A 72,089-nucleotide genomic window follows, 5' to 3' on the forward strand; every position below is an offset into this window, starting at 1 on the left:
CAATGTATACATACAAGTATTGTGTTTCTGTAAATAACTTCCATATTCCCTCAATTCCATACTTACTGTGATGTTCAGAACTCGGTATCAATAATTTAATGGCCGTCCATCGTTTATTCCATAAGTTGCAGTTTTGGAAAATTTTGTTTTTATAATGCAATCATTCAAACTCTCTCAAAATAGGTAGTTATTCTTTAAAACAAAATAAAAATTTTTTTGAAGGATCAACTGAAAAATACTCAGGATAGTATCTTATAAAAGATAAACAACTGTTCCAAGAAAGAGACTCCACATTGCCAACTGTACACTTACAAAATGCTTCAGTTTTATCATTTTCTACTTATACATACTCCAGGGATCTATTAAAATAAAACAAAGAAAAAAAAACTCTGGGGATCAGAGTTCCAGAAGTTCTAATTACTGGCAATAAAGAACACCACTGTAATCTACTTTAGATAAAAGCTGAAATGAAATTATCCCAGAGGAGCATCCAAGTGATTTAGAAAAATCAATGAAATATGTAACAGAATCACAAGCAGTTCCTTCCAATTAGTAACAGGACTAATTTTAGACTTTATTGTAAACTGTTTTACACTCTGGCATCTACTGGTGTATATATTTGATTTACATACAACAATTAAGCATAATTTATTTTTGGATTAATAAAGTGAGGTTTGAGGTGGATATCTGATAAACTTTTTTACTCCCTCAGTAAACTGAATTTTATCTATTAAAATTTTTATGTTAATACCCAAACCTGGAGACAATCCAATATCTATCAGCTGGTGAGTTGATAGATGAATCTTAGAAATCTTATCCTAAGAGAAAAAAGCCAGATACAACATCCACAAACTCTGATTCCAGTTCTATAATTCTTGAAAACAATAAATGAAAAACCTAGGGCCAGACCTAGTAGCTAGGGCCAGAGGATGAAGAGAAATGACTAACTACAGAAGTGTCATGAAGGAACTTTTTAAGGTTTATAAAACATTTTCAATCTTGACTGTAGTGGTCGCAAACTTGTTGCAACGATGTTGCTAACCTTTTGTGATATCAGAGGGATTATTCATTATGAATTTATACCAACTGGACAAATGGTTAACCAAGTTTACTATTTGGAAGTGATAAAAAGGCTGCGTGAAAAAGTTAGATGACCTGAACTTTTTGCCAACAATTCATGGCTCTTGCATCACAACAATGTACTAGCTCACACGGCACTGTCTGTGAGGGAGGTTTCTGGCCAGTAAACAAATAACTGTATTGGAACACCCTCCCTACTCACCTGATCTGGTCCCCAATGACTTCTTTCTTTACCCAAAGATAAAGGAAATATTGAAAGGAAGACATTTGGATGACATTCAGGACTTCAAGGGTAATATGATGACAGCTCTGATGGCCATTCCAGAAAAAGAGTTCCAAGATTGCTTTGAAGCGTGGAGGAGGCACTGGCATCAGTGCATAGCTTCCCAAGGGGAGTACTTCAAAGGTGACCATAGTGATATTCAGCAATGAGGTATGTAGCGCTTTTTCTGGATAATTAAGTTCACCTTGTCGCATCTAGCGCAACACGGGCAGTGAGAGAACAAGAAGGGGCGGCGAAGGGTTAAGAAAGAGACAGAAGTCAGGAGATTTATGCACTAGGGGCCAGGATCTCACAGCTTCAAAGAACTGAGAGCCCCGAATCGGGCCATCTTCTGGCTTTTATTGATGTACATATAAGGAAGTAACATTGATTTCTCCACAGTCTGTGAATTTCATACATTATACTAGGAAATTGATTCAAACCAATCACCCTTGCCTGCAAGCAGCCGGAACCGAAAGTCCCAGGATGTCTTAGTAATTGTTGTATGTACCTCCCCAAGGGACAAAACCTTTATGCTGAAACTTACTGATATGAATAGATGGAGAACTAATGTTATCACATCATTGAATCTCTTCCCAAGCAGGTTGTGGGAAGGAATATAGCCACAGAGGCAGAAGCTCTCCTTAGCCGGGGACGGTGGGGGTTTATGCCCATCTTTATCAACCCCATCTGGGGCAATCCAGATGGCCCCTATGCAACTGTGCCTGTCTTAGTTTGTTCCTCCCTTGAGGAATCTTACCCGTCATTGACTAACCAGCCATTCTTTGTGGACAAACAGGGAGACATAAGGTGTAAGCACAAAGGTGAAGCAAAGTCCCTGAAAGGATCAGTCTCACAGACTCTCCTTTCTTTAGGGGTAGGTACGAGGGGACAGACAGGTAGGCTGCTGCATGACAACAAGACCTCATATGTCAAAGTTCATCAAACTATGTAACTTCAAAAGGTGAACTTTTTGTAGTTAAATTCTATCTCAATCATCTATCAAATGTATTTGGATATCTTATCTCTTTTTATTAGGCTATTGAGAAGATTACATAGATCTATGCAGTCCAATATGATAGCCATTGGCCACATCTCAATATATGCATTTAAATTTGAAACAGTGAATATTGAATTAAATATTCAGTTTTTCAGTCACACTAGTCACATTTCAAGTACTTAATATAATAGCTACAGGTGGCTAATGGCTACCATATTAGATAGTACAAAAAAAATTTGTCTTTTGTAATGCACATTTAATTATATAAATTTTCTGTAAACATGTCTTTACTAGATGTCTCATAATTTTGATATGCTATATTTTATTATCATATAGTTCAAAAATTTATCTAATTCTTTCTTATTATTTTTTTAACCAATTGGCTATTTAGAAATGTATTGCTCAATTTTCAAATATTTGGAGACTTTCTGGTTACTTCTTTGTTATTGATTCTTTTTTAATGTAATGTTTATTTTTATTTATTTATTTTAAGTTAAAGTTTATTGGAGTGACAATGGTCAGTAAAGTAACATAGGTTTCAGGTGTACAGTTCTGTAACACATCATCTATATATCGAGTTGTGTGTTCACCACCCAGAGTCAGTTCTCCTTCCCTTACCATATATTTGATCCCATTTACCTTCATCCGTCACTCCCTTCCCCCTTGCTCTCTGGTAACCACTCAACTATTGTCTCTTAATTCCATTATAATTACAAATATACTTCCAAGCATACTTACTTGGAAGTATACTTCTAAGAATTTAATCCTGTCAAATTTGAAACTTTCTTTATGCTAAACTCATAGTCAGTTTTAGAAATATGTTTTGTACTTTTGAGAACATTAGATATTTTGAACTTGGATACAGTATTCCCTATTTATCAGAGGGTTAAAAGAACAAAGCTTAAGTTCTTTTGTATTTTTTTATCAAAAAATAATACATTTGATAACAGTTTAGTTATTGTAATTTTCATCTACATAATTTCTTTTCGGTTTATTTTAGGTTTTTAAACTCATTTTGTATGTTTCTGTTTTGTTCATACATTGTTTTCTTGACTTCTCCACATTTTCCTTTACTTATTTTAGCATCTTTAATTGTTCTATGTCTTTGTTTAGTAGAACTGTTTTTAAGTCTTTTTCAGTGACAATTTCTGTTGACTTATTTTGAATGTGCCATAATTTCCTGTTTCTTTTTATGACTTGTAATTTTTTTGTTGAACACTGGACATTTGAGTTCAATAATGTGGTAACTCTGGAATTCAGACACTTCTCCTTCCTCAGGGCTGCTGCTTTGTTATTGTTTCTGTTTCTCATTAATTGATTTACTGTTGTGGCAGGTATCAACCTGAGGTCTTCTCAGTTATTTTCTGAGCCTGTGACCCTCCTTAGGCATTCACAGTCACTTTCTTATTTTCCCTATATATGCATTTACTTTGACTGCTTTAGCCTTTAATGTCTTGCTCCTAAAAGGGAAAAAAGACAAAAATGAAGGTGTGTCAGAGCACCAGTCTTTTAAACTCCCTGAAAGTCACTTCAGCCACAGGGCGATGGGTTTACAACAACACTGGGAGGTTTAATACCTTTGTGGTCAAAAGCACCAACTGGGGATCAGAGTATAGATCCCTAATATTTGAAGGAGAGGATCCTTTTTGTGCACCTTGGCTCCTGCAAGCTGCTCTAGGAACACGTGCACAGCTCTTTGCCATGGGGCTAGGAAATGCAGGATGAGGACCTGCTACTGTGTTAAGAGCTGAAATTACCAAAATTAACAGCAATTTATCACCCCAGCCTTCCGCTGGAGTTGCAAGCTTTCAATAGACACTGGAGTTCCAATATGATTATATCAGACAATTCTGCCAGTACAATTGTTGTCTAGTGGGGAAGACAGATTCTTGGTACCGGTACTTCCCACTCTACTACCTTCCCCAGATCCTCCTAAAGATATACTCATTTTCATGTCAGAATTGTAAACTCAAACTAAATAACATATTCGACTCAGATTCATATTCAGTCAATATACTCCCTTTGTTCTACTTTTGTCAGTTAGTGTATCAGGTGTCAAATTTTAAATAACTGTTCTATAATAATTTTGAACATGTTTATTGTAATTCAAATATTCTTTTTTTGTAATTCAAATATTCTAAAATTTGAAGATAATCTATAACATTGATGTTTTTTTCTTTTTGGGAGAAAAAAGAACCTATGTTTTTAGTTTGCTGATATTTTTTTTTCCCTCTTATTCCTGAAAAGTAATTTCCTCTAATCTTGTAACAACAATTTTCCTGCCTGTTTAGTCATACATTTGTCAGATTTCACATACTCTTTTTAGTATTTTCAAAATTAGAACTAATAAATAAATACAACCAAATAACTATTATTTCTTAAAAAATACGAAACAATGTAACAGTCATTAATAGCCTCCTTGGAAATCATCTTTACAATCCCAGCTTCAGACTACTTATCTGTACTCTTAATAATAATTAAGTGAATTGATCACTCCAGCATTTATTTCTTAGTTTGCTAGAAGAAGATAATAAGAGCATTGTTCTATTGTGGAATCATTTTTAGCTTTGATGAGATAATATTTGTACTGTGCTTAGCACTAGGTAGTACCCAATACATCTTATAATTTGTTTGTCAATTTAAGTATAATACTATTTAAGGAATATAAAGATAAAGAAATTAACTTGGAGAATTAAATTTGAAAATTTGATGCTATGAATCAAGATATATAACTTGTAAAAAATTTCATTTCCACAGGAAATGACCATAACAATTTTCAACTTTATACATTTCCATGATCCTGATCACCAAATTAATCAACTCCCTCTTAGCATACTAATTAGTATCAGTAAGCAGAATAATGAAAATAATAAATCTGCTAGTGAGGAGGTAGTGATGATATAATATATATACTTTAAATTGTGTAAATGACAGCGGCAGGACAATAATGGTTTCCAAAGACAACAGGACCTAATCACTGGGACCTGTAAGTATTACCTGATTCCCCAAAAAAGGTCTTTTCAGATTAAGTTAAAGATCTTAAAATGGGGAGATCATCCTGAATTATCCAGGTAGGCCTTACATGCAATCACCAGTGTTCTTACAAAAGGGAGGCAGAGGGATATTTGACACAGATGTAAGAGGAGAAGGCAATGAGAATACAGAAGCAGAGATTGGATAATGTGATCACATGCCAAGAAGAGCAGCAGCCCCCAGGAGTAGGAAGACAAAATAAATGGTGTTTCCCCTAGTACCTCTGGAGGGCGCTCAACCCTGCAACAACTTGATTTTGGCCCAGTGAAACTAATTTCTGAATCCTGGCCTCCAAAATTGTGGGAGAATAAATTTTCATTGAGGTAAAAACATCTATTGCCGTAATTTGTTACAGTATCCACGGAAAATTAATGCACTACCCAGTGAAAGAAATGGCAATATATACATAGTTATGGTATCATATTAATAAAAATCAAGCCTTAGGAACCTAAAAAAGAAGAGTCTTTCACTTCCTAAAATACAGCAGTCAGACATCTTTAAAAATCTTCCTGATACAAAAAGCCTAATAGCTCAGAAAGAAAATATAAAGATGAATGGCTGAGCTGGTAGAAAAATAAGTGAAATCTGCAATTTCTAGAATGGTAGAGTGAACGGGTCCCGAAACAGATCATCGCAGGTAAGAGAAAAGAAACAAGTGTTGGATCAGTTATTGGACTTTACCAGACTTAGTAAATGGGGTAATGAAGTAAAATTTGGATTCCATATACAGTGCTTAGTTTTGTTGCATGGAAATATATTGAGCCAGAACCAACCAGGAAAAACTATCTTCCTCAAGATCTAAACAAGAAATATAAAATCATCACCAAAGAGAGAGAAATGTGGACACTGTGCTCCCTTGACCTTGAATACATGTGGGGGAAAAAAGCTTCCCTTAGAATTTCTATTCTCATCCCTATACTTAGATATATTTGGAAGTAGACTGCACACTCCTCCTAAATTTGAAGACCACCAACTCAAAGTTTGTGTAACAGTGATTAGGTCCCAGTGATTAGCATACAACACTCAGCAGCTGCAAATGCCGATCCTCTTAGTAGAACTCATATCACACAGAGGTACCATTCTAAAGAACGTGACTTCACATCATAATAAAGTATCTCATAATGTATGCATGTCAGGTCACCACAAGTGGTAACCAGCAGAAACAATAAGCTACTGAATAGACTCATAAAAAATCATAGATGTTTGAAGAATCACAGAAAGTCTATTAAATAATGTATGAGACCTTAAAGAAATAAAACAGAGTGAGACAATTTAGTAGGGATAAGAGACAGTTGAAGAAAAAAGATTTGGAGAAAATAGGGCTTATTGAAATGAAAATAAAAATCATTGAAATGCAGTTTTACATATAAGTTAAACAGCTAATTGATGTATTTGAGACATTAATGCATCAATAGAAAAATAAAACTCTCAATGAACGATTTAGAATACAGTGTAGAAAGGCAACATAATGAAAATATGAAAGAGCACACAAGACACTCTATGTATAATCAGATGTCCTGACATATATTCGATTGGATATCCAGGTGAACAAACCTAGAACAGGGAAAACAAATTTAAGAGATAATTGCTGCTAATTTTCCATAATTGATGAATGACACCAATTTGCAGTTTTAAGAAACCAAATAAATATTAAGCAAGTTAAGTGACAAGACATCCATCAGTAGCGAAATCATGAATAGGAATCCATGAGTAGGAAACTGCTGAAACTGCAAAGACAAAGGGACCATCTTAAGGGCAGTCAGAAAGTAAAGATAGACTAGATACATATGGCGAATAACAATTCAACAGCAACTTTGTGATGCAAAGATAATTAAATGATATCTTTAAAATATAGAGAAAATATTAACTAAAATGAGACGTGTATATGTGGCAAAATCATTGTTAAAGATCAAGAGCTTAAAGGTATTTTAGGCAGAGATTTAGCGATGAAAGTTTTTCAAAACACATCAGAAACTGATGATAAGTCACAAATCAAGAGGAAATATTTGCAGCCGGAAATGATTAGTATGTACAATACATAAAAACACCCCCATGGAACCATATGGAATAAACAACCTACCATGTTTCCCTGAAAATCAGACCTAGCTGGACTATCAGCTCTAATGAGTCTTTTGGAGCAAAAATTAATATAAGACCTGGCCTTATTTGACTATAATGTAAGACTGGGTCTTTAATATAATATAATATAATATAATATAATATAATATAATATAATACCAAGTCTTACATTAATTTTTGCTACAAAAAGACGCATTAGAGCTGAAGGTCCGGCTAGGTCTTATTTTCGGGAAACATAGTACATAAAACTGGCTGAATTGTACAAGGCATGAGACATCTGAAAATGAGTTTCAATTTCTTTTCTAATTAGGAAAATGTTTAACATCACTTATGAGGAAAGTAATTACAGAGAACTTTGAATATGTATCAACCCTCACAAGGAAAACAGCTGGAAGGAATGGGATATATGAAAAACATGAGCTTGACGTTAATTGAAGAGATAAGATAGGGAAGAATTATCAGTGCAGTATACATGGAATAGAGATGCAGAAAAGAAGATTGGCCTTCATTTTCCCTAAGGGAAATGCTGATTCAGAAGTGATAATTATCATGCTAAGTGAAATAAATCAGACAGAAAAAGTCAAGAACCATATGATTTCACTCATATGTAGGATGTAAAACTGAAAATAACAAACAAACAAACTCATAAACACAGACAACAGTTTAGTGGTTACCAGAGGGTAAGGGGGGAGGGAAGTGGTAGAAGAGGGTAAAGGGGGTCAAATACATGGTGATGGAAGGAGAACTGACTGGGTGTTGAACACACAGTGCAATATACAGATGATGTATAATAGAAATGTACACTTGAAACTTTACTAAATGTATTGGGGTAACCAATGTCAGGCCAATACATTTAATAAAGATTAAAAAAAAAGAAGTGATGACGAAGAAACAGGAAAGCTCAGTGTTTTCTGACTGATTCCTTGGTTAAGGGAGACAGGGAGGGCGCATCAGAGGAAACTTGGTGAATACCTCTAATTTTGAGTTGAGAAACTCTAGTAGGCAGACCTTCACTGGTTTAACATCAAATCATCTCAGTACATGCATTTGGATTGAGATTATCCTGAATTAAAAGGGCCTTGAGTACCTGACAAAATCAAAATTTATAAGTCTCTGGAGGAGGTGTCATCCTCTAAAGCCACATTTGTTTTTCAATTGCACATCATATGAAGACAGTGGAATAAACTCAGTGGTGCTGGAGTGACGTATTGATGTGAACTTATTATCATATGTAGAGAGAAATAATAGAAACTAATATAGGTATAAACATCTATATAGGTGTATGCGTGTGTGTACATATGTGTATATCTACCTATATATACAAATGAGTGGAGATATATATATATACCCCTCTGTATATATTTTATATATATATACACATATATGTAAATGTGCATACATGTATGTATAAGTGTGTGTGTGTGTGTGTGTGTGTGTGTGTGTGTGTTTAAATCTGTCCACTGTGAGGGCCTGGAAATGTGGTTACTAGTAACAGTGAGTGCATGTAGCACCCATAGCACCTAGATATTGGTTTCACAATAACTTTTCGCTATAAAAACCAGGACTCTTTAAAGAAATGGCTGATAACAAAGTTTGTCCAGAAGAGGTACAAGATGAGAATGGAGCTCTTTGTGGTGCCAGGAAATAAAGAAGCCCTCAAAAATCAGTGGGGCATATGGAGCAGCCAGTTAGCTCAGTTGGTTAGAGCGTGATGCTCTAACACCGGGGTTGCCAGTTCAATCCCTGTATGGGCCAGTGTGAGCTGCGCTCTCCACAACTAAATTGAAACAACTACTTGACTTGGAGCTGATGGGTCCTGGAAAAACACACTTAAAATAAATAAAAGTGTTTTAAAAAGATCAGTGGGGCTTAAAAGGAAAAGGGAATAATTTTGAAGGGACTTAACACCGGCCAAATGTGGGGCAATTTAGCATCAAAATAAATAATAATAATAATGAATAAAGATGGAAAGCCTGAGTCTGTAATGATATAAAGTAATCTATAAACTGGAAGTTTTCTAAAGATTGAGAGATTTACATAGTATTCAAAGTATCTACAAGTATACAAAGTACTTATTAAAAAAGAAAAAGTAGCTTTATGGTGGACGATCCTGCAAATACCCACATTAATTAAGAAATGCAACATCATCAATAATGGGAAAAAAATGAAATAGTATGATCCTTGACAGGAACCATGAGAGGACATCATCCTTTCTGTGATATTCCCGCCAAAGTTTAATAAATTGAATATAATGATGGAGAAATTCAGACCAACATTGAGGGACATAATATAAAATTTCTGGACTATAATTTTCAACAACATTCTTGAAGATTAAGGAACGACTAGGGAGCTAGTCCAAATTAAAGTACACTAAAATATAAAGATTAAATGAAACATGTAATTTTAAACTATATTCTTTTTTCTATAAAGAAAAATTTTTTGACAATTGGTGAAACTTGAATAGGATTGGAAAATTACATGTTAATAATGTGTCAACGTTAATGTTCTGATAACTATGGTTGTATTGGCTTATCTAGTAAAATATTCTTTTTTTTGGTCATCTATATGCACTACTGTATTGAGTAGCAGATGAAACATCAATTGCTTCAAGAATAAAAGATTCTCATTGTGTACTTCTTATTGTTTAGCCTTATCTTTTTATATTATTTTAAAATAATGGGGAAACAGGGAAACATTTAAATTCTGCCTCCCTCATCCCAATTTTGGGAATGGGTCACAATCAAGTTAATGAAATCCTAACATATTGACTAATGGAAATGAGAGAGGTTCCTTTTTTTAGGGTAAACTCTCTTACCAGTAAAATTGGTCAGAATGTCCCAGTGGAATATGAAATTCTTGTTGGAATTAAGTATAGAGTTTAAATTATTTCTGGTTCTCTTTTGGGAGAATGTTCTTCGGTTTTATACTTAAAGCAATTCACAGTGATTTTTATTTCCCCCTTTCTTTCTTTTTTTGTGCATAATTGGTATGTCCTCTCACCAGTCTCCAGAGGGCATTTCTTTTTCTTTCCCCTTTTTATTTCAATTAATTCCCTTGTGTATCTTATGAGATAAATGATAAAACTGTGGCTTTTGTTGGTGTTCAATTGGAAGCAATAATTCTTTATTATAAAATTTGGGTTATTTTCATCTGAGATATTTCCCCAAACACCTTTTTATTTAGAGCGTCACATTTTAATATAAAATTTATGGAGATAATTTTTATTTAAATATGAAAGAAAACACAGAAAATGTATCTTATCGTCCATAAAGGAGAATTCTAATTGAATTATCTCTAATATCTAGATCCTACGATTTTAATGAGTGAGAATGAAAGTGGAAGATACCAGCAGATGTATATAATTTCCAGATTGCATATCTGTTTTGAATCCTTGTCCAGAAAAGCACTGAAATTAAAGTTCATCTTGAATATTTTGAATATTTTATAATATTATAGAGGGAGATATTCATCATTTATTTTTAACTCTTGCTTCTACCATATTCCCATAGGGAGAAAATTGTATCAATATATCCTACCATGGTAAGTCACTTATAATTTGGAATAAATATCTAGATCATAAATGAAAGAAATTTTGCAAGGACAAGTCAGGTAATATCCACTGAATTTGAATTGTTATTTATATTTTTATGTAGGTTGAATAGTCAATACTTCCTGATAAAAAGCAACTGATTATGAGAAGACTAATGTATTTAAAACTGAAGAAAAGTAATACTTAGGTGAAATGAGATAAAGGAATAATGGAGAAGTACTACATTGGGACAAAATAACTAATGGTATATATTAGAGTATTTCAATCAGAGAGAAAATACATAACTTATTATTCCTATATGTTCCATATATTTAAAAAGCATTACGATGAGCTAAGGATTTTTAAATAAATATTGCAAATTGACACTGGTATAATTATATAGATGTTATACTTTTTCAATAATTTATGAAATGTACATAGAAAGTACACTTTGAGTAATATTCCTGTTTCTCCATGTAAAACATAGAAGCAGAATTCAGCTAATCTGGAAATAATCAGCTCAAATTTAAATTATATTTCAAGTTCAAATGGGGAAAAAGAACTTAGTAGTGTAAAGATAACTGTGGCTTCAATGGAACAATTAGAGACAGCTTAGGTTGATCTATGATATCATTTTATTAATAGGTATCATCTGTCTTGTCAAATTGGATCAATCTTTTAAACTTGTTTACATTTCTGAATATGTTTTTTCAATGTCTGTAGATTTTTAAAGTTCCTGTTATTTTCCCTTTTGGAGTTGTTTTCCTATGTCTATTTAATAGGACTCAAATCTGAAATGAAAAACCAGTCAAGAGAGATAGAGTTCATTCTCCTGGGACTGACTGATGACCCAGAACTGCAAATTGTGATTTTTATATTTCTCTTTCTAAACTATACGTTTAGCGTGATGGGGAACTTATCCATTATCCTCCTTACCTTGCTGGATCCCCGCCTCAAGACTCCTATGTATTTTTTCCTCCGAAATTTCTCCTTCTTGGAAGTGTCATTGACAACAATCTGTATTCCCAGATTCCTGACAACCATCGTGACTAAAAACAAAATTATTTCCTACAATGGGTGTGTATCTCAGTTATTCTTTTTCCTCTTATTGGGAGTTACAGAATTTTACCTTCTGGCTGCCATGTCTTTTGACCGCTATGTAGCCATCTGCAAACCCCTACATTACCCAATCGTTATGAGCAACAAAGTGTGCTACCAACTTGTGCTCAGCTCATTGACAGCTGGCTTTCTGATTACCTTTCCACCACTGGTCTTGGGACTGAAACTGGAATTCTGTGCTTCCAAAGTCATTGATCACTTCATATGTGACACTTCCCCTCTGCTGCAGATTTCTTGCACAGACACTCACTTCCTAGAATCGGTTTCATTTGTCTCGGCTGTTGTAACACTCGTGGTCACATTGCTGTTAGTGATTCTTTCCTATGCTTATATTATCAAGACCATTCTAAAGATCCCCTCGGCTCAGAAAAGGACAAAGGCTTTTTCCACTTGTTCTTCTCATATGATTGTCATCTCCCTTACTTATGGTAGTTGTATCTTTATTTACATGAAGCCATCAGCAAAGGAAAGGGTGACTTTATCCAAAGGTATAGCTGTTATCTATACCTCGATTGCCCCTTTATTAAACCCTTTCATTTACACTCTAAGGAACCAGCAAGTGAAACAAGCCTTCAAGGATACACTCCGAAAGATTTTCTTTTTCTTCAAAAAATGAGGAAACATTTTTATATTAAAGTCTTGGAGAAAAAAGTGAATAAAAAATTTTATGCATTTTTTAAGTTTACTTAATCTGTTCTTCAATTAGTTAGCCTTCTCATAAAACTTTGACCCAAACTTTTTTTCCTTCCTACTTCTCCTTATGAGTAGCATTCCCTCTGTGCTATAGTAAGTGTCCTTTCTTCAAGTTATCAACACAAATATTAAATTTCTTTTACTCTGTAAGACAAAGTACTGACCTCCTCAAAAAAACTATTTTAATTATATATTAATCACAAGACAATTTTATAGGCATAACAACAGGAACTACCCCTAGGCTCTAGGAATTGCTTCAGATATTACTAGTTTATATCACAAGGCTGATAAATCTGAGTGTAGACTTTTGAGCCAGTCAGCCATGGTTTACATCCAGACATACATGTGAGCCTGAGCAAGTTTCCCAAATTCTTTGTTGGTAGGTTTCTCCAGTTGTAAAATAGATTAGAATAATAATAAATCTTATTTATAAGTTGTTTTTGAGAATGAAATAAGACAATATATAATATATATATACATATACATATATACATATATATGTATATATACATATATACGTATGTATATATACGTATATATATAGTGATTCTAGATCTGCATCTGGCCCAGACAGACCTCTGAATAAATGTTAGCTGCCCTTGCGGTAAAAGATTTCCTCTGTTGAGACAATATTCAACAAGACAAGGCGAAAAAAAAGGTAGGCTTCAAATCATAAAAAGCTTGTATATCCTAACATGTACTAAGGCTTTATCTGGTAAATCTATAGACCTGAAAATTTGGAGTGAATAAGAATCACCTACCTGATTAGCTTATTTAAGTCAAAGTATATATTGTCATCCTTAAAATATATATTCCATTTACTTGGAGTATAGTATAGAAACATGGACTGTAGGTGATTCTGAGGTAGGTCGTTCATATGAGAGTTTTCTTTTAAATCTGAGATTCCATGTGATCAGATATTTATTTTAGAAAGTGTTCTGTTAACTGTATTGAGAATGCATTTTTAGATGTGTGAGTCAGGAAGACAAGTTAGAGGGCTAATGTTTTAAACTAAATGAGTTAATTGAGAGTTAAATTGTGACAGTGGCAATGAATTTGAAGCTCTGGAAGATGGATCCAGAACAAACTGAGGGGAACTGTTAACCGTTTGGATATCTGAGATAAATGAAAGGAGCTTTTTTAAAAAACAAATATCAGTTGATTTTTCTTGGGACTTCCTCTCTGCTCACTCCTGCAGATACTCACTCAAATATTTAATGCCTTTTAAGAAAGAGGTAGTATTGATATCCTGTCAGATTTAAGAAACGACTACGAAGAATTCACTAAAATATATAGAGTTCCATATTGGATATAATATGCTATCAGAGAAATATGAGTAAAAAGTCATTAAGGTATTTGATGGCATAATGATTATCCATGTAGCCCTGAATAGAAATAATTTGTTCAGATTTGTGTTCTGAATCAATTTATAACTCTTAAGCCTACATTGTTTTTCATTTGCTTTTCTATGGCAAATAAAAGAGAGTGTGTCTATGTCATTATTTTCAAAACCCTGAAAGCCTCCATCCACCCAGTTTGCTTTCCAATAAGCTCTTAAAAAATTACCAGACCCTTATTAAATATGTGATTTGTAAATATTACTGTGCATTCTTTGGGTTGTATTTTCACAATTAAGTCAAATTTATCTATTTTGTCTTTTGTTGCTTGTGCTTTTCGTGTCATATTTAAGAAACTATAGCCTAATCCAAAATTACAAATATTTATCCGTAGGGTTTCTTCTAAGAATTTGGAGTTTCTGCGCTCATATTAAGGTCTTTGATTTCTTTTGAGTTGATTTTTGTATATGGTGTCAGGTAGAAATAAAAGTTTTTATAGAACATTAGAATATCCATGAGATGATTTTGAATTTCTGTTAACAGTATTACATTATTAGTCATTTTAATGTAATTATTATAGTTCTTGATAAATAATAAGATCCAACCTCTTCCAATATTTTATTCCTTGCTTTTTATTTTACATGAAATTGCACAGTAGATGTAGAGTTTGAGGAACATGGATTGAAAGATATCCCTAGAAAGTATGAACCTAAGTATAGACTCTTTGGAGAATAAAATAGGTTACATTTTAGAAAACAAGCCAAATAATATTTCCAAGAGAAAAAAAGTGTGCAAAATTGTGAATCTAAAACTGTTTTTTCCAACATTGACATAAAGAGTGATTCAATTTTGAAAAAAACAAAACGGTTTTTTTTATATAGATATCTAGTTATCCCAACATGATTTGTTTGAAAAAACTATTATTTCCCCATTGAATAATCTTGGCACCCTTGTTAAAAATCAATTGACCATAAATGTGTGGTTATATTATAGGTCTCTCAGTTATATTCTATTATCTGAATTCAAACAAAAACACTGCCAAAGAGAAATATGTTTTACCTCCATGTTTTCAGAAACTTTCTCTTTACTGTACTTTTCCCATGAAATATTGTCGTTTATTGACATAAGAGGAAAAATAGAAGGAGATGGGTGAAACAATTTCATTAAATTTTTCTTGCCTTGTTCAGGACCCCTTTTGAACCATAAATTGGCTTGTAATGTGCATCTTTTTTTGTTCAGTGCCGTCTGCAACTCATCTCATTTTTGTCTTTTTTAATAGGAGCCACTGATCATTTTAACACTTGTAGTTATTTTCCTCAATGAGTGTTGCCGTGAATTAAGACATGGTATCTCCGCTCCTTACTTGCTTGATAACCCAAAAGAAATTTTTTTTTTCTTTTTGGAACAGTAATCAGCAAAACAAAAATCATAAGGAAGTCAAATATATTTAATAGTATAGTGTATTTGTTAAGAGAACTATTTGTGGAGTCATCCTGAATTTGTCAGTTAAAAGCCCTGGTAATTCTGGAAAAATTCTTAAGCTCTCTGTGCCTCTTTTTTTTTCCATCTGTTTAATGGGAATGAGTGATAAAAATTACCTACTTCATGGGGTTTTGCTCATGTAACTGAGAACAGTGCCTAGCACATGTAAATATGAGAAACTATTAATATAGAGAATATAAATGCAGTGATAATGCTCTTGGCACATTGCGAGTGGTTACTACAGGGAGAAATTCATGTTGTGATTTATCTATTTCAAAATTGATGCAGCTCTTAAAATTCCCTTTCTCATGAAAAAATAGCAGTTTGAAAATAAATTTTATATGACTATTCTCAATTTCTTTTCCGTGATGCGATTGCATTCCCTATAACAGTTGTATGCATGGAAACATTAACTGTTAACGATTTTTCTTGAAAATAGTATTCAGAAGAGGATATTTATATGGAATATGATTTTCTACGGTTTCATTCTTATGCTTTTTTTTTATTTTATAAATGCTTTTTCTTGTTTTAAGCCTGGGAGGACATCCTCAGTGAATAAATCCTTCCCCTACAGTCCAATTTATATATCTACATATAAAAGTAAAATTTTAATCATTTATTTACATTAATATAAAAGTACGTGATCTATAAAATCATTGAGGTTATGGAATACACGATTTTTCTTGCATTCACCCAGTGTACTCTCTGGCACCCAGCAGTGTATATCTGCTACTTACAATTGATAATTAAGTAATTTATTATCAGATTAATATAGTAATAAAAATTTGACATGGCACCATATTATTATCAAACCTTTCACCATTAACTAAAAAACCCTTAATATTGTCTAATGCCCAGTTCACATTAAAATGTCCTGCTTGTATCTAGTGTATATATGTTTATATATGTGTGTGTGTGCATGTAGATGGTTATTGTCCTTTAGAATACTGAACTTTCTGAATTTGATTTATTGCTTTCTTTATATATAAATCTTATCGCATTACAACCTGAGAAACAACCTAGTGGTGCCATGATTATCATTGGCTTCATGTAGGTTCTCCCCATTTCCCCTGTCTAAATGGTTTTAGCTTCTTTTATGAACGTTGCCATTTGTTTTTCCCTTAAGTGTTTTATTATTTCATTAGGTGTTGAAAAATGCTTATTTTCCAATTTTATCTTTTATCCTCTCTATATGAGCCAGAATTATTCCATAAAAGAATCTTTCGTTGTTTATTTAATTACTCTAAAGTTATTTGTATAAGAAAGGGAAAATAAATGTGCCTTTCCTTGTATTTGTCTATTTTCAGAGGGACATACTGGCACCTTAGTAACCACAAATGTTTACAGTAGGTGTTCTTTTCTCGTGAATTCATGAATTTTCATATATTTCAGGTCTGAGTCTGGGATTGAAGTTCATTTTATGGCATATGAATAGCCAACTGTTTTGGCATTATTTGCTGAGAACTATCCTATATCCACTGCATCACCTGAGCAGAAATCTTACACAGAAAACAATAACAAAAAAACAGTACAGACAAAAGCCAATATTTGAGAAGATAAATATAATCAATATACTTCTAGTTAGAATCATCAAAGAAAAAATGACAAGGCACAAATTACTGATTTCAAAATTTAGACATATGATATTGGGAAGGAAAATTTTCTCCTCTACTTTTCTACATTCTTCTGTCTAATCTAAGAATTAAATTGGCATGAGAGAGATTAACAGGAGAAAATTAAATTTAATTTTATATGTACATACAGGGGTCTATAAGAATACAAGGTCCATAGGCAGGCAGGCAGGCAATTGAGGCTTATATATGCTATTCTGAAGTAAGGAGAAAGGGGTGAAGGGTTTGGGACTCAAAGGAGAGGTAGATAATCCACAAGGAGATAGGAAGAGCAAATATTTGGTAAACAAATGTTTGCTTTGCCATGTGGAGAAGTTTTTCTTTTTTCCTTACTTTTTTTTAATATTAAGAGTTTCAGGTATACAAAACAACATAATGATTAGACATTTTAACACCTCACAAAATGATAACCCCAAGTCTATAACCCATCTAACACCATACATAGTGATTATAATACCATTCACTAATACTATTCATTATATTCCCTATGCTGTATTTTACATCCCATTACCATATATATATATGGTGTTTCAGGTGTATAGCATAGTGGCCCGGTGTTTACATAATTCATGAAGTGATCCCCTTGAAAGTCCAGCACCCACCTGACACCACACGTAGTTTTTACAGCATCATTGACTATATGCCCCATACTGTATTTTACATCTCCATGACTATTTTGTGACTGCCAATTTGTACTTCCTAATCCCTTCACTTTTCTCAGCTATTCTCCCAACCCCCTTCCCATCAAGCAGCCATCAGTTTGTTCTGTGTATCTCTGAGTCTATTTCTCTTTTGTTTGTTTGTTTATTCTATTCTTTAGATTTCACATGTAAGTGAGATCATATGGTATTTGACTTTCTCAGTCTGACTTATTTCACTTAGCATAATATTCTCTAGGTCCACCCATGTTGTTGGAAATGGTAAGATTTCATTCTTTTTTATGGCAGAGTAATACTCCATTGTATAAATATACCAAAATTTCTTTATCCATTCGTCTATTGATGGACATTTCATTTGTTTTTATATCTTGGCTATTGTGAATAGTGCTGTAGTAAGCATAGGGATGCATATATTTTTTCAAATTAGTGTTTTAGATTTCTTTGGGTAATACCCAGGAGTGGAATTGTTAGATCATAAGGCAGTTCTATTTTTATTTTTTTGAGAAATCTCCATCCTGTTTTTCATAATGGCTGCACCAATTTGTAATCCCACCAACATTGCACAAGGTTTCCCTTTTCTCCTCATCCTCGCCAACACTTGTTTGATTTATTGATGATAGCCATTCAGACAGGAGTCAGGTGGTATCTCATTGTGGTTTTTATTTGCATTTTTCTGATTATTAGTGACGTGGAGCATCTTTTCACATGTCTATTGGCCACCTGTTTGTCCTCTTTGGAGAAATATCTCTTCATGTTCTCGGCCCATTTTTTAATTGGGTTGTTTGTTTTTTGGGTGTTGAATTGTATGAGTTTTCTAAAAATTTGGCATATTAACCCCTTATCAGATGCATCATTGGCAAATATCTTCTCCCATTCGGTAGGATGTGTTTTTGTTGTGTTGATTATTTCCTTAGCTCTGCAAAAACTTTTTAGTTTGATGTTGTCCCCTTGGGTTATTTTCTCTTTTACTTCCCTTGCCTGATGGGTTGGAGAAATCTTATTTATGTGAAAGAAAGCTATCTTTGGTAATAGTTGCCTTCCTAGTATAGGCCTTCTATCTAAATTATTTAAGGAAATCAAGGAGGAAATAAAAAGCTCTTTTTGAGTCTGTAGGGCATTGATTGTCTTCAGCTGCAAATAATCCACGTGCCAAAGTGGCACATTCTGTGGTGATGAGTTGCTCTGAACTCAATCAATACTATAAACATCTTTATGTCAAAAAATTGACAATGTATATGAAATGGACAAAATTTTTTTAAAACCCAAACTACCAAATCCCTCAATAAGCAATATAAAACCTGGATAGCCCTGTATCTGTTAACATAATTGATATCTAGTTAAAAACCTTCCCAGAGGAAAAAAAATCTAGGCCTAGATAACTTCACTGGTTAATTCGACCCGACCAAAATTTTCTAAATACCAATTATACACACAGTCTTTTCAAAAATTGAAGAGTTGGGAAACTTTCCAATTCACTGTTGAGCCAGCATTATCATGATACCAAAAATAGACAAAGACATTAAAAGAAAATACAACTATAAAAAATATTCCTTATGAAAATAGAAATTGATATATATACATATCCAATACATATAAAATGTCCAATATTATATAAAAATGATAATACATCATGACCAAATGGGGTTTATTTCAGTACGCATTGTTAAAATTAAAAAAAAAAAATAACCATGTAATTAATTGTGTGAACAAACAAAAAATAATTTAGTCATAGATGTGTTATAATAAAACATAATATCCATTGCTGAGAAAAATCTCTGAGTGGACTAGGTATAAAAGAGAACTACTTCAATTTAACGGAAGACATCTAATAATAACCCACATCTAATATCATACTTAATTTAAAAAACTGAATGCTTTTCCCATAAGATCAGGAGAAAACTAAGAATATTCACTCTCTTCACTTCTATTCAACATTATAGTAGAAGTTCTAGTCAATTCAGTAAGTCCAAGAATGTAAATAAAAGGCATGTAAATAGGAAAATGAGAAATAAAACTGATTTTATTAACTGACAACATGATTGTTGAAGTATTCTATAAAATAATTCCATAAAATGTTACCAGAATTAGTAAATGAGTTTAGAAAGTATGCAGTAGTAAAATTAATTATTTTTTATATGCTATAAATTAAAATTAGAAATTAAAATTTTAATTTTAAAAATAATGTAATTTTAAATTAAAGTATAACTTGAAATATTTAGGGATAAATCTGAAAAAATATTTGCAAGATGTACACACTGAAGACTACACAGCATCACTGAAAGAAATTGAGAAGACCTAAAAAATGTAGAGATAAAATGTGTTCATAAGTCAGAAGACTCAATATTTTTCAGATGTTAGTTCTCTGAAATTGATCTATAGATTCAATGCAACCTCAATCAAAACAACTGAAGGTTTCTTATTTCAGTAAAAATCAACAAGTTGAATAATGAATTCATATGGAAACACAAAAGACCCTGAATAGCTAAAGCAACTCTGAAAAATAAAAATAAAACTGGAGATATTACACCTCCTGATTTCAAACTACATTACAAAGCTATGGGGATCAAAACATTACTGTACTTGCATAAAAACAGACACATAGATTAATGGTACTAGAGAGCCCAGAAATAAACCCACACATATATTGTCAATTAACTTATGACAAAGGGGCCAAGAGCAGTCTCTTCAATAAATAGTGTTGGGAATATGCAATGGAAAAAGGATAATTTCTTCAAAAAATAATTTTGGGAAAACTGACTGCCACATGCAAAAAAAAAGAAACTTGACTCCTATGTTATATCACTTACAAAAATTAACTCAAAATGGATTAGAAACTTAATCCATACACTCAAATCATACAAGAAAATATAGGGAAAAAACATTGGTCTTAGGAATGATTTTTTTGGATATGCCACAAAAACACAAGCAACAAAGCAAAAATCAACAAGTCAATCGACATCAAACTTAAAAGCTTCTATGCAACAAAAGAAACAATAAAATGAAAAGGTGACCTACAAAATGTGAAACGATATTTGTGAATGATACATTAAATAAAGAGTTAATATCCAAAGAACATATAAGGAACTCATACAACTCAATAGTTAAAAAATAAATAAATAAATAAATAAACAAACAAACTGACTAAAAAGTGGACAAATGACCTGACTAGACTTTTCCCCAAAGGATGTATTCAAATGGCAAACAGCTACATGTGCACGATACATTAAATAAGGAGTTAATATCCAAAGAACATATAAGGAACTCATACAACTCAATAGTTAAAAAATAAATAAATAAACAAACTGACTAAAAAGTGGACAAATGACCTTACTAGACTTTTCCCCAAAGGATATATTCAAATGGCAAACAGCTACATGAAAAGATATTTAATATCAGTAATCATCAGGGGAATTCAAAACACAACAACGAGATATCACCTCACACGTGTAAGAATGACTACCATGCCTGACAATTAAGTTAGCGAACTCATCCTAGAAAAAGTGCTACACTGCTAAATGTCACTATAATCACCTTTGAAGTACTCCCCTTGGGAAGCTACGCACCAATGCCAGTGCCTAGTCTACCATTCAAAACAATTTTGGAACTCTTTCTTGAATGGACATCAGAGCTATCGTCATATTACCCTTGATATCCTAAATGTCATCAAAATGTCTTCCTTCCAATATTCCTTTATCTTTGGGTAAAGAAAGAAGTCATTGGGGGCCAGATCAACTGAGTAGGGATGCTGTTCCAACACAGTAATTTGCTTACTGCTTAAAAACTCCCTCATAGACAGTGCCGTGTGAGCTGGTGCATTGTCGTGATGCAAGAGCTCTTTTGGGACCATTTTTGCACACACCTTTCTCATGCCAAGATTTTCAGTTAAGATTTTCCTGTTTCTCTATTGACGTTTACTTGGTCTGCTATGTTTCTTACAATCAACCGATGATTTTGACTCACAATTCGACAAATTTTTGCAATATTTTCATCATTTCTGCTAGTTACTGGCCGCCCTATCGTCTTTCATCAATGAAATGTTCTCTCCTCTCAGAGCAACGTTTAATTCATTGTACACTGCCATTTTTTTCATGGCATTATCGCCATAAACTTGGACTAACATGTCCCTGATTTCACTTCCACTCTTGCCAACTTTAACAAGAAATTTAATGTTTGTTCGTTGCTCTAATTCAAGCTCAGACATTCTTGCGACGGCACACAAAAGCACGCAATAACAATAATGAACACCACTCAGCAAGACACCGCCACACGTTGACACGAACACAACTGTGAGACACTGATACACCAAGGTTATGAAACCTTACTGAGCTATTTGTACAGTGCTGCCAATGTAAGTGCATGGTGGCAAGTCACGAACTTAATTGTCAGACCTCGTATTATCAAAATATTTGGGAAAAATAAAAATAACAATAAAATAATAATAATAATTCTCTAATCAGAATTTCAATTAAAGGAAAGAATAATATTTTGTGATATTTCTCATTAGAATGTTAAAGATATGATAAATAAATGTAAAGGCCAATATGAATAATAAAAATGGACAAAATTTACACTTCAATTAAGTATTGCTATTTGTAATAAGGATTAAATTAACATTTTAAAAGATTGTGAGCATTATAAGTGCATTATAATTGCTATTATTTAACTTGGAATTATGAAATAACTTTGCTTCTTGATACCCCAAAACTAACAGAGCCTAAGGATAAGTATGAAAAAGGCTATACGTAGAAAACTTTTATATTTTAAGAAGATGATTACATATAAATTAGATTGAGTTCTATTTTTTTAAGAAAGTAGAATTCACAACTATTTTTATTATGTATAAAATATTAAGCAATTGTGATTGATAGAAATAATTATTTTGTAGAAGTCAACATTTTAGGTCCTCTGTGGGATAGAACATAACCATTCCCAACGGAGATTCACTAAGAGAAGAGTTAAGAGGTTATTGATAAATCCAAGGATGGCTTCCAGAAATCCCTCAGGTTCTATCATGTAGCCAAGATGTGACCTGGACTTTGTCTTGTTTCCAGGAGATCAGCACATAACTCTCTTCTGAGGTCAAAACAAGTAGATTGGAAATTTTGAGGTATAAGTGCAACCAGAGGGAAATCAGATCCTAGCTTAAGAATCTATATTCATAATACCCAACGTTGTCTTAATGTTTCTAAATTTTCTCTGTAAATATTACTCTCTTAAACTTCTAGATCAACATTATTGAAGAGGACTACAGTATATTTCCACATCTTCTTAAGGTTTATGACATTCCATTTGTAGTTCCTGAACTATTTCCCTTGAGCCATCAATGACTATAAAATACAGACAAAAATCAAATTTGATTAGTGTGACCTTGCTAGTGTCTGGCAGAGGAGCAATGATTGTGAGTTCTACCCTTCACAGCAGAAATTTGACTATCTAAAATATGAAGGAGGCAACTGTCACAATTTTAGCCAACCAAATCTACAGCATGGTATATCCAGTACAGCCAGGAATTAACCGGTCAGTTAGGACAAGTGGGACACATTTTCTTATGCACTTCTGAGATATTCCAATGCATCAGTGGTTTCCCGTAAAAGATAAATATGGAGCGGAATTACAAGGGAATAAATCTCTTTTTCATAAAAGCTAGTAGCTCAGAAAGAAGGATATTCAAATGGAAAATGCACTGGGTGACAACTGCTAAAATCTGAGGCAAGAGGTTACTTTTCCAATTTGTGCTTCAGTGCAAAATGAAAAATAGATAAATACTGCATGTGCCTTTAAGCTTTGTCAAAAATAAAAATGCTTTGATATATACGCTTCTAGCAAGTGATAGAAGACGTGAAACATTAATGATTTTGATGGAATTATAAGAAAAACCAATAAGTGAATATGTTCTCTGTTTGTTAAATAAAGTAATTAGGTTACTTCCTCTATTTTATAGTAAATACATATTACTATATAATAATAGAGAGTTTTCTCATATTATCTTGATAATCACTCCTATAAATATTAATATTAAAGATAAAATTAATATATAAACTAATTAAAAATAAAAATTCTATTTTATTTTCTAAAAAAATCATAAATTGATATCTTATATCATAAAAAGTATAATGGGTTGTTACTTTAAAAGGTCTTCTAAGTTTCACTTTTACCTTTTGATGGAATTAAGATCATTCATTTCTATTTTTAGGTGGTGTTAACTTCTAAAAAATACAGGACAGAAAAGAAAGAGCAATGAATATTTTGTATGCTTGTTTCAACAAAAATGTAAGATTTACATAAATTGGACAAAACAAGAAGTATTGATTTTATTTACCATCTCTCAGTGATATGATTTATTGTATGAAGCTTTCCCAAATTTTGATATAAAATAAGAGAACTAGTAAAGGAAGACTCACAAATATGCATTAAGACATAATTCAAACAAGATAGCAAAATAAAATCAGCATGGATTACAGAAAATGTTTTAGAATCAGTGATGATGATGTTAATCATGATGAATTATATCTTTCATCTCCTCCCTTTAATACTTTTTCCACCTAAATGTCTTTGAAACACTAAAGAGAGAGAGTGGGAGAGAGAGAGAGAGAGAGAGAGAGAGAGAGAGAGAGAGAGAGAGAGAGAGAGAGAGAGAGAGAGAGAGAGAGAGAGAAATGAACAGGAACCACACAGTGATCACAGAGTTTGTCCTCCTAGGTCTTTCTGATGATCCTGACCTTCAGATTGTGATTTTCCTCTTTTTATTTGTCACATATATATTAAGTGTCACTGGAAACCTGACTATCATCACCCTAACTTTGGTGGACTCCCATCTACAGACGCCTATGTATTTCTTCCTCCGAAACTTCTCTTTCTTAGAAATCTCATTTACAACTGTACGTATCCCTAGGTTTCAGGGGGCAATTATCACCAGGGATAAGATTATTTCCTATAATAACTGTGCAGCCCAACTATTTTTCTCTATTTTCATGGGGGTGACTGAATTTTACCTTCTCACTGCCGTGTCCTACGACCACTATGTTGCCATCTGCAAGCCCCTTCATTATACAACCATCATGAACAGGAAACTGCACCCTCCTCGTGCTGTGTGCCTGGCTGGGAGGGTTTCTGACCACTTTCCCACCCCTTATGCTTCTCCTGCATCTGGATTACTGTGCTTCCAATGTTATTGACCACTTTGCATGTGACTATTTTCCCCTTTTACAACTGTCTTGCTCAGATACATGTCTCCCAGAAGTAATCGGTTTTCACTTTGCTTTGCTAACTTTGCTACTCACTTTGGCATTACTGATTTCATCTTATATGTACATTACCAGGCCGTTTTCAGAATCCCATCTACCAGAGACAAAAAGGCTTTCTCCACTTGTTCCTCTCACATGATTGTCATTTCCATTTCTTATGGAAGCTGTATATTCATGTATGCTAATCCCTCTGCGAAAGAAAAGGCATCATTGATCAAAGGAGTAGCTATTCTCACTACCTCTGTAGCTCCCATGCTGAACCCCTTCATTTACACCCTGAGAAACCAGCAAGTAAAACAAGCCTTCAAAGACGTAATCCATAAAGTATTTATTTTTTACAAATAAATGAATTTTTATTTTGTCAAAAATAAAGGGCATTCTAAAAAAGGCAATTAAGTAAAATCTTGAAAATCCTAAACATCTATATTATGCTTGTTTTTCATAGTCTCTTCATATGCCACATTATAGTTAATTTAAAATTTTTCCATTTCTTCCACTTTCATTGGAGAAACCCAAGTTTCTCCAATACATTCTTAATTGACTTACTCAAAATTTTGTGAAGTTGACCTCTACTGAATTTTCTGGAAATGAAATGTATTTCTTTGAGATATTCTCTATAGTGCAATGTAAAAAGAGTTCTAAATCTGTTAATATCAGTCCCTAAAAATTATGTATATTATCACATTTGATATCAAATACAGAGTTTCAAAATAAGTGTGTAATTTCATGTGTATTTTCAAGATGACATTGATAATTCCTTTACATCTAGAGGATCTACATGTCTTGTATTATTGTATATTAAATACAGTCCTGTGAGGTTATATGTACTAGTGCACTGCACATTAAATGTAGAGATCTTTATACTTTGCAAAAGTTAGTGCATATTTTCAAGATAAATATTGATCATGATATTAAGCGTCATTTATCAAATTTCCATGTTGTCTATCATTTTTTAGACAATGTTTGCATTTTTAAAAATTCAGAATAGATGCAATAAAACTAAAACACACACTGCTACCCTGAACTCACTGAGCATCTTTATGACAGCAATTTTGAATTGTATGTTAGGTGTTCATTTTCCTCCCTTTTTAAAAAATTTTGTTTAATGGAGATTTGTTTTGTTTCTTTGACTTGGCCATTTTTGTCTGTTTCTTTATGTTCCTTGTAACTTTGTTTTGAAATCTATACTCTTGAAAAAACCACTTCCTCTCCCTTTTAAACTGAATTCGTACAGGGTAAGACCATTCACCATTAAGTCCACTTAGAGATTCTGGTGGTCTCTCAACAGTTTTCTGAGGATGTAGCTCCTCAGAATGTGTTCGGAGATTTCTAATTAGAAGATCTTGTCCATTTTTTAAAGATGACGCTTCTAATCTCTCGCGCTCTGTTTCTCTCTGCTGTAACTCAGGTACTTGAAGCAATAGTATGCCACCCACTCTTTTTCGTTCTCACCAGCTTCCAGGAATCTAAGGTATGTCAGGTCCCAGAAAGGCTCCAAGATGGGCTAGACAGGCACAGGTCCTCAGGCAGCCCCTGAAAAGCCCAAACCTTGGACACATGTTCTACCCTTCTTTTTTCCTCCCGAGGGAGGGGCCACTCAAGAGATTGGTCTTAATCTCTTAATCTCGTGTAAATGGGTCCTTGAAAACATCAAATTTTCCAAAAAATCCTTTTATAGTATCATAAAGCATACTTTCTTTAAATTAATACCTTCTAAATTAGTTGAATCTCACTTCGTGGCCTAAGATATGGTCAGAGTTTTATAAACATTTCTTGTACATTTGAGAAGTATATATAATGATAGTTGACTGCAGTGTTCTATGTAGGTCAACCAGGTCAAATTCATTAATCACATGATTTAAATCTTCTGTACTTTTACTGTGTGTATCATTACTGAGCTATTTATAATAAATCTCCTTATACAACTGTGGTATTATTTCTTTCTCTTTGGAATTACGTTGATTTTTTTTTTTTTTTTTTAATATTAACACTATGTTTTTATGCAGCCACAAGTTTGGAATTGTTATATCTTCTAGGTTAATGTAAATTTTTCATCATTATGAAAAACCACTAAGTCCTCTCTATCTGAAGTATACTTTTTCAGTAACATCAACATTAACTGATAAAGACATAGTTATAACAGCATTTAAAAAAAATATTGTTCACATGCATATCTTTTATCTGTCAATCATTCATTCTTAAGTGGATACTAGAATATTGTGCAGAACATCTGTAACCAGTACATATTTTTATTTCTTCATCAACTAATTGTTAAGTATTCCCAAAAAGGCCATATATATTGACAGAGGAAGAGTATGTAGTGCAGCAGAAATTTGTTTCAAAGGTGTCTGAGTCATCTGTTCATTAACCTTACTTGTGCCTTTTGGACGTGCTCATGTATCCTAAGTACTGTATCCCTCTGATGATGATAAATTGCCGCTGGGAATGAACAAAATTATAGCTCAGAGAGTCCAATAACACTCAGTTCATTATGGGAAGTCAAATCCAGTGGTCAATCGATATCCTATCGTTTGGCCTTTAATCTCTACTAGGACTCAATAGCAAACCAGAAAGGGTTCAAAAGAAGATTGTATATCTGCAATAGGTTGTTCCAGAATCATAGTTTGTGCTATGAATTTCCACTTGTGGCAAAACAGTAATGCCCTATAGCATCTTTATTTGTAACTACTACTTCAAATAGCATTAGAATTTCTTGGTCATTTGGCCCGAGTGGAACAGCACTAAAATAAATTAAATTTCATATGGAAAAACAAGCATGCAGTAATAATTAGGAAATCTTGGGAAATGAGCAACATGAGAAGATTACTAACCATCTTCTAGGTTATTGAATTTGATGGTATATAGTCCTTCACAGTATTCTTGGATGATCCTTTGTATTTCTGTGGCATCCGAGGTAACTTCTCTTTCATTTCTGATTTTGTTTATTTGTGTCTTTTCTCTTTTTATCTTAGTGAGTCTAGCCATGAGGTTGTCAATTTTATGAATCTTTTCAAGGAACCAGATCTTTGCTGCATTAATTTTTTTTCTATTGTCTCTTTGTTCTCTATTTCACTTAGTTCTGCTCTGATTTTTATTATTTCCTTCCTTCTGCTAGACTTGGGTTTCGTTTGTTCTTTTTCTAGTTCTTAAGGTGTTATGTAAGGTGATTTATCTGGGATTTTTCTTCTTTTTTGAGATAGTCCTGTAATGATATAAATTTCCGTCTTTAAACTGCTTTCACTGCATCCCAAAAATTTTGGTAAGATGTGTTTTCATTTTCAGTTGTTTCTATGTATCTTTTGGTCTCTCCTCTTATTTCCTCTTTGACCCAGTCATTTTTTAAAAATATGTTGTTTAATCTCCACATATTTGTGTTTTCTCCTGCTTTCTTTTTGCAGTTGATATCCAATTTCAAAGACTTGTGTTCAGAGAATATGCTTGGTATGATTTCAATCTTCTTAAATTTGATGAAGCTAATTTTATGTCCCAACATGTGGTTTATCCTTGAGAAAGTTCAGAGTGCACTAGAAAATGTGTATACTCTGATGTTCTAGGTGAAAGGCTCTGTTAATGTCAATGATGTTCATTTGGTCTATTGTGTCATTGAAGGCTGATATTTCCTTATTGATTTTCTGTTTGGATGACCTATCCATAGCTGTCAATGGCGTATTTAGGTCCCCTACTATAATCTGTTTTTGTCAGTTTCTCCCTTATGTTCTCTTAGTAGTTGTTTTGTATATTTTGGTGCTCCCTAATTGGGAGCATATATATTGTTGACTGTTATGTCTTCTTTTTGTATTGTCCCCTTTATCATTATGAAATGCCTATCTTAGTCTCATTCCCTTTTTTATCTTGAAGTCTGTTTTGTCAGATATAAGTATAGCTTCACTCGCTTTTCTCTGAATTCCATTTGCTTGGAGTATTGCTTTCTACCTTTTTGTTTTGAGTCTAAATTTGTCTTTATAGCTGAGATGTGTCTCTGGAGGCAGCATATGTTTGGGTTTTGTTTCTTGATCTAATCGGCTACTCTGTGTCATTTTATTGATGAGTTGAGTCCATTTACATTTAGGGTGATTATTGACATGAGAATTTTCTGTAGCCATTTTGTGTTTTGTATTCTGGTATTTTGGTGTCTTCATTGTTTCTTTGCCTTGTGTTTCTGTTTGTTATTTTAATTTGGTGTTATTCTATGATATTTTGGCTTATGTTTCATCTTTTTTTTAAGTTATGTGTCTCAGTTCTGGAATTTTGTGAGTAGTTACCATTAAGTTTATGTAAAACAAAGTTTCACATGTACCATAGTCCTTTTTCTTCAGTATGCTTCTTATTTCCATTCCCCTTTGCAAATTCTTAAGCAAGCATTATTATACCAAAAACGAACAAAAACATTAGAAGAAAATAAAACTACCGAAAATACTCGTCATGAATACAGATACAGAAATTCTTTAAAACTCTATCAAATTGCTTCTAATAATATAAGAATGATAATAAATCATGACTGAGTGTGATTTATCTCTGAAATACATTATTGTTTTAACTTTAGAATACAATTGATATAATTGACTGTTAACAAATTGAAAATTAATTGAAACGTAAACAGATGAGTTTTTTTTTTATAATATTCAATATTAATTGCTGTGAAAACCTTTGAGAATACTAAGGATAGAAGAAAACTCCTTCAACTCAATGAAGGGCATCTAGCATTAACCCACAGCTAAGGGTACTTAAGTTAAAAAAAAAATGCTTTCTCCCCAAGATCAAGAAAAATAAATGAGGATGTTCACTCTTTTCACTTCTGTTCAACATTAAACTCGAAGTTGTAGCCACTGCAATTAGTCTAAAAAAAGAAAAAGCATTTAGATTGGAAAATTAAAAATAAATTGTCTATTCACAGATAACATGAGAAATAACAAGGATTAACATCAAATTGAAAAAATCAAGTGAAAGCTATAAATATGTTACTATAATTAGTAAATGAGTTGATAAAATTTGTGGAATACAAAATAAATGCAAAATGAGTCCTATTCCTATATACTATAAATTAAAGTAGAGAATTAAAATGTTTCAAAAATGCAATTTTCAATTATAAAACTTGAAATACTTAGGGATCCATCTGACAAAAATTTCCAGGACATTTACACTGAAAACTACACAACACTGCTGAGAGAAATTAAGAATACCTACAATAAATTGAAGAGATAAAATATGTTCATGGGTCAAATATAGTGTTCATAGGTCAGATTCCATATTTCTCAAATGTCAGTTGTCCTGAAATTGATCTATAGATTCAATGCAATCTCAAACAAAACCCCTGAAGATGCCTGTGTGTGTGTGTGTGTGTGTGTGTGTGTGTGTGTGTGTAAATTGTCAAGCTGATTCTTAAATTCGTATAGATACACAAAGGACCTAGAATCAGCAAAACAGCTTTAGAAAAGAACTGTATCAGAGGACTAACACTACCTCATTTTAATATTTTTTTATAAAGCTACAGTAATCAATGCAATGTGGCATTTTCCTAAAGTAAATAAATTGATCAGTAGAACAGAATAGAGTCCAGAAATAGGTAACACCTGTATATATATCTGATTTTCTAACAAAGGTTCAAATCAGTTGAGAAACTATGGGTTTTCCCCCCAGAAGTTAATCTGATGTTACGTTTATCATATAAAAGCAGTGTTTGGGCTGCCATTCAACTTTGTGAATTCTGCTAGTACACCTGAAGCTTTCTTAAGAATGGATGGCTATAAGCAATTTCTTTATATTTAAATACCAATAGCAAGTCTTTTAAATTTTTCTTTTGAAGACTTTTCAGGGGGTCATGACAAAATCGTGGGGGACTTTGTTTAATAATAATTTTAGCTGGGTTTCTGATATAATATATGTAACCAATCCCTTTTACTCATTTTGAGCATATTCTTTTATATCAATACAGTTCAAATGTTTCAGTTATTTAAGTTCTCCTGACTAGGCCTTCATGTCATAAACTAAATGTGCCACCATACGTTTTTCCCCCCCATATTAATACAAAACAAAACAAAACACCATCTTAAAATTAAAAAAAAAAAAAACTCAGACAATATTCTAATAACATACAATTAAAACCCTCATTTTAATATTGAATCTATTTGCCACATTGAAGTTTGCTGCGAGCTTATTATTATTATTATTATTATTACTGTTATTACTATTATTTTAGTAATCGCAAGAGAAAATTTCTTATTGGAGAAAACTTGACCAACAGGTTTCTCCATAGTCCCCTTGGGAGAATAAAACAATCAATGTTTTTGTTGCATATTCCCCAGATTGAAAAAAGAAAAAAACTGAGTGGAAGTTTGTTTGGCACATAAATAGCATTTCCTTAATACTAGTCTTTCGGGAAATATTTTACCTATCTTCTTTGTTTGCTGATTTCAGTAGACTCCCTTGTGTCTTTATTGAGCCAAAAGATAAAAATTTAGCTGTGTTAGAATCATGGGATTTGTTCAATTTCTGTACTTAAATATTGTATTTCTTCCTAGATTTTGATCTTGGTATAACATTTCCAGTTAAAGGTTAAGGTAAATTTTCTGAAATTTAACCAGAATGGAAAGGATGAGAGAGGTACATCAATGTTCTTTAGTATCTGAGTACTGAGATGTGTAGTGAATATGAACTTAAGTGAAAAATGGGAAATATTACAAAAATAAATAAAACACATTTCACCTTTTATTTGAATCCTTCTGAAGAAAACATTGTTTTTTAAAGTATCCTTTTAATAATTGAATAATATCCTGAAATAATCATCACTCATAATCTGTTAGTCCATATATTCTACTGTATATCATAACAAAAAAAGAAATCCCAATATGCCCATGTAAGGTAAGTCACATTTTTAGTTTAACTTGTCTTTTTTTGAGTTAGAAGTTAGGGAAATATCTTGGAAATACAAGAGAATTAAGTTTGTCTTTAAATTGTCTTATTTGTAAGTGAATGAACTAATCAGAAATTGTTTGGGAGACAATGAGGAAAAACTGAGGGTTGCTAGATGGGCGGGGGGAGTGGGGGGTGGGGGGGAGGGTGAGGGGATTGGAGGGCAGTCGGTGACCACAGGATGGCCACGGGGTTTGAAAATTAATCTGGGGAACGTAATTTGGTGGTTACCAGAGCGTAAGGGGGTTGGGGGGTGGGGGATGAGGGTGAGGGGGATCAAATGTATGGTGATGGAAGGGGAGCTGACTCTGGATGGTGAACACACAGTGAGATTTATGGATGATGTGATACAGAATTGCACAACTGAAATCTATGTAATTCTACTAACAATTGTCACCCCAATAAATTAAAAAATAAATAATAAATAAAAAAAAAATTGTCTTATTTGATCTATTCCTTTGATGGAGAAGTAAAAATTCCTATATAATTTTACTATGAATATATGTATAACATAATAAAATGTATCTTTTCATATATAAATGACAAATCATTTTATTTATTTAACTCTATGAACTTGTAATTGCATTGGATGCATCATGGATGAAAAAAATAGAGAGCAGTTATTATTTTTTTATAACAGTTAGCTGCTGTTAATTTTTTTCATCTTGGGGAAATTTAACAAAACAGTTATACCCAGTTCAAGGTTAAAGAGAATTAGTGTGTTTAGGAAAACTCAGAACATTATGAAAAATAGGAAACAATGATGAAATAATGATTTTACTAGTTATAGTTAGTCTACCAAGTCATAAAATTCCACAGATAATGAATACAACTGTAGATTTATATTTTAATGGAAGGAAAGTGATTAATGGAAAAAACTCAAGGGACAATCAAATAGAAATATTTTTATGTTGGAATGCAAGGACTAACATTATTCATGAAGAATAAACAGATTAAAACTGGTGACAAGCATTCAGATGTGTTTAAGACAAATATTCTAGGAATTCAGTAGCTATAAAAACTACATGTGTGAATAAAATAATATCAGGTTATCTAGAAAAGTAGAGGAATATATCTGAATAAACTTAATTGAAAAGAAAAGGAAAATACTTATGTGGCATTTCACTTTGTCTATCATAGCTTATATTTTTAAGAATGGGGGAAAAGAAAGCCTTTTGAATATCATCTAGAAATTCTGAAAATTGGCTAAGAAAAAGAAGTCTTGCTTTACTACAAAGAATATAATTAGCAAAAAAAACAAATACAGTTAGTAACTGTAAAATACTGCTTAGCACTAGTCAGTGACAAGAATTGTGCTTAAAAGCATTTTATACTCAAATGAAGAGATACAGCTTCTTAATGTGATCTTAATATAATCTACACAACCATAAAGAAAGTAATATGAGACTATTATACACTGAGTAAATTTTAAAAAAAAGATTAAAATGTAAGAAGACTACTTTTAATTTTTCTGTTTGTTTCATTTCCTAAGTCATTCAGATTTGAGGCATTGTTAATGATTGATTTACTTAGAACTTTCTAAGTTGATTCTAAAGGCCACTGACAAAGTATATGAATAGGCAAGTGGAGGGAGTTAAAAAAAGAAACTGAAAGAAAATGATAGAAAAAATGCAATAAAGGACATATTAAATACAACGATGATGAATAAATGGAATAAAAACTACTTGAGATATTTGCTAAATTCAGAAAAATAGAAAATATGAGCTATTTAAATAGTCTGTTAGAGTAAAGTCTTTGAGAGATGGGTTATAGATCAACACTAAATTGTGAAGCTAAATTTCAAATGACTCATAAGCCCCCTATTAAGTGGTAAGTATGCCTTATTTCAATCTTGTCACAGGAAGAAACTCAGCATTTTTATAAAGATGACTAACATTAGAGGACATGTTCGTTTTGATGACCTCAAAGTAGATTTGTGAAAATATTTGCACATAGATAAGTTTTTGAATAAGGAACATTTTATGGCTGAGAATAAAGAATAATATTTGTTTAACTATGATAATTTTGTTTTCTCTAGCTTTGATACGAAAAAAAGAAATGAATAATTCAATGGAAATAGAGTTTATTTTGCTTGGATTGACAGATGATCCTCTGTTGCAAATTGTGATTTTCCTGTTTCTATTTGTCAACTACATCTTGAGCCTGATGGGAAACTTAATTATCATCCTCCTCACTCTGCTGGACCCCCATCTCAAGACTCCAATGTATTTCTTCCTCCGAAATTTCTCCTTCTTAGAAGTTTCATTTACAACCGTCTGCATTCCACGATTCTTGATAAGCATTCTGACTGGAGATAAAACAATTTCCTACAATGGCTGTATAACTCAGTTATTCTTTTTTCTTTTATTAGGAGTTACAGAATTTTACCTTCTGGCTGCCATGTCCTATGACCGCTATGTTGCCATCTGCAAACCGCTGCATTACCCGATCATTATGAACAGCAAAGTGTGCTCTCAGCTTGTACTCAGCTCTTGGTTAACTGCATTCCTAATTACCTTTCCTCCATTGGTCTTGGGACTCAAGCTGGAGTTCTGTGCTTCAAAAACTATCGATCACTTCCTCTGTGACACTTCCCCTTTCCTGCAGATCTCTTGCACAGATACACAGTTCATAGAATTGATGGCTTTTGTCTTAGCTGTTGTGACACTTGTAGTCACTTTGTTGTTAGTGGTCCTCTCCTACACATACATCATCAAAACCATTCTAAAATTCCCTTCTGTTCAACAACGAACAAAGGCCTTTTCCACATGTTCCTCTCACATGGTTGTTGTCGCTATTACATATGGGAGTTGCATCTTTATGTATATGAAACCATCAGCAAAGGAAAGGGTGACTTTAACTAAAGGTGTAGCTGTGCTCAATACCTCTATTGCACCTTTACTAAACCCCTTCATTTACACCCTAAGAAACCAGCAGGTGAAAGCAGCTCTCAAGGGTATGCTGCACAGGTTTTGTTATTTTGAAAACAGTGAGACAAAATTGGGATGTAAGTAATATGTTGTTGAAACATGAATAGGAAAATTGAAAACAATTTTCAGTTTATTCGTTCATATCTATGCCATTTCTCCTCTCCACTATTTATATCGTATTAGGCTTACTAAGTCTTCCTGATCTCTGTGCTTCCCTCTGTTCTTCTTATTGAGTAGATCTTTTTACTCTTTAGTAGTAAACTGCCTTCTTCAATCCAGAATATTAAATTCCTTCTTTGACTAGAAATATCTCTTCCCATAAATGATACCTTCATGTACAGAATGCTTTCAGAAAATGAACCTTGCTAGATGTACTTAGTTAATTATTTCAAATATGTGTGATAATTGTTAAGCATTGCATCTGCTCCTAAGTATTTTGTCTGCTAAAACTGTTAGAGACAAACTCCAAACCTGATAATTATTATGTCATGTAATTGCACTTGTGATGAAAAAGAGAGAGAAATTAAATAATTTTAAAGTTCAAAGTAGACTTGCAAAAAAAAAATAATTTATGCTGAAACTTGAAAGATGAATAAGGAAATAAAAGTTTCAAAGGTTCTGTAATCAGAAATATAAAATATGAAAAGGAACTGAGATTATAATAAGTTTCAACTTGAGAGTTACAATGATTATGTATATGGTATTTGTAAACATTATTAGTTAATGTTTTGTGTAGAAATAATTGAACTCCAGGCTTTGGAGTTCAATTTCTTATATTGCATTATAGTATTTGGCCTACAAATGATAGTAACCCATGAAAGAAATTCAGGTATTACATAATTTATTTACAGATAGGTTTGGGATCTTTTGATATATTTTAAATTATATGTAAATTTAAAATGCCTGATCCATTCTGGTTGTGTCAGTTTAATCAAAGTTATTAAGTATACCTCACATAAAAGTGCATATGATTATTTTAAATGAATGGATTTGAACAAATATTGATATCCGCATAATAATAAAGGCAGAGAACATTTACATTATACTAAATATTTCCCTTTACCTCTTCCCAGTCGTCCCCTTTTCCTCATGCCTGCCACTGGATCCAGGTATCTAGTCTTGTCCTTTTGGTCACTATAAATTAATTTTGCTGTTTCTGAATTTTTTACAAAACAAACCACAAAGAATTCCCTTTGAACAACATCTTCCCATTTTTCCACCCTCTAGTCCCTGGTAATTTTCTTTTCTTTTTTTTTATTTAAAAAAAACTTTTGATTCCGTTTCTTTAATGTTACAGAATATTCGGGTTTGCTATTTCTCCTTGAGACTGTTTTTTTTTAAAAGATTTTTATTATTATTATTGGGGAAGGGGAACAGGACTTTATTGGGGAACAGTGTGTACTTCCAGGACTGTTTTTTCCAAGTCAAGTTGTCCTTTCAATCTTAGTTGTGGAGGGTGCCGTTCAGCTTCAAGTTGTTGTCCTTTCAGGGGTCGCAGCCCACCATCCCTTGTGGGAGTCGAACCGGCAACCTCACGGTTCAGAGCCCACTGGCCCATGTGGGAATCCAACCGGTAGCCTTCGGAGTTAGGAGCACAGAGCTCCAACCGCCTGAGCCACCAGGCCAGCCCCCTGGTAATTTTCAATTTGTATATTTGATCCCATGATCAACACAGGATCATAAAAATGAATTTATCACCTATCATGTATACATTTAATATATTATTACAATATCACATTATCATTAGCTATCAATGCAGTATAAAAACTGAGTGGTAGAGTAAAGGAATTGAACATAAACTAAGACTTAAAACAGTTCTGTCATGAGCAAGAAGAGTATTTTCCCTCCTTTTTAAAATATAAAATCAGAGAATGAACAAACAGTGATTTCATAGCTCAACATGAAATTTAAATCAGTTTTATGCACACACTTGAAAGTTTTAGAAATGTGACAATGACAATGATGAAGAAGATGAAGATGCTGATAAAATGAAGGTAAGTTTGTGGTCCTGGCAATGGAAGTCTTATGTCACCGTCTACGTGGTCTGAGAAAAGTTACCTCAGATCATTGGATTGACTCTCCTCAGAGATAAAACGAATCCATATACATGAACACATGAAAATCAAATGATGCTGCACTTTTACAATATAAAGATATAATCCAGACCTTCATAAAATGGAGACGAGATCTGTATACAAATCAGGCTGTTTCAGACATTCTGAAAAAACTATCTCATCTTGTTGAAATCTGCTCTCTCTTCCTTTCCCTGCTCCCCCGGATCTCTCTCTCTCTCTCTCTCTCTCTCTCTCTCTCTCTCTCTCTCTCTCTCTCTCTCTCTCTCCCTCTCTCCCAGCCCCTTCTCTCTCGCCATTCTCCTTTTATCCAGAGGCACGATTATCACCATGTAATAAAATTAAAATTTGGGAGCAAATTATTTTTCTAGAGGAAATGGGAGAATTATTTAATTTAAATGCAAAATTTAATCCTTAGAATTGCTGTAACTGGGGAGTTAAGTGGCTCAGGTCAAAGTAACAATTAATCTGTATCTCATGCACTTGTACTTTCTTTCCACTTGAAACGTACTCCTAGGAGGTCCAGTTGAAAATGTAAAGTAGGAGTAAGCCTTCCAATGACGTGAGGATATAAGTCTCCTAAACAATTTAGGAAACATTCCTTGATAAAGTTACTGGGAAAGTGGGTGGAAGAAGTTCCAAGGCATGAGATAGGAAGACATCAGCACTCCTGTGTCGCATTCTAAACAGAGTGAGGGTTCTGTCTTGTGGAGAAAACTTGCAATATCTGGAAATGGAGAGGCAGGCAGCTCTGATTACTATATTGCTCAACAAAATATTAAAGACCAATAAACTAGAACAGTTAAGTTCCTGGTTGAAAACCTATGGCTACTCCCATAGCTCAGATGAAGTACAATACGTATTACTTTTCCTTGCTTTGGCCTTTTGAGAAGAAATTTACTTACAGGTGACTATACACACACATATGTACAGGCAAGTATTTCCAAGGTGGTTGTTTTTTTATCCACATAGGTGTTCATTTTATTATATATTATGTTTGTTATTATTTATGTGTTTTATTATTTATTAATTGTAACATTTATTATGTTAAAACTGGACCCCAGGATTCCGACTTCTGAGGGGAATAGAGGGCACGTGAGGACGAGGAATTGTGGGAGGTTAAGGGGAAAACATGGTAATACACACATCATCTCCCTATGATGTAAGGGACTTCTAAAGTATTTTTAAACAATTAGAACCTTAGCCGTACTCTAATACCTATCAAGTAAGCATGCAGCAAGTAATAAATCTAACAACTAAATGATGAAAGCATTTTTTTCTTTGTTCAACTTGATTCCTCATTTAATTGAGAAATATGATCATTTCTGGATAACTATACTTTTTTTCTTTTTAATTAAAGTTTATTGGGGTGACAATTGTTAGTAAAGTTACATAGGTTTCAGGTGTACAATTCTGTAATACATCATCTATATCTCACATTGTGTGTTCACCACCCAGAGTCAGTTTTCCTTCCATCACCATATGTTTGATCCCTTTTACACTCATCTATACATTTTTTTTTGAAATTTCTCTGTGGCCTAAAACTTTTATGAGGTGATGATAAAATGCTTCCTTAAAAATCATTCAATGTATGTTAGATGAGTGTGGAAATGGAGAATGAATAAGGAGGAGTAATATTTCTCTTACACCGTTATCCCCTCAATCTAAAGTTTAATAAAACCTCTCATTTTTTTTCCTGAATATCTCCGACTCTATTATATGTATGTAGATCCACTGTCACATTTACATACTGAACTTCAAAATTTTCTCAGTAGTTTAAAGTAATGGTCCCCTCACTTGTCCCCTTGACTCTTTATTGTCCATATTCAATATAAATTTCAAGAGTAAGTTCCTCTCCCAGAAAAAAGCTGAATATTAAAATTTACACCTTATATACAATTTCAATGATTCTCTTTATTGGAAGTATCATGTAAAGAAGAGCATCTCAAAATAACCAGGGTATATATTAAATACCGACAGTAGCCCAGACAGAATGACTCAGACACACCAGGAATGGTAACTTGAAATTACATTTATAAGACCACCTAGGTGATTCTTATACACAAAACCTTTCAAAATTATTTAATATCAAATTTAAGTCCAAAATACTATTCTGACACACATGTCCCTTTATGTTTTGACCCTTCAACCTTTCCAGACTTGTTACCTCTATCTTCTGAAAAGTACATCTAGTATCAGTTGCAACGTTTTTAAATTGTTCAAAATAAGTGTTATCTTTTACTGAGTGCTGAACAGTTCTAATAGTATATATTTTCTGAATTATGAGGTATGACTCACATGTGGAGAAACTGAGGCATAAACGGTTTATGTATTCTTTGCAGTGTCCCACATTGTGTACTTGGTGAAGATTTTAGTAACCAGGCTGAATAGCTCAAAGTCCTGTTCTAAGCATTAGATATACTAATTCTCCAAATGCATGTGGTTATCTAACACTCTGTGTTATTTGCATATATGTATATCTTAGTTTTCTTTCCTTATGTATACTTTTGGTTTCAGCATAATTATTACTTTCTCCTGAAAGTCCTCCCAGATCTTAAAGTTAATTAGAAGCCATTTAATGTGCCCCATGTTATTTTTGTAAGTGTTTACTAAAACACTAATTATAGCAATACTGGGGTTATGTGCAAGTTATGTTTATACAAAGCATGTTTTTCTCAAACTCATGGTTTCTGGAAACTAATATTCAATAGGAGATGTTATTAAAACTTGGATTACAAATAAGTCATGGGGATGTAATGTACAGCATAGGGAATATAGTCAATAATACTGTGATAGTGTGGTACAGTGTCATATGGTTGCTGGACTTATCATGGTGGTCACTTCCTTAGGTATATAAGTGTTGAATAACTATGGTGCACACCTGAAACTAATATAATATTATATATTAGCTGTATTTTAATAAAAATCTTTTTTAAAACTTGGATTATAGACCTGAAGGGGTAAGTTACTATAGCAAGGTGAAATATTTTAATAAGGAGAATAAAATGTAAGGATTTTTTAAAACAAATTTTATAAATGTATTTTTTCCATTTTAATAATGAATTAAATGAATGGAATTTCAGCATACAGAATTTTCAGAAAATAATGATACTTGGATTACAGAATCATTGAAATATTAGAATTTTATTTATGACTTCTTTGTTATAATAGCTTTTATACATCTGTATTTGTTTAGGTTATGAATGTATGATTTAAAAACCAATGTCCCACCTCCCCAGAGTCAAAATACACTATGTGATATATAGATGATGTATCACAGAATTGTACACCTGAAACCTATGTAACTTTACTAACAATTGTCACCTCAATAAACTTTAATTAAAAAATAAAAAATAAATAAAAACCAAAGTCCCGTCAATTAAAACATTTTCCATCTGCTTTTTCTTAAGGGACTGTGAAAGTAGTAAATTAGATAAACCAACATTGTTTTACCACTCACTCATCATGAAGCATTACTGTTTCTAGGTGAGTAATTACTTACAAGTGAACTTTGAAGAGTCAACAGAGGATTTTAAGTGAATGGAATACCATTTAATGAAAAGTTTTATATCATAAACAAAAGGTAAACTGGCAAAAAATAAATTTGTAAAGATAGAAAAGACAAACTTAAAATACTTATAATAAAAAGAGCTTATACATGTTGATAAGAAATGTTAATGTGGAAAAGAATGGCAAACGGTATGAACAAACAATACATTGAAGAAATGAAAATGACTTATAAAATTGTCAATATCTATTATCATAGATATTATATTGTATATTGTTAATGATATTTCAGTATCACTAGTAATCAAATAATAGATCTTTAAAAAGGAGAATATAATTTTGTCTGTAAAATTAACAAATGATTGAAAAAAATGATACTACTATGTGTCCATAATGAGAGATGGCTAAATTATTTATGATATGGCAAAATATGATATATTATTCAGTCATGAACTTCCACCATTTTTTTACAGATTCAAATTAGAGATAAGAAAATCGTAAGTATAATATCAGAAAAAATGTGTGTTATGTAGTATGGATCAAGTAATGTTAAGATATACATATATATAAATACATAGAAAAGAAGACTGAAGAAAAGCACCTACATTGTTATAGTGGTGTTCTGGGATGTTAGGTAATTTTGTATGTCTTCTTTACTACTGTGTGTTTTCAGAAATCTCCAGGGCATCCTTTTGAAGTTTTGTTCGTTTTCACTCCCTCCCCTACCCACCATTTCTCCAACATGCAAACACACACTACATACACCACTTGATAGAGGGAACTGTGGGAGTTTGTGATCGCCACATCTTCTTGCCCCCACACTTACTTTTTGGCCTTGAAAACATTAAAGCCTAAAGTAGCAAAGGTCAAAAGCGTCCCTTGCGTTTGGGAGTATTAGTGTGAAGACTAGCTTTCAAAATCCAATATTTCTCATTGTCATAGCAACCTGGATCTTTTGGTTCTGTTCTAATTTCAAGACTAATGCTCCATTTTTAAAATATAAGTATGCTCAATATATTTCAGTTTTTAAAAATTTGATTACTCATTTATTGATGTAAGTATGGCCTTGTAGTTTTTTTTTTAATTTATTGGGATGACATTGGTTAGTAAAATTATATAGGTTTCAAGTACCAGTCTTTTAAATTCTATAATACATCATCTATATATTGCACTGTGTACTTACATTTTTTATTTAGAAGTAATTCATAGTTTTTATGCCTACAAAATATATTGTAGGTGCTTTACACTAAACTTACAAATTTATTACTGGCTTGCAAAGACCATCTTTCTACAATTTTCTACAATCAGAGACAATACTTAAAGTGCATCCATTCCTAGAAGAGGTAACACACCTCTTGTGACTGTGAGCAGGGAGCAAGGACCCCAAGCTTCTTGTCTTCAGGCCCCAATTAACAAGGCGTCATACTATGTGAGTTTAATACACCCACAATCACAGTTACAAAGCTTGACATTTAGGTGCTCTCAAATCAACACCCATTCTAGCAGAGTTAGCCACAACATCAATAGTTAAGATACAGAGCAATTAGAAGCTAACGGAAAATGTTAGCTCTACCATTCAGACAGAAGGAATCAGGAGCTAAACCCACCTGCAAGTAACTGTTAATTTTTTTAAAAAAAATTTAAATATTGACCTCAAATCCTTTTCACCCATGACAAGGAAGATCTGAGTCTAAATGGAATGTTTTAAGAGAAGTGCTTCCTCGTGCCTCGCTCAGGCTGCATGCTGACCTTTCCATGGTCCCCAGCAGTTGCTTGGCTGTCATGAAATGCTGGCAAAGGTCACTGGACCTGTCATGAGGTCAATCAGCTTGTTCTTTGTTGGGCCAGTTTGGTAAATGTGTCCATCGTGAAGAGTCTGTATCCAAACCAGTGATAAAATGCATTACCGATTAATCACCAGCTCGTCAGGGAATTGTAAACTTCCTCATATTTGTAGTCCACTCACCGCTTTTCGTGGCGTGGGGGATCTCAGGCCTGGAATATAGACCACTTCAGGGACACATGAAGCTGCTGAAATTTGTGTTTTAGCCTACCTGGGTGACAGGCAAGGGGACACCTGCCTCAGGTCAGCACTGACCTATTTTAGTAGAATGTTCTGTGTGGTTTGCAACCACTAAAGATTTTGCATACAGCTAAAGTGCATTCTCTATGAAAATGTTAATGTATTTGTAATATCTCATTGGCTTTTTCATTATTCTCTGTAAAGGTTTATTATCTGAAAGCTGCTGAGTTTTCTTAAAAGCAGAAATATTTCTTCTGTAAAATAGATTGCACTTTCTGTATCAAAGTCTCATAAACTAAAATACTTGTCAAAATAAATGAATAGGATGTTTGCTAATTTCATGACTTAAAAATCACGTTTGTTTATTTACTCATTGATCTACAAAATTAAGCAATAAACCCTGGATTGCAGTCATTAGTACAAATAAGCGAGATTCTTCTAACAGTCAGATGTAGCAGAGAACACTCTACAGTTGTGTTTGTTTCAAAATGAGGTATGTTAATGTGCAAATGAGTTTAACAATTTCAAAAGGTTTCCTCTGGAAGAAAATCAAATACATAAATGTAGTCCTCCAGGAAACAGGGTTGGGATCATAACATACGAAGTGGATTTTATATAGAGGAATTGTAAAATGCAATGTAGCACTGAACCTCATGGATGGCCAGAAGCTATTTTGTCCTGAATTGGAGCATACATGCAAATGAAAGTTACCTTTATTCCTAATTCGATAGAAAAATCAGGATATAGGGAGATGGTATCCACATGAAAGTGTAGACATCCATGTAAAGGACCCTTTGCTCTCTTGGATATAACAGAGAACTTAAATAGCTCATTTACCTGACTCCCTTCGATTTGCCAAGTAGCATACTAGGAGTAGCATACATAGCTTGGAATATAAAGTCAATGGAAGTTCACTTCTCTCATCTGTAAAATCAGAGAATAGTGCTTTTCTCACAGGGTTTCTTACGAGTACTAAATAAAATAATATATGTAAGTACTTAGAAAGTACATAGTGAGCGCTATATGTGCATTTGTTAAATAAATATTTTCAATGATGTTATCTAAGGTTTCAAGTAGCATTCAGTTTACTTATAGTAGAAGCGAGTAAATCAAGGATCTTTGTGCTGTGTAACAGGTGATGACAGGGACGTGGACACTATATTGTAGGAACACCAGCGAGCCTGGTGGACGGCCTCGTATGGGACACTTGAACTTCATTTTGAAAGTTGTGAGAATATTCAATGAAGAATTTTAATCTGGAGAAAGATCATTCCAGGTCTGTATGATGAAATATAGTGTTGTCGGTAAATGTCAGGGGGCTGGACTAGAATCCAGAAATGAATTGAGACCTTTGCTGTGGAGATGTGAGGACCTGGCCAGAGGCAGTGTGGCATTTCACTGGAATGGAATAATACCTGCAGAGAGAAATCAACCTTAGATTCTAGTAAATCATTGCCTTCAAAGATCTATTGACATACCTCTGGATGGCCGTGGTAGGACTGGACCTTGGTTAAGAGATTACCAGACAATACGTTTCTGAGACAGTTACAGCTATGGTTTGGCTAGATAATAGAAATGTAAGGAAGTAGGAAAAATAAAACTGAGTCAGTGAAATAGTATTAAATGTTGATGTTACACATTGTAAATGTGTGCATGCTTTAAAATTTGTAAAATATTTTCCCATATGCTATTTTATGTTTTCTAGTGTCAGATATACTTCCTTCAAATGGAATATTCTTTCAAAAGTGCGGATTGAATGTGTTTCATTTAGGTAAGAATAACGAAGCAAAAGCCATTTGTGCGTGTAGGAATCAATGCATTTTAGTACGTAAAAAAAAAAGTAAGAGTTGTAATTGAGCTATAAGATTCTTCAAGAGAACCTCCTATATAAGGTAAGTATATATGAGGAAGAAAAATATGATCAGAAGAAATGCATGAAACACGTTTCTTTGGTTTTATGGTAAGGCTGTGAGTTTTAGAATTTTTTTCACAATTGTTTTTTTGAAAAACACAACATCTTTTGTAATATGTCCCAGAAGACTTCTTTCACCTGCTGGTTCCTTAGGGTGTAAATGAAGGGATTTAGTAAAGGGGCAACTGAGGTATACAGCAAAGCTACACCTTTGGATACAGTCACTCTTTCTTTCGCAGACGGTTTAATGTACATAAAGATACAGCTACCGTAAGTCATGGAGACAACAATCATGTGGGAAGTACACGTTGAAAAAGCTTTGGTCCTTTGCTGCGCAGAAGGGAATTTCAGAATGGTTTTAATGATGTGAGTGTAAGAGAGAATCACTAACACCAATGTGACCACAAGTGTCACCACAGCTAAGATACAAGACATCAATTCTAGGACATGTGTATCTGTGCAAGATATCTGCAGGAGAGGGGAAGTTTCACACATAAAGTGATCAATTACTCTGGAAGCACAGAACTCTAGCTTGAGTCCCATGACCAGTGGGGGAAAGATGATTAGAAATCCTGTTACCCAAGAGCTGAGTACAAGCTGATAGCAGACTTTGCTGTTCATAATGATCGGGTAATGCAGCGGTTTGCAGATGGCAACATAGCGGTCATAGGACATGGCAGCCAGAAGGTAAAATTCCGTAACTCCCAGTAAAAGAATAAAAAATAATTGAGCTGCACAATTATTATATGAAATGGTTTTTTTGCTAGTCACAATGGTTATCAGGAATCTGGGAATACATACTGTTGTGAATATGATTTCCAGAAATGAGAAATTACGGAGAAAGAAATACATTGGTGTCTTGAGGCGGGGATCCAGCAGGGTAAGGAGAATAATGACTAAGTTCCCCATCAGGCTCAACGTGTAATTCAAAAATAAAAACAGGAAAATCACAATTTGCAATTGTGCGTCATCTGTCAATCCTAGAAGAATGAACTCTATTTCCATTGACTGGTTCTTCATTTCTCTTTGGTGAGCCTTATCAAATCTACTTGGAAAAGAAAAAAAAAGAAAGGATATATGGGAATATGACATAATATAACCTATATATATTAACCTAAATATATATAAATGAATTAGATTTATATAAATTGACTTAAATATCCATAAATTAACCTAAATATGTGAACTAAATAAATATATATTAACTAACTAACTAACTAACTAACTAACTAACTAACTAACTATATATATATATATATATATATATATATATATATATATATATATATATATGTTAGGTAAATGTGTGTGTGTGTATTTAACCTAATGCAGAAAAAAGCATACATTCTTTTTTTTTTTTTTGGTCATAAAATACTGAACAAATACTTATTGAGCTTTTTTTTTTTATGTACAGGGAACCCAATTGACCACTATAGAAGTTACAAAGGTGTTTAAAATGCAGTTATTACCTTCAATAAACTTAACAGTTAACTGGAAGAGACACAGTCACATACCCAAATCACAGCACAAATTATGAAAGATATTTGAAGATGGCTTCAGGGCTACAGGGGTATCGACAGTGTGTGTTTTTTTTTCTTTCTTTTGTTTTTTTTAAATTAAAGTTTATTGGGGTGACAATTGTTAGTAAAGTTACATAGATTTCAGGTGTACAAATGTGTACTACATCATCTACATATCCGATTGTGTGTTCACCACCAGAATCAGTTCTTCTTCCATCACCATATATTTTACCCTCATCTACCACCCCCTGCCCCCCGTCCTCTGGTAAAAAAGCATACACTCTTTATCCATTTGCAAATGCGTTGCCAGTCTGAAATTGCTAATGACACATAATTTACATGCTACAGTCACATCTAAATTCGTTCTCATCTACTAGTTCTCTTTATTATAATATTCATAATTTTTCCTCTGGAACTTGAACTTGAATTTTTTTTTTTTGATTAATGCGCATTTTTGTCCATCCCTCCTGAATCAACTGTGCATGTATATTTTCAAAAAAGCATATGCATTATTTTAATGCATTTTCTATTATTTTTATTCAATCTATGTAAATGTACTAAGTTGGTTTGTCTTTTTAGAATGAGTATCAGGGTGACTTTTCAAAAATAGGATTTAGGGTAATATTACAGTTTCAGTGATGGTCAATCACTAAGGCAGTACTGATTTCTAGTAAGTAGATATAGGTCCTAGTTATAATAGTTTTGAAATTTTCTCTGTTTTGAGAGCACGTTATTCTTCTTATTATTATATTAATTTTCTTGACTGACTTTGCTATACTCAAATGGACAGTTGTTTTTCAGTATACATGACAAATAAAGCAAAAACGACAAAAATAACATTTTAATTTTAAAATTTGTCTTTTTTTCAATTAATCTTTTTGAAATGCATTCTTATATGTGTCTACATAATTTGGGGCACTATTTTTTTTTTTACTTCCTTTATATCTTTTTAAAAACTATTAAATACGCCAGGAATGTATTACCCCTTATCCATTCTACGTAATAGGAATTTTATTTACTTCCATGTTGTACAATTCCCTTGTTATGTTAAACATGTCAGTCTATTTTATTTTATGCATTACCTTTTATGAGAAATAGGTTACTAAGCACTCTTTGTCATCTTTACTCTTTTGCATTTGTCTTATTAATATTGCTAGTCTATTTATTACTTTTTTCTTATTTGGAAAAAATATACAGTGCAGTAATGTAAGCAATCTCAGGGAAGCTGGCTAGAGGCCTGAGGAGAGTTCTCTTTTCTTGTGAAGGGCAGGATGCCCTGGAATGGATTCTCCCTCAAGAGAGGTGCCCATTAAAAAAAAAAATAATAAGAAATCCACTAAGATTTTTTCTGCTTAATGTGATATTCCAAATGTTAGTGAATAGCTTCAATGTTTTTAATGGCAACTGAAGACCTGCAGTTTTCAGCTACTAAGTGGTGACAAGCTTTTCTTGTAAAAATATATGTTTCCATCCTTGCTGTGACTCTCATCTTTGCTCTACCTATGATATGAAAAGGTATGTGCTAGGAGTTAGTCATACAATTTCTATTACCATGTGGGTCTAACAGACTGTTGTGGAACTATGTTCTTTCTAATTACAGACAAGAGTTGTTCAGTGTTTTTTCCACTTCACTTTATCCAAGACAGCAGTTAATTCACAAAGAAAATTAGAGAGAATGAAACTTAGGTGTAACTGTATACAGATTAAATAGATTACAATACCTGTTAATACACAACCATAAAATGACTCCACCACTAAACAAATCTGTAAAACTAAAAATTCAGTAGTCAAATTTAATTTCCTGAATTGGACTTATTATGTATTTGACTTAATTTCTGATTCTGCAGTTAAGCTAAAATTACAGTTGACTTACTTACCTTCTTGAATCTATTATATTTATTATTCCACTCTGTGTGCATTGAAAAGATGTATGTTAACATAATTAATTATTTTACTCTCTGTTATGAACATATTATATTATATAATAGGGCAATTTATAAAGAATTGTTTTTGTGAGAAGAGGCAATGTATACATACAAGTATTGTGTTTCTGTAAATAACTTCCATATTCCCTCAATTCCATACTTACTGTGATGTTCAGAACTCAGGTATCAATAATTTAATGGCCATCCATCTTTTATTCCATATAAGTTGCATTTATGTAAAATTTTGTTTTTATAATGCAATCATTAAAACTCTCTCAAAATAGGTAGTTATTCTTTAAAACAAAATAAAAAATTTTTTTGGAGTATCAACTAAAAAGTACTCAGGACATCATCTTATAAAAGATAAGCAACTGTTCCAAGAAAGAGACTCTACATTGTCAACTGTACACTTACAAAATGCTGCATTTTTATCATTTTCTACTTATACAGACTCAAGGGATCTATTAAAATAAAACGAAGAAAGAAAAACTCTGGGGATCAGAGTTCCAGAAGTACTAATTATTGGCAATAAAGGACACCACTGTAATCTACTTTAGATAAAAGCTGAAATGAAAGTATCCCAGAGGAGCATCCAAGTGATTTAGAAAAATCAATGAAATATGTAACAGAATCACAAGCAGTTCCTTCCAATTAGTAACAGGACTAATTTTAGACTTTATTGTAAACTGTTTTACACTCTGGCATCTACTGGTGTATATATTTGATTTACATACAACAATTAAGCATAATTTATTTTTGGATTAATAAAGTGAGGTTTGAGGTGGATATCTGATGAATTTTTTTACTCACTCAGTAAACCGAATTTTATCTATTAAATTTTTTATATTAATACCCAAACCTGGAGACAATCCATTATCAGCTGGTGAGTTGATAAATGAATCTTAGAAATCTTATCCTAAGAGAAAGAAGCCAGATACAACATCCACAAACTCTGATTCCATTTCTATAATTCTTGAAAACACTAAACTAAAAATCTGATCAGTACTTAGGGGCTGAGGATGAAGAGAAGTGACTAACTACAGAAGTGTCATGAAGGAACTTTTTGAGGTGACTAAAACATTTTAAATTTTGACTGTAGTGGTGGTTGCATGACTATATATGAGGTCTGACAATTAAGTTCGCGAATTTGTTGCAACGATGTTGCTAACCTTTTGTGATATCAGAGGATTATTCATTATGAATTTGTACCAACTGTACAAACAGTTAACCAAGTTTACTATTTGAAAGTGATAAAAAAGCTGAATGAGAAAGTAAGACGACCTAAACTTTTTGCCATCAATACGTGGCTCTTGCATTACAACAATGCACCAGCTCACAGGGCACTGTCTGTGAGGGAGGTTTTTAGCCAGTAAACAAATAACTTTGTTGGAACACCCTCCCTACTCACCTGATCTAGTCCCCAATGACTTCTTTCTTTACCCAAAGATAAAGGAAATATTGAAAGGAAGACATTTGGATGACATTCAGGGCATCAAGTGTAATACGACGACAACTCTGATGGCCATTCCAGAAAAAGAGTTCCAAAATTGCTTTGAAGCATGGAGGAGGCACTGGCATCAGTGCGTAGCTTCCCAAGGGGAGTACTTCAAAGGTGACCGTAGTGATATTCAGTAATGAAGTACATAGCGCTTTTTCTGGATGAGTTCATGAACTTAATTGTCAGACCTCATGTCAAAGTTCATCAAACTATGTAACTGCAAAAGGTGAACTTTTTGTAGTAAATTCTATCTCAATCATCTATCAAATGTCTTGGATGTAACTTATCTCTTTTTTATTAGGCTATTGAGAAGATTACATAGATCTATACAGTCCAATATGATAGCCATTGGCCACATCTCAATATATGCATTTAAATTTGAAACAGTGAATTTTAAATTAAATATTTAGTTTTTCAGTCACACTAGTCACATTTCAAGTACTAAATATAATAGCTACAGGTGGCTAATGGCTACCATATTGGACAGTACAAAAAAAAGTTTGTCTTTTGCAATGCACATTTAATTATATAAATTTTCTGTAAACATGTTTTTACTACATGTCTCATAATTTTGATATGCTATATTTTATTATCATATAGTTCAAAAAATTATCTAATTTCTTTCTGATTATTTTTTTAACCAATTGGCTATTTAGAAATGTATTGCTCAATTTTCAAATATTTGGAGACTTTCTAGTTACTTCTTTGTTACTGATTCTTTTTTTTTAATGTAATGTTTGTTTATTTATTTATTAAGTTAAAGTTTATTGGAGTGACAATGGTTAGTAAAGTTACATAGGTTTCAGGTGTACAATGCTGTAATACATCATCTATATCTCACATTGTGTGTTCACCACCCAGAGTCAGTTCTCCTTCCTTCACCATATATGTGATCCCATTTACCCTCCTCCATCACTCCCATCCCCCCTAACCCTCTGGTAACCACTAAACTATTGTTTGTTTCTTAATTCCATTATAATACAAAGCATACTTCCAAGAATTTAATCCTGTAGAATTTTTTGAAACTTCCTTTATGCTAAACTCATAGTCAGTTTTATAAATATTTTTTGTACTTTTGAGAACTTTAGATATTTTGAACTTGGATACAGTATTCCCTATTTATCAGGGGGTTAAAAGAACAAAGCTTAAGTTCTTTCATAATTTATCAAAAAATAATACATTCGATAAGAGTTTACTTATTGTAATTTTCATCTATGTAATTTCTTTTTGGTTTATTTTAGTTTTTTAACTCATTTTGTATGTTTCCATTTTGTTCATACATTGTTTTCTTGATTTCTCCACGTCTTCCTTTACTTGTTTTAGCATCTTTAAGACAATTATTCTATGTCTTTGTTTAGTAAATCTATCAGTAAGTCTTTTTCAGTGACAATTTCTGTTGACTTATTTTGAATGTGCCATACTTTCCTGTCTCTTTTTATGACTTGTGATTTTTCTGTTGAACACTGGACTTTGAATTCAATAATGTGGTAACTCTGGAATTCAGACACTTCTCCTTCCCCAGGGCTGCTGCTTTTGTCATCGTTTCTGTTTATCTTTAATTGATTTATTGTTGTAGGCTTTCTATGTGGCAAGTATCAGCCTGAGGTCTTCTCAGGTATTTTCTGAGCCTGTGACCCTCCGTGGGCATTCACAGTCACTTTCTAATTTTTCCTATATATGCATTTACTTTGAATGCCTTAGCCTTTAACGTCTGGCTCCCAAAAGGAAAAAAAGAGAAAAACGAAGGTGAGTCAGAGCACCAGTCTTTTAAACTCCCTGAGTCACTTCAGCCACAGGGAGATGGGTTTACAACAATGTTGGGAGGTTTAACACCTTTGTGGTCAAAAGCACCAACTGGGGATCAGAGTGTAGAGCCCTAATTTTTGGAGGAGAGGATCCTTTTTGTCCACCTTGGCTCCTACAAGCTGCTCTAGGAACATGTGCACAGCTGGGAAATGCAGGATGAGGACCTGCTACTATGTTAAGAGCTGAAATTACCAAAATTAACAGCAATTCATCACCTCAGCCTTCCCCTGGAGTTGCAAACCTTCAATAAACACTGGAGTTCCAAAATGATTATATCAGACAATTCTGCCAGTACAATTGTTGTCTAGTGGGGAAGACAGATTCTTGGTACCTGTACTTCCCACTCCGCTACCTTCCCCAGATCCTCTTAAAGATACTCATTTTCATGTCAGAATTGTAAACTCAAACTAGATAACATATTCGACTCAGATTCATATTCAGTCAATATACTCCCTTTGTTCTACTTTAGTCAGTTAGTGTATCAGGTGTCAAATTTTAAATAACTGTTCTATAATAATTTTGAACATGTTTATTGTAATTCAAATATTCTTTTATTGTAATTCAAATATTCTAAAATTTGAAGATAATCTATAACATTGATGTTTTTCTCTTTGGAAGAAAAAACCCTATGTTGTTTAGTTTGGTGAGATTTTTTTTTTTTCTGGTCCTGTTTGATGTCTGATTCACTAGGTTACAGATACACCTGAAAAGTAATTTCCTCTAATCTTGTGACAACAAATTTCCTGCCTGTTCAGTCATATATTAGTCAGATTTCATATCATCTATTTAGTATTTGCAAAATTAGAACTAATAAATAAATACAACCAAATAACTTATTTCTCAAAGAATATGAATCAATGTAACAGTCATGAATAGCCTCCTTGGAAATCGTTTTTACAATCCCAGCTCCAGACGACTTACCTGTACTGTTAATAATCAAGTGAATTGATCACTCTAGCATTTATTTCTTAGTTTGCTAGAAGAAGATAATAAGAGCATTGTTCTATTGTGGAATCATTTTTAGCTTTGATGAGATAATAGTTGTACTGTGCTTAGCACTAGGTAGTACCCAATACATCTTATAATTTGTTTGTCAATTTAAGTATAATACTATTTAAGGAATATAAAGATAAAGAAATTAACTTGGAGAATTAAATTTGAAAATTTTATGCTATGAATCAACATATATAACTTGAAAAAAAATTTCATTTCCACAGGAAATAACAATTATCAACTTTATACATTTCCATGATCCTGATCACCGAATTAATCAACTCCCTCTTAGCATACTAATTAGTATCAGTAAGCAGAATAATGAAAATAATAAATCTGCTAATGAGGAGGTAGTGATGATATAATATATATGTACTTTTAAATTGTTTAAATGACAGCGGCAGGACAATAATGGTTTACAAAGATAACAGGACCTAATCATTGGGACTTGTAAGTCTTACCTAATTCCCAAAAAAAGGTCTTTTCAGATGATTAAATTAAAGATCTTAAAATGGGGAGATTATCCTGGATTATCCAGGTAGTCCTTACATGCAATCACAGGTGTTCTTATAAAAGAGAGGCAGAGGGATATTTGACACAGATGGAAGAGGAGAAGGCAATGAGAACACAGAAGCAGAGATTGGATAATGTGACCACAAGCCAAGAAGAGCAGCAGGCCCCAGAAGAGGAAGACGAAAGAAATGGTGTTTCCCCTAGTACCTCTGGAGGGCGTGCAACCCTGCAACAACTTGAATTTGGCCCATTGAAACTAATCTCAGAATCCTGGCCTCCAAAATTGTGGGAGAATAAATTCTCATTGAGTTAAACCATCTATTTTGCCATAATTTGTTACAGTATCCACAGAAAATTAATGCACTGCCCAGTGAAAGAAATGGCAATATATACATAGTTATGGTATCAATATCAGTAAAAGTCAAGCCTTAGGAACCTAAAAAGGGAGAAGAGTTTTTTACTTCCTAAAATACAGCAGTCAGATGTCTTAAAAAATCTTCCTGATACAAAAAGCCTAATAGCTCAGAAAGAAAATATAAAGATGAATGGCTGAGCTGGTGGAAAACTAAGTGAAATTTGCAATTTCTAGAACGGTAGAGTGAACGAGTCCTGAAACAGATCATCACAGGTAAGAGAAAAGAAACAAGTGTTGGATCAGTTATTGGACTTTATCATACTTCGTAAATGGGGTAATGAAGTGAAGTTTGGGTTCCATATACAGTGCTTAGTTTTGTTGCATGGAAATATATTGAGCCAGAACCAACCAGGAAAAACTGTCTTCCTCAAGATCTAAACAAGAAATATAAAATCATCACCAAAGAGAGAGAAATGTGGACACTGTGCTCCCTTGACCTTGAATACATGTGGGGGGGAAAAAGCTTCCCTTAGAATTTCTATTCTCATCCCTATACTTAGATATATTTGGAAGTAGACTGCACACTCCTCCTAAATTTGAAGACCACCAACTCAAAGTTTGTGTAACAGTGATTAGGTCCCAGTGATTAGCATACAACACTCAGCAGCTGCAAATGCCGATCCTCTTAGTAGAACTCATATCACACAGAGGTACCATTCTAAAGAACGTGACTTCACATCATAATAAAGTATCTCATAATGTATGCATGTCAGGTCACCACAAGTGGTAACCACCAGAAACAATAAGCTGCTGAATAGACTCATAATAATTATAGATGTTTGAAGAACCACAGAAAGTCTATTAAATAATAATGTATGAGAGCTTGAAGAAATAAAAGAGAGTAAGACAATTTAATAGGGATAAGAGACTGTTGAAAAAAAGATTTGGAGAAAATAGGGCTTATTGAAATAAAAATAAAAATCATTGAAATGCAGTTTTACATATAAGTTAAACAGCCAATTGATGTATTTGAGACATTAATGCATCAACAGAAAAATAAAACGCTCGATAAACTATTTAGAATACAGTGTAGAAAGGCAACATAATGAAAATATGAAAGAGCTCACAAGGCACTCTATGTACAATCAGATGTCCTAATATATATTCGATTGGATATCCAGGTGAACAAATCTAGAACAGAGAAAAAAAAATTTAAGTGATAATTGCTGCTAATTTTCCATAATTGATGAATGACACCAATTTGCATTTTTTTTCAATTTGCATTTTTAAGAAACCAAATAAATATTAAGCAAGTTAAGTGACAAGACATCCATCAGTAGTGAAATCATGAATAGGAATCCATGAGTAGGAAATTGCTGAAACTGCAAAGACAAAGGGACCATCTTAAGGGCAGTCAGAAAGTAAAGATAGACTAGATAGATATGGCGAATAACAATTCAACAGCAACTTTGTGATACAAAGGTAATTAAATGATATCTTTAAAATATAGAGAAAATATTAACTAAAATGAGACGTGTATAAGTGGCAAAATCATTGTTTAAGAACTAGAGCTTAAAGGTATTTTAGGCAGAGATGTAGCGATGAAAGTTTTTCAAAACACATCAGAAACTGATGATAAGTCACAAATCAAGAGGAAATATTTGCAGCTGGAAATGATTAGTAGCTACAATACATAAAAACACCTCCGTGGAAAAAAAAAAAAAAAAAAAAAAAAAAACCTCCGTGGAACCATATGGAATAAACAACCTACCGTGTTTCCCCGAAAATAAGACCTCGCCGGACCATCAGCTCGAATGCGTCTATTGGAGCAAAAATTAATATAAGACCCGGTCTTATTTTACTATAATGTAAGACCGAGTCTTATATTAATTTTTGGTCCAAAGACGCATTCGAGCTGATGGTCCGTCCTGGCTAGGTCTTATTTTCGGGGAAACATGGTACATAAAACTGGCTGAATTGTACAAGGCGTGAGACATCTGAAGACGGGTTTCAACTTCTTTTCTAATTAGGCAAATATTTAACATCACTTATGAAGAAAGTAATTCCAGAGAAATTTGAGTATGTATCAACTCTCCCATGGAAAACAGCTGGAAGGAATGGGATATATGAAAAATATGTGCTTGACTTTAATTGAAGAGATAAGAGAGGGAAGAATTATCAGTGCAGTATAGTACATGGAATAGAGATCCCGAAAAGAAGATTGGCCTTTGGGCCTTCATTTTCCCTAAGATAAATGCTGATTCAGAAGTGATAATTATCATGCTAAGTGAAATAAATCAGACAGAAAAAGTCAACAACCGTATGCTTTCACTCATATGTAGGATGTAAAACTGAAAGTAACAAACTCATAAACACAGACAACAGTTTACCAGAGGTAACCAGAGGGTGAAGGGGGAGGGAAGTGGTAGAAGAGCATAAAGGGGGTCAAATATATGGTGATGGAAGGAGAATTGACTGGGTGGTGAACACACAGTGCAATATACAGATGATGTATAATAGAAATGTACACTTGAAACTTTATTAAATGTATTGGGGTAACCAATGTCAGGCCAATACATTTAATAAAGATTAAAAAATAGAAGCAATGACTAAGAAACAGGAAAGTTCAGGAAACAGGAAAGTTCAGGAAACAGGAAAGTTTTTTGACTGATTCCTGGGTTCAGGGAGACAGGGAGGGGCACATCAGAGGAAACTTGGTGAATACCTCTAATTTTGAGTTGAGAAACTCTAGTAGGCAGAACTTCACTGGTAATATACAGTTTAACATCAAATCATCTCAGTACATGCATTTTGATTGAGATTATCCTGGATTACTAAGGGCTTTGGGTACCTGACAAAATCAAAATTTATACATGTCTGGAGGAGGTGTCATCCTCTTCAGTCACATTTGTTTTCCAGTTGCACATCAAATGAATACAGTGGAATAAACTCAGTGGTACAGGGTTGACGTATTGGTGTGAACTCATTAGCATATATATAGAGAGATTATAGAAACTAATACAGGTATAAACATCTATACATGTATATGTGTGTGTGTACATATGTGTATATCTACCTATATATCCAAATGAGTGGGTATATATATATATATATCCCTCTGTATACATTTTATATATATGTATATATATATACACACACACACGTATATATGTAAATGTGCATACATGTATGTATAAGTGTGTGTGTGTGTGTGTGTGTGTGTGTGTGTGTGTAAATCTGTCCACTGTGAGGGCCTGGAAATGTGGTTACTAGTAACAGCGAGTGCATGTACCACCCATAGCACCTAGGTCTTGGTTTCGCAATAACTTTTCACTATAACAATCAGACTCCGTAAAGAAATGATTGATAACAAGGTTAGTCCAGAAAAGGTACAAGATGAGAATGGAGCTCTTTGTGGTGCCAGGAAATAAAGAAGCCCTCAAAAATCAGTTTGGCACATGGGGCGGCCAGTTAGCTCAGTTGGTTAGAGCGTGATGCTCTAACACCGGGGTTGCCAGTTGGATCCCCACATGGGCCACTGTGAGCTGCGCCCTCCACAACTAGACTGAAACAACTACTTGACTTGGAGCTGATGGGTCCTGGAAAAACACACTTAAAGTAAATAAAAGTTAAAAAAAAAATCAGTGGGGCATATCAAAAGGACAAGGGAACAATTTTGAAGGGACTTACACTGGCCAAATCTGGGGCAATTTAGCATCAAAATAAATAATAATAATAATGAATAAAGATGGAAACCATGAGTCTGTAATGATATGAAGTAATCTGTAAACTGGAAGTTTTATAAAGATTGAGATATTTACATAGTATTCAAAGTATCTACAAGTATACAAATTTAATTACAAAAATTAAAAAGTAGCTTTATGGTTAATGATCCTATACATACCCACATTAATTAAGAAATAAAACATTATCAATAATGGGAAAAAATGAAATAGTATGATCCTTGATAGGATTTCATGAGACAACATCATTATTTCTGTAATATTCCTGCCAAAGTTTAATAAATTGAACATAATGATGGAGAAATTCAGACCAACATTGAGGGACATAATATAAAATTTCTAGACCATAATTTTCAACAACATTCTTGAAGGTTAAGGAATGACTAGGGAGCTAATCCAAATGAAAGTACACTAAAATATGAAGATTAAATGAAACACATAATTTTAAACTATATTCTTTTTTTCTATAAAGAAAAATTTCTAGACAATTGGTGAAACTTGAATAGGATTGGAAAATTACACGTTAATAATGTGTCAATGTTAAGGTTCTGATAACTATGGTTGTATTGGTTTATCTAGTAAAATATTCTCTTTTTTGTCATATATATGCACTACTGTATTGAGTAGCAGATGAAACATCAATTGCTTCAAGAATAAAAGATTCTCATTGTGTACTTCTTATTGTTTAGCCTTATTTTTTATACTGTTTTAAAATAATAGGGAAACAGGGAAACATTTAAATTCTGCCTCCCTCATCCCAATTTTGGGAGTGGGTCACCATCAAGTTAATGGAATCCTAACATATTGACTAATGGAGATGAGAGAGGTTCCTTTTCTTAGGATAAACTGTATTACCAGTAGAATTGGACAGAATTTCCCCGTGGATTATGAAATTCTTGTTGAAATTAAGTATAGAGTTTAAATTATTTCTGGTTCTCTTTTGGGAGAATGTTCTTCGGTTTTATAGTTAAAGCAATTCACAGTGATTTTTATTTCCCCCTTTCTTTCTTTTTTTGGTGCATAATTGGTATGTCCTCTCACCAGTCTCCAGAGGGCATTTCTTTTTCTTTCCCCTTTTTATTTCAATTAATTCCCTTGTGTATCTTATGAGATAAATGATAAAACTGTGGCTTTTGTTGGTGTTTAATTGGAAGCAATAATTCTTTATTATAAAATTTGGGTTATTTTCATCTGAGATATTTCCCCAAACACCTTTTTATTTAGAGCATCGCATTTTAATATAAAATTTATGGAGACAATGTTTATTTAAATATGAAAGAAAACACAGAAAATGTATCTTATCTTCCATAAAGGAGAATTCTAATTGAATTATCTGTAATATCTAGATCCTACGATTTTAATGAGTGAGAATGAAAATGGAAGATACCAGCAGATGTATATAATTTCCAGATTGCATACCTGTTTTGAATCCTTGTCCCGAAAGCATTGAAATTAAAGTTCATCTTGAATATTTTGAATATTTTATAACATTATAGAGGGAGATATTCATCATTTATTTTTAACTCTTGCTTCTACCATATTCCCATAGGGAGAAAATTGTATCAATATATCCTACCATGGTAAGTCACTTATAATTTGGAATAAATATCTAGATCATAAATGAAAGAAATTTTGCAAGGACAAGTCAGGTAATATCCACTGAATTTGAATTGTTATTTATATTTTTATGTAGGTTGAATAGTCAATACTTCCTGATAAAAAGCAACTGATTATGAGAAGACTAATGTATTTAAAACTGAAGAAAAGTAATACTTAGGTGAAATGAGATAAAGGAATAATGGAGAAGTACTACATTGGGACAAAATAACTAATGGTATATATTAGAGTATTTCAATCAGAGAGAAAATACATAACTTATTATTCCTATATGTTCCATATATTTAAAAAGCATTTTGATGAGCTAAGGATTTTAAAATAAATATTGCAAATTGACACTGGTGTAATTATATAGATGTTATACTTTTTCAATAATTTATGAAATGTACATAGAAAGTACACTTTGAGTAATATTCCTGTTTCTCCATGTAAAACATAGAAGCAGAATTCAGCTAATCTGGAAATAATCAGCTCAGATTTAAATTATATTTCAAGTTCAAATGGGGAAAAAGAATTTAGTAGTGTAAAGATAACTGTGGCTTCAATGGAACAATTAGAGACAGCTTAGGTTGATCTATGATATCATTTTATTAATAGGTATCATCTGTCTTGTCAAATTGGATCAATCTTTTAAACTTGTTTACATTTCTGAATATGTTTTTTCAATGTCTGTAGATTTTTAAAGTTCCTGTTATTTTCCCTTTTGGAGTTGTTTTCCTATGTCTATTTAATAGGACTCAAATCTGAAATGAAGAACAAGTCAAGAGAGATAGAGTTCATTCTCCTGGGACTGACTGATGACCCAGAACTGCAAATTGTGATTTTTATATTTCTCTTTCTAAACTATACGTTTAGCGTGATGGGGAACTTATCCATTATCCTCCTTACCTTGCTGGATCCCCGCCTCAAGACTCCTATGTATTTTTTCCTCCGAAATTTCTCCTTCTTGGAGGTGTCATTGACAACAATCTGTATTCCCAGATTCCTGACAACCATCGTGACTAAAAACAAAATTATTTCCTACAATGGGTGTGCATCTCAGTTATTCTTTTTCCTCTTATTGGGAGTTACAGAATTTTACCTTCTGGCTGCCATGTCTGTTGACCGCTATGTAGCCATCTGCAAACCCCTACGTTACCCGATCATTATGAACAACAAAGTGTGCTACCAACTTGTGCTCAGCTCATGGACTGCTGGCTTTCTGATTACCTTTCCACCACTGGTCTTGGGACTGAAACTGGAATTCTGTGCTTCCAAAGTCATTGATCACTTCATATGTGACACTTCCCCTCTGCTGCAGATTTCTTGCACAGACACTCACTTCCTAGAATCGGTTTCATTTGTCTCGGCTGTTGTAACACTCGTGGTCACATTGCTGTTAGTGATTCTTTCCTATGCTTATATTATCAAGACCATTCTAAAGATCCCCTCGGCTCAGAAAAGGACAAAGGCTTTTTCCACTTGTTCTTCTCATATGATTGTCATCTCCCTTACTTATGGTAGTTGTATCTTTATTTACATGAAGCCATCAGCAAAGGAAAGGGTGACTTTATCCAAAGGTATAGCTGTTATCTATACCTCGATTGCCCCTTTATTAAACCCTTTCATTTACACTCTAAGGAACCAGCAAGTGAAACAAGCCTTCAAGGATACACTCCGAAAGATTTTCTTTTTCTTCAAAAAATGAGGAAACATTTTTATATTAAAGTCTTGGAGAAAAAAGTAAATAAAAAATTTTATGCATTTTTTAAGTTTACTTAATCTGTTCTTCAATTAGTTAGCCTTCTCATAAAACTTTGACCCAAACTTTTTTTCCTTCCTACTTCTCCTTATGAGTAGCATTCCCTCTGTGCTATAGTAAGTGTCCTTTCTTCAAGTTATCAACACAAATATTAAATTTCATTTACTCTGTAAGACATAGTACTGACCTCAAAAAAACTATTTTAATTATATATTAATCACAAGACAATTTTATAGGCATAAGAATAACAACATGAACCACCCCTAGGGCTCAAGGAATTGCTTCAGAGATTACTAGCTAATATCACAAGCCCGACAATTCAGAGTGTAGACTTTTGAGCCAGTCAGCCAGGGTTTACATCCAGACATACATGTGAGCCTGAGCAAGTTTCCCAAATTCTTTGTTGGTAGTTTTCTCCAGTTGTAGAATAGATTAGAATAATAATAATTCTTATTTATAAGGTGTTTTTAAGAATGAAATAAGACGGTATATATTGATTCTAGATCTGCATCTGGCCCAGACAGACCTCTGAATAAATGTTAGCTGCCTTTGCGGTAAAAGATTTCCTCTGTTGAGACAGTATTCAACAAGACAAGAAAAAAAAAAAAGGTAGGCTTCAAATCATAAAAAGCTTGTATATCCTAACATGTACTAAGACTTTATCTGGTAAATCTACAGACTTGAAAATTTGGAGTGAATAAGAATCACCTACCTGATTAGCTTATTTAAATCAAAGTCCATATTCTCATCTGTAAAATATATATTCAATTTACTTGGAGTATAGTATAGAAACATGGACTGTAGGTGATTCTGAGGTAGGTGGTTCGTATGAGAGTTTTCTTTTTAATCTGAGATTCTATATGATCAGATGTTTATTTTAGAAAGATTGTTCTTTTAACTGTATTGAGAATGCATTTTTAGATGTGAGAGTCAGGAAGACAAGTTAGAGGGCTAATGTTTTAAACTGAATGAGTTATTTGAGAGTTAAATTGTGATATTGGCAATGAATTTGAAGCTCTGGAAGATGGATCCAGAACAAACTGAGGGGAACTGTTAACTGTTTGGATATCTGAGGTAAATGAAAGGAGCTTTTTTAAAAAACAAATATCAGTTGATTCTTCTTGGGACTTCCTCTCTGCTCACTCCTGCAGATACTCACTCAAATATTTAATGCCTTTTAAGAAAGAGGTAGTATTGATATCCTGTCAGATTTAAAAAACGACCTACGAAGAATTCACTAAAATATATAGAGTTTCGTATTGGATATAATATGCTATCAGAGAAATATGAGTAAAAAGTCATTAAGGTATTTGATGGCATAATGATTATCCATGTAGCCCTGGATAGAAATAATTTATTCAGATTTGTGTTTGGATTCAATTTATAACTCTTAAGCCTACATTGTTTTTCATCTGCTTTTCCATGGCAAATAGAAGGGAGTGAGTCCATGTTATTATATTCAAAGCCCTGAAAGCCTCCATCCACACAGTTTGCTTTCCAATAAGCTCTTAAAAAACTACCAGACCCTTATTAAATATGTGATTTGTAAATATTATTGTGCATTCTTTGGGTTGTATTTTCACAATTAAGTCAAATTTATCTATTTTGTCTTTTGTTGCTTGTGTTTTCCTGTCATATTTAAGAAACTATAGCCTAATCCAAAATTACAAATATTTATCCATAGGGTTTCTTCTAAGAATTTGGAGTTTCTGTGCTCATATTAAGGTCTTTGATTTCTTTTGAGTTGATTTTTGTATATGGTGTCAGGTAGAAATAAATGTTTTTATAGAACATTAGCATATCCGTGAGATGATTTTGAATTTCTGTTAACAGTATTACATTATTAGTAATTATAAAGTAATTATTACAGTTCTTGATAAATAATAATATCCAACCTCTTCCAATATTTTATGTCTTGCCTTTTACTGTACATGAAATTGCTCAGCAGGTATAGAGTTTGAGGAAAATGGATTGAAATATATCCCTAGAAAGTATGAACCTAAGTATAGACTCTTTGGACAATAAAATGAGAAGCAAAACATAAAATGGGTTACATTTTAGAAAACAAGACAAATAATATTTCCAAGAGAAAAAAAGTGTGCAAAATTGTGAATCTAAGACTGTTTTTTCCAATACTGTCATAGAAAAGAGTGATTCAATTTTGAGGAAAAAAAACCAGTTTTCTTTTGTATGTAGATATCTAGTTATCCCAACATGATTTGTTGGAAAAAAACTATTATTTCCCCATTGAATAATCTTGGCACCCTTGTTAAAAATAAATTGACCATAAATGTGTGGTTCTATTATTGGTCTCTCAGTTCTATTCTATTGATCTGTATGTTTATTATTATGCCAGTATCACACTGTTTTGATTACTGTGGCTTTATAGTAAGTTTTGAAATTGGAAAGTATAACTCTTTTTATTTGTTTGTTTCTCTTTTTCAGTATTGTTTTGGCTGCTCAAGGTCTTTTGCAATTCCATATACGTTTTAGGATTAGCTTGCCACTTATGCAAAAAGAGCAGTTGGAATTTTTATAAGAATTACATTGAACTTGTAGATCAACTTGGGAAGTATTGCCATCTTAAGTAACACTGTTAAGTCTACTGTCCATGAAACATGGATGTCTTTTTATTTATTTAGGTCTTCTTTAATGTCTTTTAAAAAAGTTTTCTTCATTTTTTTTGTACAAGTATTGTATTTCCTTGGTTAAATTTATGTAAAATAACTTTTATAACTGATAATCAAAGGACAGAAACTCAACAAAAAACAGGCAAATAATTTGAGTGGGTGTTTCTCCAAAGAAGATATACAATGGGCAAAAAAACACATGAAAAGATGCTCAAAATCAATGATTAGGTAAATACAAATCAAAAACCATAATGACATGCCACTTCAAACCACTAGGACAGCTTGTAATATATAATAACAAATGTTATTGATGATGTACAGAAATTAGAACCCTCTACTTCTAGGAATTGAAATCATATATTCACACAAAAACTTGTACAAAAAAATGTTTATAGAAGCATTGTGCATAATAGCCAAAAAGGGGAAATAACACAAATATTCTTCAAGTGATAAATGGATACACAACAAGTGGTATATCCATGCAATGGAACATTATTCAGCCATAAAAAGGAATGAAGTACCAATACATGCTACAGCATGGATGAACCTTGAAAACAACACTAATAAGGAAAGTTAGACGAAAAGTCATATACAATCACTTATTGTGTGATTCCATTTATATGAAATGCCCAGAATAGGCAGTCCATAGAGGCAGAAAGTAGATTAATGAATGTCTAAGGCTGGAGGGAGGGGAGATGGGGAAATGAGCTCTTTAATGGATATGGAGTTTCTTTTTAGAGTGATTAAAGGTATTCTGGAATTGTATAATGGTGATGCAAATATAATCATGCACCACATAACACCACTTACGTCAACGATTAACCACATATAGGACGGTGATCCCATAAGATTATAAGGGAGCTGAAAAATTCCTATTGCCTAGTGACCTTTTAGGTGTCAAAGCATTGTAGGGCAAAACATTACTTACTATTTGCCGTGATGCTGGTGTAAACTAACCTACTGCACTGCCAGTCATATAAAAGTATAGCACATAAAATTATATACACTACATCATGCTACATAATAATGATAAACAACTATATTGCTAGTTTATGTATTTAATACTTTTATTGTTATTTTAGAATGTACTATTTCTACTTATAAAAAAAGTTTGCTATTTCATCTTTTCATAGTGTCATTTGCGACAACATGGATGGATCTTGAGATTATTATGCTAAGCGAAATAAGTCAGACAGAAAAAGTCGAGAACCATATGATTTCACTGATACGTGATATACAGTGACACTGGAAAAAAACAGAAGACCAAGACAAACAAAGAAACAAAAATTGATAGACATACACAATAGTTTAGCGGTTACCAGAGGGGAAGAGGAAAGAAGGGTGGTAGATGAGGGTAAATGGGATCAAATATATGGTGATGGAGGAAGAACTGACTGGGTGGTGAACACACAATATGATATATAGATGATGTATTACAGAATTGTACACTTGAAACCTATGTAACTTTACTAACTATGGTCACCCCAATAAACTTTAATTAAAAAAAAATAGTTCGTTCAAAACAGTATGTCGTGTTATGCCAGCAGCAGCCTCATACATCTCTTATTTACCTTGTCTCTTCATTGCATCATTTTCTCATGTTGTTTTGTACAGTAACTTGTTGTACAGGTTTGTAGCCTAGGAGCAATAGGCTGTACCATTTAGCCTAGGTGTGTAGGAGGCTATCCCATCTAGGTTTGTGTAAGTGCACTCTATTATGTTCACACGACAAAATCACCTCAGGACACATTTCTCAGATTGTATTCCCATTGTCAAGTGGCACATGTATATTAAAAACCACTTAATTGTGGGTTTTTAAATGATTAAAATGGTGAATTTTATGTTACATGAGTTTTATCTGAAGTAAAACAAAAACACTGCCAAAGGGAAATATTTTTTACCTTCCTGTCTTCAGAAACTTTCTCTTTACTGTACTTTTCCCGAGAAAATACTTCAGGATATTGACATAAGAGGAAAAGTAGAAGGAGATGTGTGAAACAATTTCATTAAATTTTTCTTGCTTTGCTCAGGACCCCTTTTCAACCATAAATTGGCTTGTAATGTTCATCTTTTTTGTTCAGTGCCGTCTGCAACTCATCTCATTTTTGTCTTTTCTAATAGGAACCACTGGTCATTTTAACACTTGCAGTTATTTTCCTCACTGAGTGTTGCTGTGAATTAAGACATGGTATCTCTGCTCCTTCCTTGCTTGATAACCCAAAAGAAAAAAATTTTTTTTTCTTTTTGTAACAGAAATCAACAAAACAAAATCATAAGGAAGCCAAATATATTTTATACTATAGTGTATTTGTTAAGAGAACTGTTTCTGGAGTCATCCTTAATTTTTCAGTTAAAAATCCTGGTAATTCTGGAAAAATTCTTAAGCTCTCTGTGCCTCTTTTTTTTCCCATCTGTGTAATGGGAATGAGTGATAAATATTACCTACTTCATGGGGTTTTGCTCATGTAACTGAGAACAGTGCCTAGCACATGTAAATATAAGAATCTATTAATATAGAGAATATAAATGCAGTGATAATGCTCTTGGCACATTGCGAGTGGTTACTACAGGGAGAAATTCATGTTGTGATTTATCTATTTCAAAATTGATGCAGCTCTTAAAATTCCCTTTCTCATGAAAAAATAGCAGTTTGAAAATAAATTTTATATGATTATTCTCAATTTCTTCTCCATGATGCAATCATTCCCTATAACAGTTGTATGCATGGAAACATTAACTGTTACGTTTTTTCTTGAAAATAGTATTCAGAAGAGGATATTTGTGGAATATGATTTTCTATGGTTTCATTCTTATAAATACTTTTTCTTGTTTTAAGCCTGGAAGGACATCCTCAGTGAATAAATCCTTCCCCTACAGTCCAATTTATATATCTACATATAAAAGTAAAATTTTAATTATTTATTTATATTACTATAAAACTATGTGATCTATAAAATCATTGAGGTCATGGAATACACGATTTTTCTTGCATTCAACCCAGTGTACACTGGCAACCAGCAGTGAATATCTGCTACTTACAATTGATAATTAAGTAATGTATTATCAGATTAATAAAGTAATAAAAATTTGACATGACACTATATTTTTATCAAACCTTTCACCATTAACTAAAAAACTCTTAATATGGTCTAATGCCCAGTTCACATTAAAATTTCCTGCTTGTATCTAGTGTGTATATGTTTATAAATGTGTGTGTGTGCATGTAGATTGGTTATTGTCCTTTAGAATACTGAACTTTCTGAATTTGATTTATTGCTTTCTTTATATATAAATCTAAAGAATAGAATAAACAAACAAAACAGAAATAGACTCATAGATACACAGAACAAACTGATGATTGCTAGATGGGAGGGGGGTTAGGGGAATAGATGAGAAAGGTGAAGCGATTAGGAAGTACAAATTGGTAGTCAGAAAATAATCATGGAGATGTAAACTACAGTATGGGGGATATAGTCAATGATGCTATAAAAACTATGTGTGGAGTCAGGTGGGTGCTGGACTTATCAAGGTGTTCACTTCATGAATTTGTACATTCTGAGCCAATATGCTGTACACTGTACACCTGAAAGTAGTATAGAATAATATTGAATGTCAACTATAATTTAAATATATATATATATATATATATATATATATATATATATATATATATACGTGTGTGTATATATATATCATATATATATATATATAATATATATATATAGTCATGGGATGTAAGTACAGCATAGGGAATATAGTGAATGATATTAGTGAATGGTATTATAATAGCTATGTACAGTGTCAGATGGGTAGTACACTTGTTGGGGTTATCATTTTGTGAGGTGTTTGTTTGTTTATTCTATTCTTCAGATTTCACATGTAAGTGAGATCATATGGTATTTGTCTTTCTCAGTCTGACTTATTTCACTTAGCATAATATTCTCTAGGTCCACCCATGTTGTTGCAAATGGTAAGATTTCATTCTTTTTTATGGCAGAGTAATACTCCATTGTATAAATGTACCAAAATTTCTTTATCCAATCATCTATTGATGGACACTTCAGTTGTTTTTATATCTTGGCTATTGTGAATAGCGCTGTATAGTAAGGATAGGGGTGCATATATTTTTTCAAATTAGTGTTTTAGATTTCTTTGGATAAATACCCAGGAGTGGAATTGCTAGTCATAAAGTAGTTCTATTTTTAATTTTTTTAGAAACCTCCATCTTGTTTTTCACAGTGTCTCCACCAATTTGCAATCTGACCAACAGTGCACAAGGTTTCCCTTTTCTCCACATCCTTGTTTGTTGATTTATTGATGATAGCCATTCAGACAGGAGTCAGGTGGTATCTCATTGTGGTTTTTATTTGCATTTTTCTGATTATTAGTGATGTGGAGCGTCTTTTCACATGTCTATTGGCCACCTCTAAGTCTTCTTTGGAGAAATGTCTCTTCATGTCCTCGGCCCATTTTTTAATTGGGTTGTTTGTTTTTTTGGTGTTGAATTGTATGAGTATTCTATAAATTTGGGATTTTCCTTATCAGATGCACCATTGGCAAATATCTTCTCCCATTCGGTAGGATGTCTTTTTGTTGTGTTGATTATTTCCTTCGATGTGCAAAAACTTTTTAGTTTGAGGTAGTCCCCTTTGATTATTTTTTCTTTTGTTTCAGTTGCCTGATCGGTTGGAGAAATCTTACTTATGTAAATGAAAGCTATCTTTGGTAATAGCTTTCTTCCTAGTACAGGCCTTCTATCTAAATTATTTAAGGCAGTCGAGGAAGAAGTGAAAAGCTCTTTTTGAGTCTGTAGGGCGTTGATTGTCTTCAGCAACAAATAATCCACGTGCCAGAGGGGCACATTTTGTGGTGAGTTGCTCTGAACTCCATCGATACTATGAACATCTTTATGTCAAAAATTGACAATTTATATGAAATGTACAAAATCTTTATAAAACACAAACTACCGAAAGCTCTCAATAAGCAATATAAAACCTGAATAGCCCTGTATCTGTTAACGTAATTGATTTGTAGTTAAAAACCTTCCCACAGGAAAAAAATCTAGTCCTAGATAATTTCACTGGTTAATTCTACCAAATTTGTTTAAAATACCAATGATACACACAGTCTTTCCAAAAATTAAAGAGTAGGGAAACTTTCCAATTCACTGTTGAGCCAGCATGATACCAAAAATAGACAAAGACATTAAAAGAAAATACAACTATAGAATATATTCCTTATGAATATAGATATAGAAATTCATATGTATACATATCAAATACATATAAAATGTCTAATATTATATAAAAATGATAATACATCAGGACCAAATGGGGTTTATTTCAGTAATGCAGTGTTAGTTTAAAATATGGAAAAAAAATAACCATGTATTTCATTGTGTGAACACTATAAAAAATAATTTAGTCATAGATGTGTAATTTAATAAAATATAACATCCATTGCTGAAAAAAAACCTCTGAGTAGACTAGGTATAAAAGAGAACTACCTCAATTTAACGGAAGACATCTAATAATAACCCACATCTATATCATACTTAAGTTAAAAAACTGAATGCTTTTCCCATAAGATCAGGAGAAAACTAAGAATATTCACTCTCTTCACTTCTATTCAACATTATAGTAGAAGTTCTAGTCAATTCAATAAGTCCAAGAATGTAAATAAAAGGCATGTAAATGGGAAAGCAAGAAATAAAACTGATTTTATTCACTGACAACATGATCATTGAAGTATTCTATAAAATGAATTCCATTAAATGTTACTAGAATTAGTAAATGAGTTTAGAAAGTATGCAGGCTAAAACATCAATAGTAAAATTAATTATCTTTTAATATGCTATAAATTAAAATTAGAAATTAAAATTTTAATTTTAAAAATAATTTAATTTTAAATTAAAATATAACTTGAAATATTTAGGGATAAATATGACAAAATTCTTGCAAGATATACACACTGAAGACTACACAGCATCACTGAGAGGAATTGAGAAGACCTAAAAACTGTAGAAATAAAATGTGTTCATAAATATGGAGTGTTCAGACTCAATATTTTTCAGTTGTTAGTTCTCTGAAATTGATCTGTAGATTCAATGCAACCTCAATCAAAACAACTGAAGGCTTTTTATTTTGATAAAAATCAACAAGTTGAATAATGAATTCATATGGAAACACAAAAGACCCTGAATAGCTAAAGCAACTCTGAAAAATAAAAATAAAACTGGAGATATTACACCTCCTGATTTCCAACTACATTACAAAGAAATAGGAGTCAAAACATTACTGTACAGGCATAAAAACAGACACATAGATTAATGGTACAAAGTAGAGAGCCCTGAAATAAACCCACACATATATGGTCAATTAATTTATGAGATTAATTAAAGGAGCCAAGAACAGTCTCTTCAATAAAGAGTGTTGGGAATATGCAATGGAAAAAGGATAATTTTTTCAAAAAATAGTGTTGGGAAAACTGACTGCCATGTGCAAAAAAAATGAAACTTGACTCCTATATTACATCACCTACAAAAACTAACTCAAAATGGATTAAAATCTTAATCCATAAACTCAAACTCATACAAGAAAATAAAGGGAAAAAACAATCTTGGCAATGATGTTTTTGGATATGCCATGAAAAACACAAGCAACAAGAGCAAAAATCAACAAATCAATCTACATCAAACTAAAAAGCTTCTGAGCAGCAAAAGAAAGGTGACCTACAAAATGAGAAACAATATTTGTGAACCACATATTCGATAAGGAGTTAATATCCAAAGAACATATAAGTGTCATGTCCCGCGCGATGAGAGTTGTTGGGAGCGAGGAGGGTGGCACAGGGTTAAGAAAAGACAATAGTCATGAATAGAGTTTAAGCAGACCAAGGCACCCCTAATCTCAAGGACTGAAAGCCCCGAATCAGGTCTTGCATCAGCTTTTATTAGTTCTGTGGGGAAGTAAAGGAGATAAAGCTTGTCAATCTCAAGATCTGTGAATCCTATACATCATAATAGGAAACCGATTTAAGTCAATCACCCTTGCCTGCAGACAGCTGGACTGTAAGTCTTAACTTCCCCAAGGGACAAAACCTATATGTATATGAATAGATGGAGAGCACCTCATTGAATCACTTCCCTTGCAGGTTTTGGGAAGGAATGCAGCCACATAGGCTGAGGCTTTCCTTAGCCTGAGGAAGGTGGGGGGCTGTGCCCACCTCTCTGAACCCCGTAGGTTCTCCCATTGGTCCCCATGCGACTACATCTGGCTTGAGTTGTTCTTTCCGTGAGGGATCTTACTCGTCATTGACTGTCCAGTCATCTTTCTGGGACCAAACAAAGAGGCATAAGGTGCAAACACAAAAGCTTAGAAAAGTCCCTGAAAGGATCCGTCTTACAGACTCTCCTTTCTTTGGGGGCAGATAAAAGGAAACAAATGGTTAAGCTGATGCATGGTGACATATGAGGAACTCATACAACTCAATAGATAAAAATAAATCAATAAATAGTAAATAAATAAATAAATAAATAAACTGACTAAAAAGTGGGCAAATGACCTGACTAGACTTTCCCCAAAGGATGTATTCAAATGGCAAACAGCTATATGAAAAGATATTTAATATCAGTAATCATCAGGGGAATTCAAAATACAACAATGAGATGTCACCTCACACGTGTAAGAATGACTACCATGTCTGACAATTAAGTTCGTGAATTCATTCTAGAAAAAGTGCTACACTGCTAAATGTCACTATGGTCACCTTTGAAGTACTCCCCTTGGGAAGCTATGCACCATTGCCAGTGCCTAGTCTACACTTCAAAACAATTTTGGAACTCTTTTTCTGGAATAGACATCAGAGTTATCGTCATATTACCCATGATGTCTTAAATGTCATCAAAATGTCTTCCTTTCAATATTTTCTTTATCTTTGGGTAAAGAAAGAAGTCATTGGGGGCCAGATCAATTGAGTAGGGATGCTGTTCCAATACAGTTATTTGTTTACTGCCTAAAAATTCCCTCATAGACAGTGCTGTGTGAGCTGGTGCATTGTCGTGATGCAAGAGCTCCTTTGGGACCATTTTTGCACACACCTTTCTCATGCCAAGATTTTCAGTTAAGATTTTCCTAACTGTTTCTATATCGATGTTTACTTGGTCTGCTATCAAGTAAACAATCAGCCGATGATTTTGACGCACAATTTGACAAATTTTTGCAATATTTTCATCAGTTCTGCTAGTTACTGGCTGCCCTAACCTCTCTTCATCAATGACATGTTCTTTCCCCTCAGAAAAATGTTTAATCCATTTGCACAGTGCCATTTTCTTCATGGCATTATCGCCATAAACTTGGACTAACATGCCCCTGATTTCACTTCCACTCTTGCCAAGTTTAACAAGAAATTTAATGTTTGTTCATTGCTCTAAAACAAGCTCAGACGTTCTCGCGACGGCACACAAAAATACACAATAACAATAATGAATGCCATTCAGCAAGACACTGCCACACGTCGACATGAACACAGCTGTGAGACACTGATACACCAAGGTAATGAAACCTTACTGAGCTGTTTGTACAGTGCTGCCAATGTAAGCACAAGGTGTCAAGTTCACAAACTTAATTATCAGACCTCATATTATCAAAAAGACAAGAGATAATAAATGTTGGCAAAAATGTGGAGAAAGGGAACACTTGAACACCATTGGTGGAAATGTATATTGGTGCAACCACTACGCAAAACAGTCTGGAGATTCATCAAAAATTAAAAATGGAACCATCGTATGATCCGGCATTTCCGCTTCTGGGTATGTATCTGAAGAAAATAAAATCATTGTCTCAAAGAGTTATCTGTACCCCTAGTACTTAAAGAGAAATTTACCGCATTAAATGCTTATTTGGGGGAACCATTAAAATCATACTACATATATGTATGTATATATGTTTGTGCATCTCTGTATATACACAAGTGTATACTATTGAAATCAAAACAATATTTCCACTTTCGGAAAAAAAAAAAGAAATACACACTGAAGCACACTGTTATCAAACGGTGAGAAGTAAAACAAAAAGAAAAAAAAATTGGAAGCAGTAAGAGAAAGAGAAGGCAGCAGAAAAAGAGGAAGACCAAACATGAGATGGATTCACTCCATAAAAGAAGTCATAGGCATGAGTCTATAGGAGCTGAGCAGGGCTGTTGAGGAAAGCGCATTGTGGACACCACCCATTCATAAGGTCACCAGGAG

The 72,089-nt window shown here is 33.1% G+C and overlaps 5 protein-coding genes across 5 annotated transcripts; 4 read left to right on the plus strand and 1 right to left on the minus strand.

Annotated features, from left to right (window-relative positions):
• Nucleotides 1-11,779: 11,779 nt before the first annotated feature.
• Nucleotides 11,780-12,718, plus strand: LOC117028956 (olfactory receptor 6C6-like). Its single transcript, XM_033117829.1, has one exon. It carries the CDS (start codon nucleotides 11,780-11,782, stop codon nucleotides 12,716-12,718), a length of 939 nt encoding a protein of 312 aa, XP_032973720.1.
• An 11,842-nt stretch (nucleotides 12,719-24,560) lies between these two features.
• Nucleotides 24,561-25,493, plus strand: LOC117028821 (olfactory receptor 6C3-like). Its single transcript, XM_033117681.1, is given in 3 exon segments — nucleotides 24,561-24,973; nucleotides 24,975-25,216; nucleotides 25,219-25,493. Coding segments are annotated over 3 exon segments (930 nt in total).
• An 8,622-nt stretch (nucleotides 25,494-34,115) lies between these two features.
• On the plus strand, nucleotides 34,116-35,072 carry LOC117028924 (olfactory receptor 6C6-like). Its single transcript, XM_033117762.1, has one exon. The coding sequence runs from the start codon at nucleotides 34,116-34,118 to the stop codon at nucleotides 35,070-35,072; it is 957 nt and encodes a 318-aa protein (XP_032973653.1).
• Nucleotides 35,073-44,576: 9,504 nt separating this feature from the next.
• LOC117028952 (olfactory receptor 6C6-like) lies at nucleotides 44,577-45,521 on the minus strand. The gene has a single exon (XM_033117827.1). It carries the CDS (start codon nucleotides 45,519-45,521, stop codon nucleotides 44,577-44,579), a length of 945 nt encoding a protein of 314 aa, XP_032973718.1.
• Nucleotides 45,522-59,219: 13,698 nt separating this feature from the next.
• On the plus strand, nucleotides 59,220-60,158 carry LOC117028910 (olfactory receptor 6C6-like). Its single transcript, XM_033117745.1, has one exon. It carries the CDS (start codon nucleotides 59,220-59,222, stop codon nucleotides 60,156-60,158), a length of 939 nt encoding a protein of 312 aa, XP_032973636.1.
• The last annotated feature ends 11,931 nt before the right edge of the window (nucleotides 60,159-72,089 follow it).

This window comes from Rhinolophus ferrumequinum, chromosome 10 (genome assembly GCF_004115265.2).
Source record: "Rhinolophus ferrumequinum isolate MPI-CBG mRhiFer1 chromosome 10, mRhiFer1_v1.p, whole genome shotgun sequence".
In the NCBI taxonomy this organism is placed as follows: Eukaryota; Metazoa; Chordata; class Mammalia; order Chiroptera; family Rhinolophidae; genus Rhinolophus; species Rhinolophus ferrumequinum.

Excerpts from the sequence above, each read along its gene's own strand:
- LOC117028956 (XM_033117829.1), top strand. The coding sequence starts at position 11,780 with ATGAAAAACCAGTCAAGAGAGATAGAGTTCATTCTCCTGGGACTGACT.
- LOC117028924 (XM_033117762.1), top strand. The coding sequence starts at position 34,116 with ATGAATAATTCAATGGAAATAGAGTTTATTTTGCTTGGATTGACAGAT.
- LOC117028952 (XM_033117827.1), bottom strand. The coding sequence starts at position 45,521 with ATGAAGAACCAGTCAATGGAAATAGAGTTCATTCTTCTAGGATTGACA.
- LOC117028910 (XM_033117745.1), top strand. The coding sequence starts at position 59,220 with ATGAAGAACAAGTCAAGAGAGATAGAGTTCATTCTCCTGGGACTGACT.